At 32.8% G+C, this 71652-nt stretch overlaps 2 protein-coding genes across 2 annotated transcripts; one reads left to right on the top strand and one right to left on the bottom strand.

Annotated features, from left to right (window-relative positions):
* The first annotated feature begins 23259 nt into the window (after window positions 1-23259).
* LOC105794109 (UV-B-induced protein At3g17800, chloroplastic) lies at window positions 23260-25405 on the top strand. Its single transcript, XM_012623103.2, has 4 exons — window positions 23260-23428; window positions 23507-23655; window positions 23967-24262; window positions 24345-25405. The coding sequence occupies exons 2-4, from the start codon at window positions 23515-23517 to the stop codon at window positions 25174-25176; spliced, it is 1269 nt and encodes a 422-aa protein (XP_012478557.1). The 5' UTR covers window positions 23260-23428; window positions 23507-23514; the 3' UTR covers window positions 25177-25405.
* Window positions 25406-30875: 5470 nt separating this feature from the next.
* On the bottom strand, window positions 30876-32454 carry LOC105794108 (purple acid phosphatase 8). Its single transcript, XM_012623102.2, has 6 exons — window positions 32158-32454; window positions 31912-32068; window positions 31710-31817; window positions 31384-31640; window positions 31238-31305; window positions 30876-31157 (listed from the first exon to the last, which is right to left on the bottom strand). The coding sequence occupies exons 1-6, from the start codon at window positions 32344-32346 to the stop codon at window positions 30926-30928; spliced, it is 1011 nt and encodes a 336-aa protein (XP_012478556.1). The 5' UTR covers window positions 32347-32454; the 3' UTR covers window positions 30876-30925.
* Between the last annotated feature and the right edge of the window lie 39198 nt (window positions 32455-71652).

Raw genomic sequence — 71652 nt, 5'->3', positions numbered from 1 at the left:
AACGAACTGATGCATGTCATAAAAGTTTTGAAAAGTTGAAAGCAGTTTTAACAGAAGCTTCGGTCTTAGCCCAACCAGAATCTGGCGTGGAGTAAATTGCTTATACCAATGCATTATGGAATAGGCTTGGATATGTACTTATACAGAGAGGTAAATTTGTGGCATATGTATCACGCTAACTCAAGACACATGAGAAGAACTATCCAACCATGATTTGGAGCTGGCAGCAGTGGTCTTGGTGTTGAAGATTTGGAGACACTACCTATATAGAGAAAAGTGTCGTATGTTTTTAGATCACAAGAGTTTAAAGTATTCAATGACACAAAAGGATTTGAATCTATGCCAAAGGCGCTAGATGGAACTTCTAAAATATTATGATTTGTTCATAGAGTATCACCTTGGAAAAGCTAATGTGGTGGCAGATGCCTTAAGTAGAAAAAAGTGGCAGCATTAGCGTTCCATTGAGCAAGAGTAAGCCTAGTTGGTTATGGGCCATTTTTGGCAAAGCTACCAACATTTCTCTCAAATTTTGGAAGAACAATTGAAGGATGTACAATGTGATATGTATAAGCAACGTATGATGTCTAGTAAAATAGCAAACTTTAACTTAGGTAAAGATGGTGAACTGCGATTTATGGGAAGAATATATGTGCCTGTTGGGAATGGTTTAAGGCAAGAGTTGTTAAGAGAGGCTCATCAAGGACCCTTCTCAGTTCATCTAGGAAGTGTCAAGATGTACCGAGATTTGAGAATCTGTATTGGTGACCTAGAATGAAGAAAGATATAACAGAATACGTTTCAACTTGTTTGACTTGCCAACAAGTGAAAGTAGAGCATCAAGTTCCTTCGGGTAAGCTGTATCTTTTGGAGATACTTGAATGGAAATTGGATAAGATTAGTATGGATTTTGTATCTAGTCTTCCCCTCAGCCCTTCGAAGAAGAATGCAGTTTGGGTGATCGTAGACTTATTCACCAAATCAACTCATTTTCTGCCAGTACACACCACTTATTTATTGGAAAATTTGGCCGAGCTCTATGTCTTTGGAATGGTATTTCTTCATGGAATTCCATCATCTATAGTCTCAGACCGAGACCCAAGATTTACATCGAGGTTCTGGATACAACTACAAGAATCGTTGAGAACTAAACTATGATTCAGTAATGCTTTTCATTCTTAATCAGATGGGCAATCTAAAAGAGTGATTCAAGTCTTGGAAAACATGTTGAGAAGTTGTGTGATTGACTTTGGGTTGAATTGGAAAAGATATATACCTTTAACTGAATTTGCATATAATAATAGTCATCACGCCAGTTTGGATATGTCACCATTTGAAGCTCTTTATGGAAGAAGTTGTAGATTACCTACCTGTTGGTTGGAACTTAGTAAAAAGAAATTGGTAGGTCTTGAGTTAGTTTGAGAAAAAGAAGAAAAAGTTTCTATCATTTGCAATAATTTGAAACTTGCTCAAGATCACCAAAAACTTATGCTGATCTAAAAAGGAAAGAGATCTCATTTGAAGTGTGTGACAAAGTGTTTCTAAAGGTTTCTTATTAGAAGAAAATCAGAAGGTTTGGTTAGAAAGGAAAGTTAAGCCTACGTTTTTTAGGACCGTATAAAATTTTAGAGCAAGATGGGCCAATGGTGTATAAGTTAACATTACCACCAAAGTTATCAAAGATTCATAATGTATTCCATATGTCTATGCTGAGAAGGTATCGATCAAATCTGAGTCATATTGTGCAAGTTGAAGACTTAGAAGTAGAGCCAAATCTATCCTATGAAGAAGAGCTTATTTATATCTTAGCTAGAGAAGTAAAATAGTTAAGAAATAAGAGGATTCTATTGGTAAAAGTGTTATGGAGGAATCACAATATAGAAGAGGTTACTTGGGAAAGAGAAAGTGTGATGAAAGAACAGTATCCTCAACTTTTCACAAGTATGAATTTCGAGGATGAAATTTTCTAAATGGAGGAGAATTGTAACAGCTCGCCCGACAAAGACTTAATATTCTGTTACTATTTGGCGTATAAACGGTAAAATTAAGGTTAGAATTGAGTAAGAGAAGTATTTTTCTGGCTAAGTAGAGTATTCTGTGGGATTCTTCATTTGAAAAATTCCTAGTTTTGGCGAACACTAGGGTTGGTGAATTATTCTGTTAAGTATCTACCAACCCAAGATGTTTTGGTCGAACTTGTTATGTTCACATTTGTTATAAGTTTGTTTTGTTTAGTGCTTGATGAGTTAATTAATTATGTTAGGGTTTAATTGAGACTTAGTTAGAACCAAACTAGAATACTATAGATGATTTGACATAAAATTTGTTAAGTGTGATTAATGACGGGAATAAAGGGTGTTAGTGGAATTATCTGATGTTTCCACTAAACCCCGTCTTCGTGCATGTGTATATAAGGTTATAGTTGGCCAACATTACGGACTTTTGCATCTTCTTAGTATAGAGAGCATATTCGAAGAGAGTTAGTTGAGTTTAGATAAAAACCATGTTAGTACTAGTTTACTGCTTAAGAAACTAACGAGGATCCTAACAAAAAAAGGCAAAGTTGTGTAGATCATTCTACTAGAGTTTTCTGGTGAGTTCTTTTTTACTTCCATGTGTTGTAAATTCCACTACTATAAATTATTAAAGGTAAGTAATCTCTCTCAGTAATGTATGAAAAGTATATGTGGGTAATGATAAGTAGTGTCATCAGTTTGAGTTCAGTGAGTCCGTGTTATGAAGTAAAAACATCCTTCATGCCCAAGCCAGTACCACTGGTTTATGATGTATGAGATGTGATAGGTGGTGATGGAAGGGGAGATATGTTTGTGATACCTCCGGTAGGGCAGCTATATTGCAAACCGGACTGGCAGATCACGAGAAAACATGCTATTCTGAATCAAAATGATATGAGGAGTTAATGGGGATTATGTATGTGAAAAAAAAACTATAAGATATGCTAATGATTCTGAATTCAGGGTACGAGGCTGGAATGAGGATGAGTTGCCTATATCGTGTTAAGTTGGCTTACAGTAACCGCCCATGTGTTATGTATACTGGCGTATTAAACCTGTTTGTGTTCTGTGTACGCCATTGGGCATATTTTGTTCATCTTATATAACTTTATCCAAAAGGTTTGATACTGAATCTAGAATTAAGAGTAAAACTAATATGTACTCTGTTATTTCTTATTAACTTACTCTGTTATTTCTTCCTTCTCAAGCTTGTTGACTGAAGGAAGGATTTCTGTTAAGGGACTACGCCAGAGCACTGTTGATATTGTGAGCCGTCTGATTAATTCTCTATCATGCATAATTTTATGGGGATGCCGTGTAAATTTATATTTTGAGATCAACTTGTATAATGATCTACTATTTTGTCAAAATATTATTTTATAAAAATCTTTACACTTTAATGCTTCAATTTAAGTTATTATATTTGGTTATTTGATTATCGCTTTGAATTTATACGTCAAATGGTTTGATTATTATCAAATTTGTATTTATAAGCCTATAAAGTTTTACAATGCTTTTGCTGAATAAATTGTTTTAAAAATTCATTGTTTAAATTCTTTTGATTGTAAACTATGATATACCATATTTGGATCCAATTATTGAGTCGGGTAAGGTGTGTTACAGAAAACATACTTCTACTCATAATTCCAGATATGCCTAGCTCCCTGTCCTGGTGATTACTATGATAGATTCATCAGTCAGGTATGTTGCTGAGAACACTTCCAAAAAAATGCCGCAGAGGCATACCCAAATCTCACCACAAAGGTAGACTAACATCTCACACTTAGGCGTTACAGAATTCACCATTCAGATTTTCCAGATGACTCGCCACAAGGGCTTCCCAGATAATTTCGCCACTAAGGTATTCTAAATAATACGCCACATAGGCCTTTTATATAATTCACCATAATGGCTTTACAAATAACTCACCACAAATGCTAGGAATGGTTTGCCACCAAGGCAACACATAAAATTGTCATGTTTGGAGATATGGATTTGCCTACACTTAGTGTCGGCTTAGGTTTGTTAATAATCACCCTAGGACACGAAGAATCCTTAGTAGACAAATGTGGCTCATCCGCCATTTCCAGAATGTGCCACAGCCATAGTCTTTCCAAATATCTGCCATATTGGCCTTTTCTCGTGTTTACTATTCCAATGAACCTCTCATTTATAGTCTCGTCAAAGTATAGTCTCGCTATATTGGCCTTTATTTTTACTATCCCGGTGGACATCATCAAAGCTCCACCGCAATGTCCATTATCACATCACATATTTTCCCGACACTTCGCTCGAACCCCCTTATCACCAACCATACCTTGTCATGCATCACTCAATTAACATAATGGACATGTTTACGCAAATTTCACTCATACATACTTACCACACATCATTGTTTTTATGCAGCATATCGCGCACTTTAGTACATACATACAGATGCTTCACAAAAAAACATACAAACATACATACATATTGCAACTCATTAAGAAGATATGCCCATCTATATGGACATCGACCATACAAAGAAATATTATAAGATAATGTATAGGAGATGAGTCTAGAGACTCACCAGAGACCTACCTTTACCTCGGTCTAGAGCTTCTATTCCAATTTTCCTTCCTAATCCAGCAGCAACAACTACTTAAAAGATCATGTAATTTCCATCAGAATCCCTATTTATAGATAGTTTACTAACGTTTCAACTACATGGGACCCCATGCAAGGCCTTCCACTCATACCCTATTATTCTTATACCTTTTAACATCCTTACTTTTCAACAATCGTAACATACAAAGCTATAAGACTTTCTAGAATGTTGAATCATCTACTGAATAAATGAAAACTTAGCTCTAGCTTAACGAAGAAGAAAAGAACATTTAGGTTAAGAAGAAAGACTAGAACGCTTAGCAGAAAGAAAAACCATCTGGAATGTTCTCATTCCTTCACTTTATATACTCTCAGTCCCTCTGGTTTCCATACTAAATCCAAGGGTAGAAAAAAGAAAATCTTGCGAATATCTACGCTACTATTTGACCAGTCATAGGGAGGGTCAAATCAATCCAATTGACTTCCAACTAATCCCATAACTAGAACCAACTTGAACAATGTTAATGCAAACCAAGCGTACTACCCCTTGGCGATGACTTGTATAAGGCGTGGTCTTAAAGGCAATTAAGTCTCTTACAACTTTCTCATACACTTGGTAGGCTCTTCATACTCAGCCAAAACTCTAGGGCGTACTCTTCCTTAGGTGTACTCTTTCTTCACTTGAAGACGCCCTTTAATTAAATCCTTAGATACCGCCAACGGGCAAATACTTTAATGCTAGTATGCGCCAATACTCTAACTCGCTAGGAAGTCAATAGGGTGGCAGATTATACTACCATAGTGTGCCAAAACAATTTATATATATACCTTACTCACCTTTTTGGATCCGTCGTTTTTGGGGTGTGACAATTATGAAAAGATATTTTCTTGTGGTGGATACAATAACCTTTAGATATCTTATTAATGTGGCAGTTTATGAAAGATTTGGCATGCGTCTAATGGTTTTTGTTACAATCTCTTATATGAACCACTATATAGTGAGTTTATATTAAAATCCTTGAAGAATTTAAAATGCTGGAAACATATAGAAATTCTTGGGAAATTGTTCAATATGTTTATGTAAACATTTATATGAATCGAAATGATTTGAACATATATGGTAAATTTGACTTAGTGGATAGTACTTGAAGAAAGATTATAAAATGATCCAAAATAGATATATGTATTTTTATAGAAGGATCATTATCAAAGTTTGTTATGATTATTGTTGGAACTCTGAAGAGATCAAAATATATTTCCTAAAATTTCCTCACTCATGAAATTCAAAAGATTGATGATATAAACATTTATAAAATTTGTTCAACTAATTATTTGAAAAGTTATTAGTCAAGATTGGAATGCATAGAATATGAGATATTATGTGATATTGTCATGAGAGGGAGTAAATACGCGTTGCACTCTTTTCCCTTAACTGAGGTTTTCTCCCATTGGGTTTTTTCGATAAAGTTTTTAATGAGGCAGCATGATATACATATTATAGATAAGTGTACTCTTTTTCCTTCAGTAAGATTTTTTTTCCACAAGATTTTTATCTTAGTAAGGATTTAATGAGGCACATTATCTATCAATAGACAACTGAAATATCTTATCATTAAGAGGATGCTCATCAATATCAACATAAACTTGATTTACTTTAGAATTCTAATATTCATTAGAAGTAGAGATTTATTTCATTTATACTTCTTATGTCTATAAATATAGACTTTGGAAAAGTATTGTAAAATTATCATTGATGAAAAAATATGTACTCTTTTGCTCTCCTATTTTTCTTGTCTTTTTATTTTTATTTTTGTTATTTATTTCATAACATATTTAATTATCATTAATATTTAAATATGTTATCATTATATTTTAAAAATATCATTATAAGTTAAATTAAATTTAAATTTTGTTCAAATTTTATTTTTAATTATTTCATTAAATCTAAAAAGTATCATCAAATATGTATTATTTAATTTAAATTTAAATATATATAATTTTTATTTTAAAACTATAAAAATTATATAAATGTCCACAACTATTGGATAAATTTATTTTTAAAACATTCTGTTTTAATTTTTTTTCATTTTAACACATCTTTTTTTATGGATAAACAATTTTTTAAATCTTTTAATATTAAATTTAAAACAAATGACACTAATCATTACATGCAATTAACTCGTGCGTTGTATAAAAAAATCAGTATTTTATGTAAAATGTTAAGTGAAATTAGTATACTAACATAAGTATGTAATATTTTTTCAAATATGAAAATTATCATTCTATCTAGTAAAATGGACATAATTCATTACAAATTATTAAATCCATGTAATTTTTATATAATGAAATCTGTTGGCTTTTAAAACTCTATAAACCTTTTGGTTTTTAAATTTTACATCAAAATTATCTAATAAGATTTCATTTAGTATATTAAAATTTATAAAAGAAGCAAATGTTATTTTCACCTTATAATATTTTCTGGGATATCTTTTATAATAATATAAAAAAGAGCATTTTAGGAAACATAAAATTGCAATAGGTGGACAGTCTTATTGATTGCCATGTCATCGCTATTAATATTAAAATAATGGATCAATATTTATATTTTAAAATATATTACTAAGATTTTTATTTTTATTTTTCAAATTTGATTTTCTTAAAATTCATATTTAAAATTGGTAGAATAAGCGAACGGATGGAACTCAATTTATGGTTTTTCTCAAAAGCACTCATTTAAACTCATCATAATAAAATATTATTTTTAGAGTAGTGTTCTTAAGAAAAAATAATGTCATTAACTATTTAGACTAATTAATTACATTATAAAAGTAGAAAAACTAAACTATATAAAAATTAAAGCATATAGATTAAATATCAACTTTCATTATAGAATAGAGACCAAAATTAAAAGTTGATCATTGTCTTATAATATAAAAGAAATGGGAAGCCACGTTTCAATCTCTAATGCTTGTAGGACATTCAAATTTTTTATAATCACGTAATATCTTTACAATTATTTAAGTTTCAATTGAGTTGGTGTCAAGAGTCAACTAAGCACCAACTTGATTAGGAAAAATATGGAAATGCCCTATCATAATTAAAATAAGTTATATTATTCTAGGAGTTTTAATTTTTTATTTAAAAAATCAATAAAATATATGCATATAATGAGATTCAAACCCACATCAATTGCAATAGTAATTTTAATTTACCACTCAACTAAAGCTACATTTTAATAATTTTTTAAATTTATTACGCACACTTTGTTACCTCTATCAATTAATGACAATATAATGATAAACAATTTAATCTAATTTTTTAATTTTAATATCGTAAATATTTCATGTGTTATTATTAATTAATTTCAAACCAGACATTTCATTATTTATAGTATGATATTTTTAGATGCACATTTGTGTTCTAAATTTGTGTTTTTCACACATATGAGTGTAATAGGATTTCTAGTATCGATAATGTCATTAATTGAGTTAATGTCATAAGTGTAATAACACGTTTTTTAGTGGTGTCGGAAACAGTGGTTTTGGAGCCACCAAATCTGACGAGTAAGTTCATAAATATTATTATTTAATATTTACGAGCCAAATATGATTTTTAAAAAGGTTTTTGATTTGATAATTTTTGTTATATAAATGATTTATTAAGTTCAAGTGGGTTTAGAAAAAGAGGTATTGGGACCTTATTTTTATAAACTGAGCCGTAAATATTTTTATTAATATTTAGGAAGTGTCATTAAGGTGGTATTAAAGTTTCGTTAATAAATTTTAACGTTTCGATAGTTAATTAATTAAAATGATCAAATTAAAAAGTGCATTCCCGGGACTCCGTTCCCGTAAATCGGACTTGTAAATATTTTTAATAAATATTTACGAAGCTAGTTGTGTAGTTAATTAGGTTTCGATTAAGTGAATTTACTTGAATTAAAAGTAATTAGTTATAAGGACTAAATTGCATATAGGGTGAAAGTTGAATTATAGATTAAAGAAAAGTAAAAGGGCTAAAGAATCAATTATGCCATTGCTCATAAATGAGGCCGCATAAAAATATATATTATAATATTGTAATATTATATCTTAATGTTTAAGTATATATTATATATATATATTATATTATATAATAATAAAACAAAGAAATAAAAGAAAAGAAATAGAACAAGAAACAGAAAAGTAAAAACGAAGCAGGAGAAAAAGAAAGAAATGAGAAAACTTGGGTTTCAAAGTTCCAAGTTCAATTGGTTAGTCAATTTAGTCCCTTTTTCTTTTAACAACTTTTATGTTTTGGGATCCCGTATTAAATACTACTCAACCCATGTCAAAATTTTAGAAATTATTGAGTTTTTAAATGTTGTTAATGTTGAATAATTTTAGTATTGGGGATTAAATTGATAGATTTTTAAGTTAGAAGTGAAAAAGATTGAATTGTAGAATAAATTGTAAATTTTGAGCAATAGGGACTAAATTGTGAAATTAAAATTTACTGATTTAAGTGAAATTAGAGAGCTAAATCTAGTTTAAAATGGAAATTGAATGAAAATATAGAATTGATTGTGAAGAAATAAAATTAGTCTCGGTTTAGGGACTAAATTAGAATTTAGACAAATGTAGAGTAAATATTGAAATATATAATATGAAATTAAATTGTATTGTATTGATGAATTTTAATTGTTTTAATTCCGTAGCTAATGTCGTACCGAAATCCTCGACCAAAAAAGGAGAAAGATAAAGTTGACGAGGAATAGCTCGGAATTTCTGGTTTGTATTTCTATAATCCGAATTTAGTTGTTAATTGTTATAATTCAATTTAATGTATATGGCAAGTGTTGAGGTGAGAATTTTTGTGTTTTGCAATTGAAATGGATTGATTTAGTATGTGATGAATTTATTGAATTTATATTGATTGAATTGGTATATATATACATTGAACATATTGATTATTTGAATTGAAATGAATATTGGTTGTAGTTGAAAAGTGAATTGAAACCCTATTAACTGTATCAGGCTGAGTCGGATATAGATGGCATGCCATAGGATTGGAAGAGTTTAGGGGTTTCTTCAACTTCGAGTCGATGAGACATTGAGTGTCAATTTACTACTTCGGATTAATTCGATGAGGCATTATGTGCCAATTTACTTCGGTTTAACCGATTAGACACTGGGTGTTAAATTATTACTTCGAATTTCCGAGTCCGAGTCGTGTTAATAGGAGTAAATGAATAATATAATTTTATAATTGATATTGAAATGGTATGGTATGAGAAATGGAAATGAAATAGTGAATTGAAAATAGAATGTGAAATATGTTGCAAATATATGGAATATATGAGTTATATACTCATGAAATGACTATGGAATGGATATTGCAATTTTATAATGAAATGTGAAATAAATTGTGAAAAACTATTTATATAGCAAGTATGAGAATTGAGATATTTATGAAACAAATGAAATATGATATGGTTGTTGTAATAATTAACTATTAATATGTGTTTATATTTCAATTGTATATTTGTAATTTCTTATCTTTAAATATTCGAATTATAGAAATACCACTGAGTTTATACTCAGCGTACGATTTTGTTTCCCGTGCGCAGGTTAGGTACTTAACCTTTGATTACCGATTCATCATCGAACAACAATCCCAAACTCAAATGTGGTGATGTTTATCCTTTGTGTCAGCATGTACCTAGGGTGTCTAAATAGTAGTTATTTTGTGGCTTGATTGTAAATGAGGTTATAAGTTTAATTTTGGTTGGTTTTATACATATAAATATGTTTTTGTTTTTGTTTTTGAAGCCATATTATGGCATGATAAATTGAACTAAATCTAGATAGGTGCATGTGAATTTAATTCTATGTTTAAGTGCTCATGAACTAGACAAATTGATTTGGATTTGGTATGTTTATAATTGGGATTAAAATGATACTTTGATGACTTATTTTGATGATATGAAATGTTTGACATTTCTATCTATTTGATCTGTAAACTCTGATAATGCTCCATAACTTGGTTCCGGCGAGGGATACGGGTTGAGGGTGTTACAATAAGTCAATTCGATACCAACTCAAGAAAAATGACAATACCATGTTAGATAATGGAGTGCATTTAATATTCTTAATCCAATTTATTTATATATTTAAATTTCTTTTTACTCACAATTTAAATTAATTTTTATTTTAATTTCGTACATATTACATATGCGGTGTTATTATTATTAGTTTCAAACTTTTGTTTCATTATTTATTGTATGTTATTTTTAAATGCACATACGTGTTCCAAATAGGTGATTCCACACTGTTAAGAAATAAGAAGTGTTGCAATAGATTGGTGGTTAAAGTTGTTGTAGTCTATTAGTAGTTAAGGTTTCTGTTACAATGTCAGTTGATAATTACAATATGTGTATAAATATCATGTCTTGGTCTTCACTGTAATGTGAAGAAATGAGATTCTTTTCTACTATCTTGTTATACTTTCTTTGATTGATTTGCTATCTGCTAGTTTTTTAACATGGTATCTGAGCCAATGTCTTTTTAGGTGTAGCAAGTGTGTTTGTGTTTCTTTCATAGTACCCGAAGTTATCTCCGGCAACGATGATAACCATCACTAGTCATTCAATACGGCTGCACTGGTGGATGGTTCTTCTTCCAATCCTGGATGTGTTTCTTTTGCCGCTGGTAAGAAGATCCAACAATTTCCAAAACATGACACTATGAAACTAGGTGAGTACGATTTCCTTCTATGGAAACATTAGGTTATGCTAATTCTTGAAGGTTATGGGCTGCATGAATTTGTTCTAGGGACAATTAGTGTTCCTTCTCAATATATAGTTGATAAGGATGGCAAGCTTGTTGATAATCCTAACTTCTTATTGAATAAGAAATACGATAAGTTGTTAACTTCTTGGTTATTGTTTACCTTCTGTGATGAGATCTTGGTAATCCCACCAATGCTCACTCTACTTTTGGTGTTTGGACAATTGTTGCAAGGCGTTTTACTACTAAGTCAAGTATGACAATCTCTAGTCTGAGACATTCGTTGTACTCTTATAAAAAAGGGCAGTTGACTAGTAAGGAATATTTAGCCAAAATTAAGGGTATGTGTGGCATCCTAATGGCTGCAGGCAATGTTATTTCTAAGTAAGAACAAGTCAGTATCATTCTTGCTAGTCTACCAGTGGAATATGAACAAATTAGAATAGTGGTTTTAGCAACATGTGTCTCTCTTGATCTTCTTACTGAGATGCTTGCTGATTTTGAAGCAAGACAATAGGAGTTTGTTTCTAGTGTACCATTACAGGATAATGTTCCTTAGCAAAGTGGTAACGGAGACAGGAAATCCAGGTAAGCAGGTATGACTGGTTCCAGTCGAGGGACTAAGCCACCATATAGAGGTGGTGGCTCTCGGTCGTTTCGAGGCAAAGGTCATGGAAGAAGGTTTTTTCATAACAAACCTCAGTGCCAGTTATGTGGTAGAGTTGGTCATACAATTCATAAATGTTACTATAGATTTGATGCAAAATTTGAAGGTGTCACTGACCGGGCAATGCATGTGAACTGTCATCAGTTTAAAGATCAGATTTCTTCAACTTGTGGTGGTTTTCGTTGTTGTTCTCAAGGGAGTGGTGTGCAAATTTTATCTCTAACTACTTAAGCCTGGCAGTCTAAAAGTAATATTTTACAAACTAATGTTGCTTCAAACAGGAAGGCAATTTCCATTAAGCTCCACGAATGCTAAGGTGTGGTATCCGAACTCAGGAGCCTCTAACAATGTCACTAATGACATGTCAACACTACATGATGCAACTGCGTATACAGGTAAAATCAAGCTTTTCATGGGCAATGATGTGTTTGTACTAGTGGCTCATATTGGTTTATCTTTCTTTACAACTGGTAGTAGGCTTTTTCATTTGAAAAATGTTCTTCATGTTGTATGAATTTGCAAGAATTTGATGTTTGTTGCACAGTTTGCTAAAGATAACCAGGTTTATTTTGAGTTTCATCCCTTGCATTGCTTTGTGAAAAATATCAAGATAGAGAGCATTTTGTTAGTGGATCGCGTTCATGAAGGACTGTATCGGTTTGATCTCTCGGCAGCTCAGTCACTGCCAACTTCTCCTACTGCTAATACTACTCAATTGTGTTCTACTTCTTCTTCTTGTGATTTTGTTTTTAATTTGTGGCACAAACGTCTAGACCACCCTTGTAATAAAATTGTTACTTTAGTTCTTAAAAAGTGTAATGTTGTTTCAAAAAATTTCAAGTTGAGTTCGGTTTGTTCAGCACGTCAACTTGGGAAGTTTCATAAGCTTCCCTTTCCTACTTCCACTACTGTTTATTTGTCTTCATTTGAACTTGTTGTTTTGGATCTGTGGGGGCTTGTTTCTGGGTCCTCAGAGGGAAGTTTTTATTATGTTTCATTTGTCGATGCATATTCTTGGTATATATGGCTCTATTTATTAAAGTGCAAGTTAGAAGCTCTTGATAGGTTTCTTCACTTACAAAAGCATATTGCAGTTCAGTTTGGCTATGTTGGAACATTTTCAAATATTTATAGTATTCCAATAACAATAAATGAATGGTGTAATTAATCAAAAGATAAATCTTTTGATCATTGGTCAAAATTTATATCATTTGATTTTTGAAAAGAATTATAACTATTCACACAATACTATTTGAATAGTTATAAAATTAAATGAATAATTATTATTTATTTATTCACGAAGACACCTATTAAAAGATGTCTCTATGAAGAGATATCAAAATTCCTATAATTAGGAATGAGATTTCATATGGAAATCACACCAACAAGTTCTAAAAGTTATTTCTATCCTTCCTCATTTTCTAATATTATTAGATTGTTCTATAAAGAGTTACTGCAAAATTTTTTTGTAGAAATTAAGTTTCTTGCTATACATTGCTTAGTGCTTAGTGGACTATTCTTGTTAGTGCAAAACGCAAATAGTTATTGGCTTCATTGTATCATCGAGGTTAATTTGCTTGGAACTCATTTGCACACCGAAGATAGGTGGGGGCGAATATAACCTTAAAGATAGTGGCTTGATACAAGCCTTGGAGCCTTGTCCTATTTTTTCTTTTTCTGTTCGAGTTCCGTTCATGTGTTCGAGATTTTTCTCACCGGAGATTTGTACTAAATTTTGATCATTGGTCAAAAGTTATATCATTTGATTTTTGAAAAAGAATTATAACTATTCAAATAGTATTATTTGAATAGTTATAGTTCTTTTTCATTATTTCCCCCCATTTTCAAAATATTTAGATTTTGATATTCTTGGAAATCAATTTGCATAAATGAATGTGTCTTACGATTGAACCTTCATTTAGTGAAAATATGTTAAAATTAATTGAAATTGCACGGTAGACTAAGCTTTGAACTAACTATTCCATTTGATTAACCGAACACATCTCACACAATGATTTCAACATCGGTCAATGCATAGTATCTAGGGACATTATTATGGCCATGTGTCTATGTCGTCTTTTCATGAGTGTTGTCAGAGCCAAGTCCTTGAGCTCCTAGAAGCAGCCACACTTCTACTCACATAGGTAGATCCCATCAAGAGTGTTCCCATAATTATAACACTCTAACATTTTCATGTTATGGGTCCATTAAGAGTACATTACTCATCCTTCCCTTATCATTACGGGTACTTAGCACTTTAATCTTTGGATGAATTTATTTATAGTGTTAACAGTCACATACTAATGATGTACTTTATCTCATTGAACTCAAGACTTGACGTTATACCAAGCGTTGAGTCTAGTTTCCATCATGGGTGACTCTAATTAATGGGATTGAGTCCCATCCTTTTTTAGGTCCTTTTTACTGCATCTCTAGCAAGACTTTTTGTTAAAAGATCCGCCAAATTTTCACTTGACCTCACACGATTAATAGTGATCACTCCATCAGAGATTAATTATCGTACATAGCTATGTCTTAATCCAATGTGTCTATACTTTCCATTATATACTTGGCTATATACCTTGGCTATAGTAGCCTCACTATCACAACGAATAGAAATAGGTGAAATTGGCTTAGGTCATAAAGGTACATCATAAAGTAAAATTTTTAACCATTCTGTTTCTTTAGATGCAACGGCTAATGCAATAAATTTTTTATACATGTTTGTTTCTTAGAACCCTAAGATATGGCTCCTCCACAAAGAATAAAGATCCATCTACTAGTAGATGCATGATCTTCCAAACTTGTAATCCAACTAGCATCCGAATCCCCTTATAAAACTAGAGGATATCTATTATAACACAATCCATAATTAATAGTTTTCTTTAAGTACCCAAGTACTCTATTCAAAGCTTGCCAATTTGGATTACTTGTGTACCTACTCAATTTCTCAACAGCATATGCAATATCTGGTCTTGTAAAAGTCATTATGTACATAAGACAACCAATTAGAGTTGCATATTTCAATTGACCAATTTTCCTACCACCATTAGATACTAATTTCATTTGAGGATCCATGGGTGTAGATGCTGGTATACAGTTGAAAAGACCAAACTTTTTAAGCACATTTTAAATGTAATGTGATTTTGATAAAGCTATAGTGCTTTCATCTCGGGTTATTTTAATCCCAAGAATAACATCTGCTACATCCATATCCTTCATAGCAAAGTTGTTTGACAAGAATTTCTTTGTGTTTTCTATTTGTTCCAAATCCGTGCCAAAAATGAGCATGTCATCAATATATAAGTAAATTATGACACCTTTTCCATTTTCAAAATTGCTATATATGCATTTATCGGATTCATTTATTTTATAGCCATTAGCTAAAACAACCTTGTCAAACTTTTGGTGCCATTCTTTTGGTTCTTGTTTAAGTCCATATAAATATTTAACAAGCTTACATACCTTATGCTTCTATCCTGGAACAACAAATCATTTTGGTTGTTTCATGTACACTTCCTCTTCCAATTCACCATTTAAAAATGCAGTTTTAACATCCATTTGATGAACAACTAAATTTTATATAGAGGTAAGTGATATTAAGAGTCTAATTGTAGCAATTCTTGCTACTAGAGCATAGGTATCAAAGTGATCAATACCTTGTTTTTGTGTAAAACCTTTGGCTACCAACCTTGCTTTAAATTTATCAATGGTTCCATCGACTTTCATTTTCTTTTTGAAGATCCATTTACAACCTATTGGTTTGGAACTCGGTGGAAGATCAACAAAGATCCAAGTTTGATTTCCCATTATTGAATCCATCTCATCATTTATTGCTCCTTTCCAAAAAGCAGAGTCTTAAGATTTCATTGCCTCTTCAAATGTAATAGGATCAAATTCCGTATTATAACAATAAGGTATCTTATTACATATACTTTCACATTTTCCTTCTACAAAAAATATAATGAAATTTGGTCCAAAATCTTTGACCTTTTTAATCCTCTTACTTCTTCTTAATTCTTGACAAGATTCATCATTATTATTAATTTGTTCCAATGGAATCTCATTCTCATTTGAAGAATGAATTAACTATTGTGGTCATAATTGTCTTGAAATAGAATTAAATCTATTTTCATAAAAAATAACATCTCTTGATTCAGTAACAATATTAATTGAAATTGAATCATTTGGTTCAATAACCATAAACCTATATGTCTTGCTATTATGTGCATATCCTATAAATATGCAATCAATTCATCTTTCACCTAACTTTTTATGTTTAGGTGTTGGAACTTTGACAATAGCTCTACAACCCCAAACCTTCAAATAATTAATGTTTGGTTTCCTTTTCTTCCATTGTTCATAGGGGGTTATTTTAGTTTCCTTATTAGGAACTCTATTCAATATATGACAAGTTGTTAGAATAGTTTCTCCCAAAAACCTTGTCTAAGACTTGAATATGATAACATTGAATTTACCATTTCAGTCAAGACTCTATTTTTCCTTTTAACTACACCGTTTTGCTGTGATGTGTATGGGGTTAAAACTTGATGGACAATTCCAGTGGATTCAAAATAACTTAGATTATAGTATTCTCCACCTCTATCCGATCTTAAGCACTTGATAAATGATTCACACTGAAGTTCAACTTTAGATTTGTAAACTTTAAATTTATCAAGCGCTTCATCTTTTGAATGCAATAAATATACATAACAATATCTAGAACAATCATCAATAAAAGTAACAAAATATTTCTTTCCACCTAATGTAGGAGTATTATGCATGTCACATAAATCGCTATGTATCGCAATTTTGTTTTCCTTTTAACATTAGGGAAATGGTTTTTGTAATTTTAGTCAACATACATGTATTGTATTTTCAATATTATTAATAAAATAAGAATTAAATCTAACTTATACATGTCATTCAATTTTTATAATTCAAATGACCTAATCTATAATGCCATAAACAAAAGATTCAACCATATAAGCAAAAATATATAGTATTTTTATTCTTATTAATAATATTGAGTTTGAACATACATATACCCTTTCCTTACAAAAATTCCTCCCTTAGACAAAATAAACTTATCTGCTTCAAAAACAAGTTTGAAACCAAACTTATTCAACAGACTTCCAAACACTAAATTCTTCTTAACTTCTGGTACATAATATACATCATCTAAGGTTAAAACCTTTCCAGAAGTGAATTGTAGTTTAACAGACCCTTTGCCTTTGATTGCTACGGTGGAAGAATTTCTCATATACAAGACATTGTCATTTTCACTTTGTATGAACTTTCTGAACATGCTTTTGTCTTTGCACACATGTTTGGTTGCTCCGGTATCAATCCACCATGTATTATCATCTTGTGCCATATTAATTTCAGATATCATTGCAAAGAACTTTTCGTTATTATTAGCCTTAGAAGATGATTTCTTCTTTAAAAATCAACATTCATTCTTGAAATGTCCCGACTTACCACAATGATAGCATGAGCCCTTTTGTTTCTTTTTTAACTTAGGTGCTCTATTAGTCTATTTGAACTTTCTCTTAAATGGTTTAGTAGTCTGCACTTCCTCCGTAACATGCACTTTGGCATTTTCAGAATTTAAATTATGATCTTACTTTCGATATTCTTCTTTTATACGAAGATGATTTGCCAAAGCCTCAAGAGATATTTCCTCTTTCTTATGTTTTAGACTTTTTTTAAAGACTTTCCAAGATAGAGAAAGTTTGTCTATTATGGAGGATACAACAATCATTTCATCCATTTTCATATCATATTGCTTAAATTGATTTAACATCTTTTCTATATCACGAAATTGTTCCATAACAGAATGACCATCAATCATTTGATAATTATTGAAACGACTGACAAGAAATTTCTTACTTGGAGCATCTTCGGTCCTATATCTTGTCTCCAATTTGTCCCATAATTATTTAGCGGTGACCTCGTTTTGATAGGTGTCGAATAAACCATCAGATAAACCATTCAATATGTGGCCCATGCATATGTAATCAACATTGTCCCATTTTTGCCTTTCTCGGGTTGTAGCAACAGATTCATTTTCATTTTCTTTAGGTCTTGGAGTATCCAAAACATAAGCAATCTTTAAAGTTGATAATAAGATGTGCATCTTTTTCTTCCATTGTTAGAAATTACCACCATCAAACCGATCAAGTTTGACAAAGTTGGAAACCAACTCCCTTAGTATTCCACTTTCATGTGTTTTGGTAGTCATCATGAAATATAACCATAAAATTGTTAGCATAAATCTCCGATGAGAAAAATCTCAAACACAAGAACGAAACTCCAATAGAAAAAGAAGAAATAGGACAAGGCTCCAAGACGTGTATCAAGCCACTATATTTAAGGTTATATTCGCCCCCACCTATTTCGGTGTGCAAATAAGTTCCAAGCAAATTAACCTCGATGATACAATAAAGCCAATGAATATTTATGTTTTGCACTGACAAGAATAGTCCACTAAGTACTAAGCAATGTGATACGAACTCGTCTCGAAATGATTCGAGTCTTTTGTGTTTGCCCTATCATGAATTTGAGTAAAGCTAAGTTCGTTTCAACAGGATAGATAAAAGGCTCCAAACAAAAGTTTAAAAAGGAAGTAGGTTTAACAATGAATGGAAAGTTCGGCTAAGGGCAGAGAATGAACCAACAATAGAGATTGTTGACCCGGATCTCAAAGTAGCTCCTAGGTGAATGTCAGTTTAGGAAACCAGCAAAGAACCTTGACCCACTATCAAATGTGATAGGAACCAAAGGTATAATGAACTCCACACCAAAGGTGATAAGTTCGGTTTAGCAAAGGAAGGAATGACGCCACAAGATAACTTGATAAGTCAATTCAGTCCTGAAAAGAACAAGGAGAATTGGAAATCTCACAAGTTTCAGTTTTAACATAAATTCAGCAAAAGTCCCTTACAATGAGCTGATTACAAGTATTTATAATGCTAAATAAGGCCTAGCTGAAAAGTCATAATTATTCAGCTTAAATGAGCTAATAATGAGCTGAAATTAACTTAATCATTAAGCACAAACTCTTGAAATTCTAGGCCTAAGTAACAGCAACTTTAATATTCCAATTTAGCTGATTAAATGATCTTGAATGCTTAGGTTTCATTCTTGAGCAGCCAAAGAGTTTAGGAAGAGCTTTAAATTCTCCCTTGGACAGCCAAATAGACACCATGGAGAAGAAGAATAGACTACTGAATTTAAAGGATGTATAATACTTTCCTTTAAATAATGTAACAGCTCCTTTGAATGATGTATAATGCTTTCCTTTAATTGATTTAATAGCCCCTTGTATGTAACCGATTCCAACTGAATAGTCACAATTAACACTTTGTAACAACCCTTGTACTTAACTGATTCCAATAAACAGTCACCTGCAAACATTTATTAACAAACACATTAAAACACATTTAAACACACTGAACTTAATAAGTAACTAAATAGTCACCTGCAAGCATTTATTAACAAACACATTAAAACACATTAAACACATTTAAACACATATTAGACTTAATAAGTTTAATTAATAAATTGTAAATAAACACATTTAACACTTAACTTAATTTAATAAACTAAAACACATGCAACAATAAATTATTTCAAAGAACTAAATTAACTAAGAAGAACTTAATTAACTAAGATGAGTAATTTATTCCAAGAACTTAATTAACTAAGATGAACTCAATTAACTAAGATGAGTAATTTATTCCAGCAACTAAATACTTATTCCAGCAGATTAAAAATATGTTGAAGTTAAGCTAAATGAGCTTGGGTTGAACATATGTGTTTAAATGTGTTTAATGTGTTTAATGTGTTTTAATGTGTTTGCTAATAAATGCTTGCAGGTGACTATTTAGTTGCTTATTAAGTTTAGGGTGTTTAAATGTATTTTAATGTGTTTGTTAATAAATGTTTGCAGGTGACTATTTAGTTGGAACCAGTTAAGTACAAGGGCTGTTACAAAGTGTTAATTGTGCTAAGCATTAAGCAATGTATAGCAAGAAACTCAATTTCTATAAAGAATTTCTGCAGTAACTCTTCACAGAACAATCTAATAATATTAGAAAATGAGGAAGGATAGAAATAACTTTTAGAACTTGTTGGTGTGATTTCCAAATGAAATCCCATTCCTATTTATACGAATTTTCATGTCTCTTCATAGAGACATCTTTCAATAGGTGTCTTTATGAATAAATAAATAATAATTATTGATTTAATTTTATAACTATTCAAATAGAATTGTTTGAATAGTTATAATTCTTTTTCAAAAATCAAATGATATAACTTTTGACCAGTGATCAAAAGATTTATCTTTTGATTAATTACACCATTCATTTATAGTTATTGGAATACTATAAATATTTGAAAATGTTCCAATAGGCTATTATATTAAATTTCTTAAGAGTGACTGGGGTGGAGAGTTTCGATCCTTTTCCAAGGTTCTTTCTTAGTTGGGTATTCATTATCGATTTTATTACCCTCATGCTTTAAAGCAAAATGGCTTAGTCGAAAGAAAACATAGGCATGTTGTCAATAATGGTTTGACATTACTAGAACAAGTTACTTTACCTGTGCATTTCTGGGCTCATGCGTTTGTCAGTGCGGTCTATCTTATCAATAGACTTCCTACTCCTATGCTCAATGGAAGGTCTCCCTATGAAATGTTATACAAGACTTCACTTACATGTAGCTGAAGGTGTTTGGATGTTGGTGTTATTCGTATCTTAGGCTATTCAATGATCATAAGCTTCAATATCGGTCCAAACTTTGTGTTTTTATAGGCTATAGTCCAGTTTGTGTTGCTTCTCCCTCTATTTCTACTGATGTTTGTTTGGGTCAGGCTGCAAATGTTTCACCTAGCGGTGCTGCTAATGTTTCTCCTCATGATGCAGCTTCATATGATGGGATTGGTAGCTCATCTAGAGGTCTAGTTGTGTTCTTAGAAGTTACTTCACCTGTTTGGATTTCTCAAGATCATCTAACATCTTTACCTGTCTGTGACAACTCTCATCCTATGCAAACCAGGTCTAAGAGTGTTATATTTAAACCAAAGGTGTTTTCAGTTGAGTTAGGTGAAAAAAAACCTGTTATGATTGAGGAAGGTTTTACTAGCAAGGAGTGGACAATGGCAGCTTAACAGGAATATGATGTTTTTCTCAAGAATAAGACATGTAACTTGGTTCCTTTACCTGCAAACAAAAAGGCTGTAGGTTGCAAATGGGTGTTCAAACTCAAACGTGTTGCGAATGGCTCAATAGCTGGTTATAAGGGTCGTTTGATGGTCAAAGGGTATCTTCAAGATGTAGGTGTGGACTTCCAGGAGGCTTTTAGTCTGGTTGTTAAGCCAACAACAATACGAGTTGTTTTGGCTTTGGCTATGAAGTTTGGTTGGCAACTGCTACAAGTAGACATCAACAATGCATTTCTTAATGGAGATTTCTCTGAAGAGATTTATATGACTCAACCTTTTGGTTTTAAAAAACAACATAGGTATCAACCTGTAGTGTGCAGGATGAATAAGGCATTATATGGCCTCAAGTAGGCTCTCCGAGCTTGGTTTTCTAAGCTAAAATAATTTTTGTTTGCTTTTGATTTTGTTCTGTCCAAATCCGATGCTTCTCTCTTTGTTAAGAAGGTAGGAGGTATGATCCTTTATGTTTTGGTATATGTGGACAATATTATTGTCATTGGGAACCATTAAGGTAGTGTAGATACGTTTGTTAAAACTCTGGATACTTAGCTTGTTGAAAGACTTGGGACAATTGAGTTACTTTCTAGGTATTGAAGTCTCTTCTACTACTGACGGACAGTTGTTAAGTCAGCGTAAGTACATTCTTGACCTACTCAAGAAAGCTCTTATGGATCAGGCTAAAGGCTCTCCTACATCTATGGCCACATTAACAAATTTGTGTCAACATGTTGGAAGTGCTATAGAGAATAGCTCTGAGTATAGGAGTATTGTGGGAGCTTTGTAGTACATTGTCATCACCAAGCCTATCATTATGTTTGCTGTCAACAAAGTTTGTCAGTTCATGCATAAGCCTTTTGGTTAACACTTTAAGGCTGTCAAGCACATCTTGTGATATCTCCAAAACATTGTGGATTATGGTCTTCACTTTACAGTTGCTTCCAATTTAAATTTGGTTGGTTATTCCGATGCTAATTGGGGAATTGATTTGGACGATAAGAGATGTAAAATGGGTTTTTGTGTTTTTCTTAGTGGTAAATGTGTGTCTTGAGGTTTCAAGAAACAACAGGTTGTGTCCAGGTCCAAAGCAGAAGTGGAGTATAGGGGGGTTGGCTCGTACTACTATGAAGATTGTTTGGTTGGAGATTGCCTTGGTGTTCAGTCTAATGTGAAGAAATGAGATTCTTTTCTACTATCTTGTTATACTTTCTTTGATTGATTTGCTATCGGCTAGTATCTTAATACATGCATGAATATATGATAAAATTTTAAATTTTAATAAAAGAATTAACAATATTAATTATTTGGAGTAATTAATAAAAATATAGAAATTAAATTATATTAAATTTAAACATAAAAATCAAAATTAAAATTAAGCGAATGGAAAGAAAGAGAGGGCGCATGATGCCCACGTATGAACGGATTTGAACCCCATCTGAAAACATTGAGAGTCTCGTATAATCATTTCAAAAAAAAGAAAAAAGAAAAATTGATTTGTCAAAAAATGCAAAACCACAAAAGAATTATTCAGAAAGAACAAGACACGTCAACCATACAACTCAGAATCCAAACACTTCTCGAATCTCAATTACGTAGCCACCATTCCTGCTTTTGATTTGACTTCAACTCAAATATCTTTTTCCCATTTACCAATCTACCCTTCTCCTTTCGAGATGCTAATTTCTTTTATATTAAAATAAAGGCCTTTTAACTTTGGATACATTTATTTTGTGAAATTATACTTTATACATAAATAATTACATGTGCATAAATGTATTTATGTAAAACTAAATATTAAAATTTGAAGTTTAGGGAATTCTTTTTCCATCATATTTAAGTTAAATTATTATTATTTTAAGAGAAACAAATTCAAGGTTATTTGAAAAGAAGAAGCGAATGGAGTAATATAGAGAAAGTAGAGGGGCATTTTGTAGGGTTTAGGTGAACTAGCTGAGCTGTTACAACCTTAATCACATTTTTGTTACATTCATATTTGGTAACCTAAGGTAGAAATATAAAAGCAGTGCGAAAGAGAAAAAGAGGGTGTAGACGTGTAGCAGTTGAAGAGAAGAATTAAAATAGGAGACTCCGCCCATTGTTCTTCATTTTCCTCCAACCATAATCATTATATTTATATTTCTTCCTCTCTCTTCTTTATTTCTTCAAGTTTAAGGTAAATCTTTTCCTCAATATAACTTGTCTTCTGCTTCTGCCTTTATTCTTTTTATCTGACGGAAATGATATTTTCCAGCCCTCAAAATGGAGGCTGCCACTGTGGTTGGATCTTCTATGTCTCTACATCGAACTTCATGCTCCGCTGCCAGATCCGCCCTTTTAGTTGCCAATGGCCCGCTTTTTCCACGTTTCGCTGCTAACCCTCGCTCCTCCTTCCCGATCAAGGTTTCCATTTAGCTTCTTACCTTTTTCAAAGGAAAAAAAAAAAAGCGTGTAATTTATGAGGGGGAAATCCTGATACTTGCAAACCCAAATGGTCTATAACACCCATTTGAGCTGATTTTTATTTATTTTTGTTGTTATTTTTATTTTTATTAAATAGAATCTGTGGGTAGAGTTGTGATCTTCCCCTTTTTTTTAAAAATAGATTTATTCTATTCAGTTACAGCTTTTTGATTGATACTGTGTTTTGATATCAAATTTATGTGGGAACTCTGTAGTTGATTTGGTGTTTTCTCTTTTAAAATTCGTTGCAGCTTTATTCTTCAGTTTCATATTCAAAATCACGGAATAGGAGAATGGGTTTGGGGGGTAGGAGAGGCATGGTGGTAAAGGCGTCTTCATCTCCTGACTCAGCTGAACCCAATGCTCAAATTGCGCCACTTCGGATGGAATCTCCAATTGGTCAGTTTTTGTCTCAAATCTTGATAAGTCATCCTCATCTTGTTCCTGCTGCAGTTGAGCAGCAGCTTGAACAACTTCAAACTGACCGTGATACTGATGAAAAGAAGGAAGAGCCGTCTGCTTCAGGCACGGATTTAGTATTGTATAGGTTAGCCACTCATCTGAGATTTTAACTATTTAGACTTTATGTGAAATTTTCTCTCATGCAAAAAAGTTTGAATTTGTTGCAGGAGAATTGCTGAGGTTAAGGCTAATGAGCGGAAAAGGGCGTTAGAAGAGATTCTCTATGCATTGGTCGTACAAAAGTTTATGGATGCCAATATTTCCTTGGTTCCTGCTATAACTTCTTCTGCAGATCCTTCAGGTCGAGTGGACACATGGCCTAGCCAAGAAGATAAGCTTGAGCAGATCCACTCAGCTGAGGCCCATGAGATGATTCAAAACCACGTAGCACTCATCCTGGGAAATCGATTGGGTGAGTCAACATCTGTAGCACAGATAAGTAAACTCAGGGTTGGGCAGGTCTATGCTGCGTCGGTGATGTATGGATACTTCCTGAGGCGGGTTGACCAGCGATTTCAGCTTGAGAGGACAATGAAAGTCCTTCCAAGTGCTTCAGATGATGACAAAAGTAGCATTGAGCAAACTGTGGGGGATGACACAAGACCTTCTGGTCTAGGGGACTCCTATCAAGCTGCTTCATCACACCCTGAAGTCTCATCATGGTCTGGTGGGATCAGTTCTGGAGGTTTTGGTAGTGGGATAAAGCCCTCTCGACTAAGGACTTATGTTATGTCCTTCGATGGGGAGACACTTCAGAGATACGCTTCAATTAGATCAAAAGAAGCTGTTGGCATTATAGAGAAGCACACAGAGGCTCTATTTGGAAGACCTGAGATTGCTATAACTCCTCAAGGGACTGTTGATTCATCCAATGATGAGCTTATTAAAATTAGCTTTGGCGGTTTGAAGAGACTTGTTTTGGAGGCTGTTACCTTCGGTTCTTTTCTATGGGATGTTGAAAGCTTCGTGGACTCAAGGTACCACTTTGTTATGAATTAACTAATTTCTAAGCAAACTAAGTAGAGGGGAGTGTGGGACTAAGCTGACTAGACTTATGGTTTAAATTGAGTGTATTTGTGGTGATTGTTACTTAGTAATTTGCACTGAATATTCTGTACATAGATATGTTTTCCTGTTAGGAACTTGGATACTTCTGAAATATGCTTTATTGTTCCTCTTTAATTTACAACTGAAATGTATATATGCTATGGTAACTTCTCAGTAGTGATATTCTTGAGTTTATTTAATTTGATACCTAATTTTAGTTATTATAATCTCTATTTAAAGGGACTTATGGAATAATAAAAGTTATGCCGAAGTTTTATCAACAAAATCTTAAAAAAGAGATTTGGATTTCTCTTTAACAAGTCTTAAGGTTTCAATCCCTTTAATGGCCGAAAGGTTTCATTTCACTTTGATCAGAACTATTAATCTCAATTATGCTGTTGTAATAAACCCATTTGACTTGTTACCAGGCCCCTAAAGATCAGTTTGGTGCTTTAAACTAATTAAGACGATAATTTCCTTTTGAAGGAAATAATTAAGACAATAATATGGGGTAAAAGTAGGGGCTAGTTTCATGCAAGGTTTGGTAGCTATTGATTGCTGCCTATAAGGTTGCAGCTTCAAGTAAACCCATTCTCCGACCTTGAATGATCTTTCAAATTTTTTTTCAACTCTTATTTTCAACCTTTGAGACATCTATATCACGAGCTATATTTTTCTCCAAAACCCAACCGTATCATCAACCTAGTCCGATGTACTAAAACTTCGGGAATTACAAAATCTACTTCCTTTGAAACATTAACTCCCCGAGCTTTACATCCCTCTGTTGGCTTTTGTGGCACTTCTTCAAGTAAAATCGGAAAATGTGTCGACTTATAATCGGTTCAAGCCCTTTCTGCTTATCCTTTATTCCTACTCCTACTCCTATGTTAATAGGATTAGAAACATTGTCTTCATCACCCACAATACTATGACTGGTTTCCTCTCCCAACTCCTGTTGAAAACCAAAACTTGAAGCATCCTCTCCAAAAACCTCACGATGAATATCCCCCTTCATGTTATGATGCATCATGCTCAACATATTCCTCAGCAAGGGTGTAAACATTGGATCGAATTCTTACGGCTTGCGGTAATTGTTCTATTTGACTTTACATGACATTCATTGTATCATGACATGAAGTAATACCGTCTTTGAGCATACTCACCCTAGTGTTGATAATAACTATGATAACAAATATCATGCATCAGATAATTATCGGTTCACTTTGGGTTTTAGCTATCTATTCCATTGGTATACCCATGAGTATCATAAGAATACTCGTAAGAATATTCTTGTCCAAAAGAATTGCCACCAGAACTCCACTTTCGAGTTGAGTCTTCGATTGCATACATGGCCTCAACTCATATGCGAACTAGTCAACTGACCATCTATATTTTTTTGTTGAATATGATCGAGTTTGATTTTCAACAAGGCAAACACAATACAAAGAATTATCAAAAGAAAACAACACAAGAAACTAAAGAGCATTAACCGATTTCGCTATTTTTTAGTCGTATTGCTTATCCACAAAGCAAAACAATCAATTAAACACAATTACACCATTGCAATCCCTAGCAACAACGCCAACAACTTGATTGCCCATTTGTGCTCACTTAAAGTTGTTCAAAATATTCAACAATTTAAAAGCACAACAAACCACAAGTGTGTCAAGTTGTAATATAATAGTGTTTACAATGAAATAATTGTGGTAAGTGTTCCAAGGATCATTCTTCCATAGGGATTGACTAGGTATTATGCTTAATTGATTAATTCACCTCGAAGCAACTACCGACTTACTCAATGTTCAAATTATTAGTGTCATCAATTTTGGAGCTACGATTATTAAACTGCACTACCTAATGCTTACACTACCTATTCGCTTTCTTTCTTGTTTTAAATTAATGTAAGAATGAAGCAATGGTCGATTAGTCAACTATTTTCTAGGATTGAAAATACACAAGCTTCGATTGAATTTATTGTTACTCATAAGTAGGAATCTCCTCTTGGTCTCATCTTAACCTATGAGTTATCGCCTAGGATCTCCTCTCGGTTTCACCTAGTTCGTAGTTTACCTCTTCGTCTCATTATTCGATATGACTATGTAGCATTTACATGATAAGTTCACCTCTCGATTTCACTTATCTCAATATTCAGCTAGAGGCATCAATTCTAGCTTACTAAGTTTAGCAACATAATCAAACAATCAACTTATTGTCAATAAGCGTATCAACAATTCTTAGAGCTAATATTCCAATCAACCATCAGAGATTTGGTTCAACATGGCATTCATCACACAAACATGTATTTTAATCATGAAAGTTAACAAAGCAAAAATAAATAAGATTTTAGAAATGCTTAGCCAAATATTGAAGATCGAATTTGGAAAAGTATGTTGCAAAGTAGTCCATGCTACACCATATTCAAATTTAAACCAAAACCATAAAATGTTCTATGGAAATTTGAAAACTCTTTACGAATTTCTCTTTAACAATTTCTCCTAACTCTTCTTCTTCCTCTAATTTTGATGAGAAAATGGTTTATATAGAGATGAGCCAATTGACCAATTTGCCTTTGTTAAAATGGGTCATAAAGGCTAAAAGTTACAATTTCCACTTAGTTGCCATTGGTAATTATTACTTAGCTTAGATTTGTAGAGCGATGTTGCGACCTCAGTTGTCTCGACGTTGCGACCATAGTGTTCTCAACATTTAGTTTAAGGTTTCGTCGTTGTGACCACATAATCCTTCTCGCCACAACCAAATGATTTGGTGTCGCAACTTCAACAACTGCCACATCGTGACACTACCCACTATTGGTTGCCTTCCAAGATTATGTTTCTTGACATTGCGAGTTCACCATTTGTACGCGGTGACATCTACCACTAAGTTCCTTCCTTCATACCTCAACAGGCGATATGGTCAAGACTAAGTTCCTTTCCTCGTTGTGACCATGTATTTGGTCACCAAGTAGCATGCCAAGTCAGCATATAACATCTCAAACTCAGATCATCTCACGTTGCGGCATTATCCCTTTTTCAACCACTTTGGATCTCTTTATTCACCTACATAAACATTGTACACTATATTAAGTATCATCAAGAATTAAAACTCAAATGGCAAGAAAAACATGCAATAGTTAAATGGCTAAATGACTCAGTTTCACATAAAAACAAGCTAAAATAAGTATGAAATAACACAAATTATGCATGCTAGTTTATCACATATCGCTTAAAATAGGTTTGAAGATTGAATTCATTAAACTCTAGAAGGTTGAAGGTAGTGTCCATCGTGTATCTTGAAAGTTGTCTTGTAAACATCATTAACAAACATTCGAATTTGGTGATCGGACCTGACAATCGGGTCGGGAATAGGTGTTACAATTTCAAGTAGTCACATCTATGTTTCTATCTTTTGAGAGTCATTTGCTCCGATGCTCCAGACAAAGCATCTCTCCAACTGGACTTGATAGACAACATTAATTTTTCAATCGGTTTGCTTATTTTCGATTAGACTATGGACATATTTAGGTTCATCTACTAATACAAGTTATCTTTTACGATTTGACCACGTACAACCGCTTAGTATTAGTTAAATATTAGATAACCAATGAGTCAATATTTGCTTCCATTTTGCTTTACATGCAAAAACATTAGGGATAATATACAAAGGGTATTATTGTAATTAATAGATGTTATTATTAAACCAAAATTTTTAAAAAATAAAAGTATACAAAACGAATATACTCCACTTAGGGTGCCATATTCAACAATTCAATGGTTTGCAAATTAAAGAAATTCATCTATAGGCTTAAGCAGGCCTCTTGTCAGTGGTATTGCAATATTCACCAAGTGATTATCTCATTCAGTTTCAAGATGACTTTGGTTAATGATTGCATATATCAAAAGTTCAATAGGAGTAAGAATAGTCTCAATTAATGCCCCAAGAATGACTTTGAGGTTATAGAAATGCATGAGATTCCCTACATTTCAGTAGTGGGAAGTCTAATGTATGTTCAGGTTTGTCTGTGTTAAGATATTGAGTACATTGTTGCGATGTTGTACGAATATTTAAGCAATTCGGGTATGGATCAATAGAAAGCAGCCAATTGGTTCATACATTACCTTCAAAAAACAAAACGTTACATGCTTACATATTGGGGGTTTGATAAGTTAGAGATTTTCAAGTATACAGACTTCGATTTTAATGGAATATAGACGCAAAATTTTGTCACTAAGGTACAAATTGTGATAACAAGCTGTAGTAATTTATTCCAATAACAATAAGAGCACATCAAAGTCAAAGCACGTAGACTTCAAATTCTTGGTTGTTAAAGTAAGAGTTTAGAGTGGTCAGGTGTTTATAAAGTATATTGGGACAAACTCCATGATTGTGGATCCACTAAGGGCCTACCACCCAAGGTTTTTATGAGCACATTGCTCATATGGGTGTAATGTCATTTCAGGATATTTGATTTTAGTGGAAGTTGGTAATTTTAAATAATTTTTTATAGACACATTTTCGGTTATTTCAATTTATGGTTTTAATGTTATTTTCTACATAAATAAGATTTATTTGGTTTATTCATATTTTGATTTTGGTAAGGTTTGATCTCACAAAGGGTTAAAGAGGACCAGTTGGAAATAGAGATGTTTAGATCACATTGCATGTAATTTCCATGCTACACATTCATACTTGATCTATGTCATTTAGTTGTGTTAATATACGTGATCAGGGATGAATTGAGTTATAATATATGTATCGAAAGTCGCATTGATTCTATGTTAACATAATTAATAGACGAGATTGTTCAGAATACCTTTTGGACATGATAGTAAAATTTTGAGCTCATAAGGTTATATAATGACATTTAATTTAGAGTAATTAGTATATATATGTGGTCCAAGTGGGATATTGTTGGAAACATATATATACAATAAGATTAATTACATGTTATTATTTACCATCATAAAATGTTAGTCAAGTGATCTATTTTGGTTAAGGCTTATTGGGCTTCAGGTTATTAAATAAAATATAAGCTAAATATGTGTAGATACTCCGGTAACTAATTTCTAATGGATGATGAGTTGATTAGAAATTAAAGTTAATGTGCAAATGTTAATGTTCCCAAATTACACATACATAACATTTTTGATATCTCATCTTCAGAAAAGAGAGTCACATTCTCTAAATTACTCGTGTGTTAATCTGTAAGATCAAAACCATAAGACTCAAAGATTTGAAGATATTAATGGATTGAAATATGCTTCCGTATCTAGTTTTGTTTTTGATTCATTCTTGATGATCTGGCATGATAAATCCTAATTTATTAAGTTTTATATCAAATTTTTCGGTTCTAATAGTTTGTTGTTTACTTCAATTCCGGCCGGCCACAAACAAGGGCTACGCGGGATTCCTATGTTTTTGAAGCTTAGGTTCTGTTCTAGTTCAGTTTCTTTGTTAAAGTTTTCTCAATATTATTTTTTGTTCATCCTGAATCTCAGTTAAGAATTAGAATCCTACCTTTAACCCACTAGCTGTCCTATGCACAAAAATTCATAGCTTATTATCAATCAGTCTTGGATGCTTCCCGTAGGGGGAGGCCAATCAGTAAGACATTCGGATCATATTTTGTGTGGATAATATATAGAGCGGAGTGATCTAAAACTCGATTGATTCATTTCATCCATCATTATTCTATTATTTCCTACATTTCAGTACTGTAAGTGTAGTAGAGTTGGTTGGAATTGAAGCTATGCAGAACATTGCCGGAAACATCATAGAAGGCAATCTTAGCATTAGTGGGAGTAAGCTCAACAGACATGAATCCTTGTCCGTCGTAATAAAATTTGATTTCATCATCTCCCCCACCGTCTAAATAATCAAAATCACCTTTCCATGCCTTCGAACCACCTCCACTGGTGAAAAACTGGAGCGGGCTGCATTTACAATCATAAACACATTTACCCTCAACCAATATCTTTTAATTTGAGGAGGCACTCACTCTTATTGAATTTACCTTGTGATGCTACTCAAGTGTTGCAAGCAATGATCATGCCCGTTTATGTACATATCTACATTGTATGCCTGCAATGCCAAATTAATTAATTGTTATAACCAAGCTTTGGCAGCAAATTATACCTTAATTAGGTAGAGGTAGTTCACCTCAAGTATAGGTAGAAGGAGGGTGATGAGCTCCTTGGTTTGACCATGGTGCCCGATGCTTCTGATGGGATGATGCCCGATCACTATCTTCCACTTACCAACTGATTCCCTCAGTGCGCATCTCAATTCCTTCAAAACCCGGGTGAGGTATTTATTCCTAGGAATCACCCCTCTCCAGTCAAACTTTTGGTGCTTTGGGTTTCTGAAGTACTCATCAACAAACGGGGTCGTGTCTATGAAGAATAATTCCGCTATTTCTGTTCATTTTTATAAATTTTGATAAGATTTTTGCTTTTCAAATAAACAAAGTATTCGCATTTTTTTACCTGTGTTAACGAGGAAAGACCGCAGGCAAAGCCATCTGCTATCGATCTTCCTCAGAATGGGGCTCAACTGCGCCTGCACATCTCCCCTGTAATCGTGGTTGCCCAAAACTGTAACATATATATAATATATACATAGTCACGTCCGAAAAGAAGGAAAATGTGAATCCCCAAATGAAAAGAAGCAGTCAATATTGGTGCTTACCACTATACCATTGCTTTTGCAAGCTGTTGGCACTGTAGATATTGGTAAACGAGTGTTTGAAATGAGGGTCATAGGGGGTAGCCAACCCCTTCTCGTAAAAATTGTCTCCAGTTGAGATCACAAAATCTATGGCTAGTTTCTCGCCAACCTTCCCCATCTACCAACAGTACAATTTTTCATCAATCTATATATTTGCAATGTAAACATAGTATTAATTTTCACAGTAAACAGAAAAAAAAAAGGGACCTGAAGGGCCACTTGGGATTGATTATAAGCTCCTTTTCTTCCCCAGTCTCCTATCACCAGAAAGCTAAGTGACCCATCGGCTTTCACAGGGTGTTGGAATCGCTGAAACTCGGCTGACACAAGCATAAACTCAAAATAGAAGCAAGCTACCCACATCCACTTTAAACAATGCTTACATGAACCATCCATATCGTTTTATATATATTTGATAGAAAGAGTTTGGTTAGTAGGTATTTTACATGACAAATTTGGTAGAGATAGCCCAAACTTGCATTGCATGGCATCTATATAATCACATAGGCATCTTCATTTTTATATGTGAATTTGACGGGCAAGAAAAAGTAAATTAGGTACACAGCCGAATATGGGCAAGGCTTGATTTGGTGACATTCAAAGTGATCTTTCTTTTATGTTTCCAGGAAATTTCTCATGAATTTCAGTTGGCACTATCGTTTTTGGCATGTTTAGAGCAAAGGTATTCACGTGATATCGATGGATGACCGGAAATGGTTCAAGTGAACCGAAATTAAGCAACTTTTATATTAACGGTAAACTACACCCAATTTTCATAAATTTTCATTTTGAGCACACACAAAAAAGTTTGTTGCAATTTAGCCACTGTCTTTAGATACTTTTATCATTTTAGTCACCTACGTTTACTAAATTTGCATTTTAGTCACTCATTTTCTTTTTTAGAATTAATTTGATTAAAAAAATCACATTAAGTTCCTCAACTGCCGAGATGAAACACAAGTTTTCCACCTATAACTGAGTTCCATGTAAAAACTTAGGGTTCTCCAAGCCACTGGTTTGTTAATCCAATTAGTTTGAACCACTAAATTAAATAAATCATTAAAAATTTTAAAAATAAAAACATGTTCAACCAATTTTTTAGTCTAATTAAACTAGCTTATACCGATTTCTGGCTCAATCAGTCTAAAGCTTTCTCCGTATCGATACCTTAAATGGTTCTCAGTCAACCGGTCCGATCTGGTTCAGATAACCATGGTTTCCTCCTATAAAAAACTAGGTAATTCCCTGTAAAACCCTAGATATTTCCTTTTCACTACAAAAATAAAATTAATTCTAAAAAAAGAAATAAATCAAGAAAATTAAAAAGATAAAATGGTTTTTCCTTGTAAAAATCCTAATTTTTTCTATAAAAACCCAGATAATTTCTTATAAAACCTCATGTTTTTCCCTCTTATTGAAAAAAATAAAAATTAATTCTAAAAAAAAAAAAGAAAAATTGGTGTCTCTAGAAAAAAACTAAAAACTAAAGTTTTTTCCTCTAAAACTAATGTAATTCCATCTGAAAGGCATTCCAAGGAACTTGTAATGACCATACCGAGTCCTGAATGCAGTTTTGAGTACATCTGATTCTTTCACCTTTAATTGATAGTACCTAGACCTTAAATCAATTTTAAAGAACACCATTGCACCTCGAAACTGGTCAAACAATTCATCGATTCTTGGCAATGGATACTTATTCTTAAAAGTTAGCTTATTCAACTGTCGATAGTCAATACACAGCCTTAAGGAACCATAATTTTTCTTGATGAACAAAACTGGAGCTCCCCATGACGACACACTGAGTCTTATAAACCCTCAATCCAAAAGCTTCTGAAGTTGAAATTTCAATTATTTAAGCTCCTTAGGTGTCATGCGGTAGGGAGCAATGGGCACTAGAGTAGTTCCAGGCAACAACTCAATTCCAAATTCTACCTTACGATCTTGAGGTAACCCTGGTAGTTCCTCGGGAAAAACATCTAGAAACTCCTTAACTATTTGGATACTATCAATGGTTGCGCTACTTATACTTACATCCAACACATAGGCTAGATAGGCCTTGCACCCCTTTCGAACCAATTTCTTGGCTACCATACTGGAGATCACACTAGATAAATAATTTCATTGTTCACCAACCATAATGATCTCGCTACCCTCATTCATTTCCAAGTCACCATTTTAGTGGCACAGTCCAAACTAACTTAATGCTCTACTAACCAATTGATTCTAAGAATTAAATCGAACTCGCTGAAAGACAATTCCATTAAATTAACCAAAAACACTACACCCTAAATTTCCAATGGACATCTCCTATAGATCTTATTTACAACAATTGATTGTCCCAAACGCCCAACTACAGTAACACCATTAGTAGTTTTCTCTACCCCATCAGTCATAGCACAAGCAACATATGAATGGGTAGATCCTATATGTATCAAGGCAAAATACGGAACATAATGGATGGTAAAAGTAATTGCTATGATGTCAAATGAATCTCTACCCTCATGGCCCCTAACAGCTTAAATGAAAGCAGGTTGTCTAGCTTCGATTCGATTCTCACCCTGTTCTAGTGCTCGCTAGCCCTAATTGCCAGTCGCAACATTATTCACAACCCTATTTTAACCTTGACCCTTCGAGGTAACTGGCCGATTCTCTGATTCTAGGCTTGATTATGAGTCGGAGCTTGCATCTGATCAACTCGACGAGGACAATCTTTTATTCTATTCTTAGCCAAACCACATTTCAGACAAGTACCCAAATTCTTCCAACACTCGCTCAAATGACACTTATCACAATACGTACATGTTAGAGTCCTACCCCTAGAACCAGCTACCGCAACCCCTTGTTGCGGTCTAGCCTCTCTAGCTCGTTTAGAAGGATGGGAATTCGAATTAGTGGGACCAGAATCTCTCTTAATTGGGTCCTTAATTTTCTCCCATTTTTTGCATTCCAAATGCTTAATTTCCTCCACAATTGTAGTTTTTTCCACAAGAGTCTCAAACACTCTTTCTTGGTGTGGAGCAACCTATATGTTGAGGTCATAGCATAGTCTATTTTCGAACCTCAGAAATTTATCTTGCTCAATAGCAACCATACCTTGAGCATAGCGACTAAGCCTAAAAAATTCAGCCTCATATTCATCCATGATCATATCCCCCTATTTTAACTCGATGAACTCGAGTCTGCGGGCCTTAACATACCTTGTGTGCACATACTTTTTCTGGAAGTCCCTTTGAAAATACTCCCAGGTCAATCGTTCTGCTTGTGTACCTCTCACCACAAACTATTACCAACGGTAAGCCTCATTCCTCAGTAAGGACACAATACCCTTTTATTTATGTTCTGGAGTACAGTGCAAATCCTCCAGAATCCTCTCAGTGGACTTCATTCAGTACTCTTCCACAGTAGGGGTCATTCAAGCAACGCCCCTGAATAATTCAATCCCATTAGAACGGGGCCTCTCAGTAATAGATTCGTGGTTCCCAAATCTAGTTTGGGCTCCAACAACCCTCTAAAGAACCCTCAGTATCAATTGCAGTGTTGCATCGTCGCCATTTTCATACCCTTTGCCACCAATAACAGATGAATCCTCTACATAATCTGCCCTAAGAATTGAGATTTCATCTTGAGTAGTAGGTGGCTCAACAGAAGAGACCCTATGAGGCCCTAAATTTTATTTATTAACTTTCACAAGTTTGTATCACAAGGTAATTAGTAGTCAAGTGGATAAGGGTGTTAACTAAATTCTAGAGGTCTCATATTCAAATCCCCTACACTCCATTTTATTTATTTTTACCATCCTAGTCGCAATTGTTGACCATTCTAGAAGGTCAATACTCTCCCTTGCCGTCCAAGTCTTTTCATAAAGGGGGAGATTCTGATACGACCTCGGTTTAGTGGTTGATTTCGAGTCATTTAGTTGCCCGATCAATAAATGAAGAAGTATGCTTTGTTCTTAGAGTTTTAAAAAATAGGCTAAGTTTGAATATACGGAAAGAAAGTTGATTCGTATATAAGAAAGGAATAATGTGTAAGGTTAGGATAGAAAGGATGTGGTTTGAATTTAGTCGTTTCCAGTTTAGGTTTTAAAATGGAATGGTTTTGGTATATGTATGAAATGGTATGGTTTAAAACGAAATAGACCAAATTGGCTCAAAAAGGTCAAGGATGAACCAACACTAAAGAAGAGTGTTGACCCGAAGCTTATAGAACCTAAAAGAGTTGGATTTGGTAGTTGGAGAACCTTGACCCAATACTTAGAAAAGTATGAACCAAAGGTATTAGAATGAACGCCACACTTGGGTTTAAGGAGTGATAAGTTCAGAAAAGACTCAGAAAGACGCCACTAGAAGCTAGATAAGTCTCACGGGTCTCGAACGAAATTTGAGAGAAAGATGCCTCACAAATTCGGTAGCAATTCATTAACAATATTCCAAAAGTTCTTTACAAAATGAAATTTTCAACTATTTATAAGCAGCACCTAAGCTAGCCGAATAGCCACATACATTCTTAAGAATTAAGCAAATGAACCCAATTAATTGAGCTAGCAAGATTCGGCTGAATGTGAGCTCCAATGGTTAGCTTCTAGAATGAACAATGGACTTGGAAGCTTGGAAAGGTGCATGGCAGCAGCTAGGTTCGGTTAATAGGCTTAAATAAGCTCAATTAATTGGTAACTTTTGCTGAAAAGTGACCAGCAATTAAGAAGGTAATGAGTAGCCATTTAAGGTGTGAAAACTCAGCTTTGAAGAGTCATTGAGTGTGAACACAATGGACCAAACAGCCAAGATGTATCCAGCAATGTGAAAGAAATAAATGGCAGCTTTGGAGTAGGAAACATTAGCTCCCTTGGCCGAATAGTCACATAGGAATGTTCAGAATTCAACACACCAATTTGATGGCATTCCATGCACGTATCGCCAGGTACATTGAACCTAACATGCATGTATCTTGTTTAAATGCACTCCACATTCGGCCAACCTACAAAAAAGAACAAATGAACTTAAATTAATTTATATTCAGCTGAAACATAATTAAAACATAATCTGGACATTTTAAGTTCACATAATTAAAATAAGACAAAATTAATTAAACTAAGACCTAATTAATTGGATTTGGACAAGACACATTACAAACATGCAATAAAACATATTTATAAGCTGTAGAAATTAAGATGACTTAATAACATGTAAGAAAACACAATTAACATGCATAATTAAATTCGTCCAGATTTAAGACCAATTAAACAACGAAAATTAATTGAACTATATTTAACTAACTTAAATAATTATCTCAGCAACTATATTAATGACTAAATTATATTGAGCTGAATCAAAAGTTATTGAGCTGAATTGGAGCTGGTTCGAGCTCATTGAGCTGAAATAGAGCTTAATTCAGCTCGCAACAAATTGTACGGAGAACTCATAGAATTAGTCCAAGCTTCTTCGATGTGTCCAACCAAGGTTTCGCCCCAAACTTTATCCAGTAGAGCCGAAATAGCCTCCTTGAAATGCTTGGCTCGTGATCGGGTGATAGGACCTTGGGGCAGCTCCAAAGGTTCCTTGCTCGAGCTAGTTGTGACTTGGGTCGTGGTCGTATCAGATTCTCTTTCCTTTTGTTTGAGTCAAACTTTCCTTCCCAAACCCCTTTTTTACTCTAACTTTTCCCCACGATCTATGTTTCACTCCTTTTTTCACCAAACTTACCCAAAGTAAGGTTTTGACTACTCATGGTTGGCCCTAGCACTCTCATAGCCCTATTTTTCATTTTGATACTCCCATTTTCCCTCTCCTCTCCTTTCTTACCATCCACCACCCTTTCTCAACTGGTTTTCAGTTTTTTTCTTCATTTTTCACAACCTTTGAAGGCAATTCTCCTTTAATCTCGTTCCTTTTTTCCACCACACACAATAGTCGTACCACCACCTAACCTCCATCATCACCGTCGTCATACCACTACCGTGTCGTCGCCGTCGACCGTTGCCAGTTTTTCTTATTTTTTCTTCTTTTATTCTTCTCTTTCCAAAAATCTTCTTGTAAACTCTTGAATTCGATTTTTAAATGTTAAAGATCATGTTTCATATTATTTTTTTATCTCTAAACTCTTTTATTTTTTTATAGTGCCTAATCCCCCTATTTGATTGGTTTTGATAGAATTTATTGTTGAGCCTTTTACTTTCTGTTTAATCGTAAATATGAAGGAATATTGTTCTCGTTACACTTTCGTAATATTATTTTTGATTTAGTAAGGTTCTAACTATTTGATTTCACACATTATTGAAGAGTATTCAAAAATCCTAGACTTCACGCATCAACTGTAGAAAGGGTGATAGTTGACAACCTTTTTACGTAAAAAGTGTCGAATCAGTGTTATTTTTATTAAGGGAATATTATTTATTCAGTATATTTGTACTATCATGTATATTTGATTAAACTTAGTGACTCTAGAAATCAGACTCATCCCTTTCGAAATGGAATTGAGATCTATTCAATCAGATCTAAGGTGTGTGGACCTATTCTTGTTAATAATTAATAATATTGATCACATAATAAATAAAAGTGATATTTTAAATGTATTATTTTCATTATATGATTCTTGAAATAGAAGTATGTGTGAATACAAGTGTATATATGGAGATCAAGTAAGTAAAATCCGAAACTTTGATATCTATGATGTGATTAGTTTATTAGATGATTCGTGATTGTTAATATGTGATTTCCATTACTCATGTTATGTGATTTATGGCTCATAAAAAAATGATATTCTGATTTATATGAAAATAATATTTGTTACCAAATCTGATCTATGGATTTGCATGTTGAGCATGCCCTACTATTATATTCTAATTTGCAAGATAAAACATGCCATTGTGAAATTATGCATAAAAATATGAGATCTGGTTCGCATGTTAAGCATGCCATATTCTTATAATCTAGTTCGTATGTAAAGCATGCTATTGAAAAATGTGTTTTGTTGCCGTAACACATGCATGGGGTGGGAAAAATGTGTGGAGGGAGTATCTGGCAGTAAATCTACATTTTCTGGTGGCATGTCCATATTATTTTGCATTTGGCAGTAAATCTGCAAATATCTGGTGGTTCGACCACAGTAATTTGTTTCTTGCAGCATTCTGCACCATCTAGTAGCTAGTCCACATTTATTGGTGTGATGTTGGATGGATGAATTCTAGGGAACTCTTATTGATGTGTAGTAGAGTTGGGTAGGTTATTTTTTCAAAATCTACACTATTTTCTAAAAAGCATTGCATTGACATCCCCATATCTCATTTTTCCATATCTAATTCTGTTATTGAATATTTTGTGTTATGATCTATTTGAAATTAATGTTGATATGAGTTATTATGTGATTATTATTATTGGAGACCCACAATGTGCTTTTTAAAGCTCACTTCCTTTTTAAATTATGATTTTCGGATAATCGAGGTTAGGATGGGCCCGGCTACGGAGGCGCTCTTGGTCATTTTTCTGTTAACTCTACTAATATTGGCAATTGATATTTTGGGTGTATTTATTTATGGACTTTAGTTTTGGGACTTTGGTTTGGTTTTGGGTTTTGAGACTCAGATTTGATTTGAGAATTTTTCTGCATGATTTGGATTTAAAAGCTATCAGTTAAATGGTTTGAGAAAATGATAATTTACGATGGATTTTCATAATTATGACGAAACTTAAACTCAATATGGATGATTTTCAAAACTTAATATTATGTTTTTAAAATTCGACATATCTATTTACGAGAGTAATATTTTTTACGAGTTGTATGATTAATTTATGTTTTCAAAATAAATAATGAAATTTTTTATTTTTGTCTGCTACGACGTCTTAGTTAAATTACGATGTTTTCAGTAAATAATGATAATACTGAAGTTTTAACAAAGAAAAGATACCATCCAAATTTGATTTTACTTTAAACAGGTATTAACAATGATTTGTAAAAAAAATTAAAGAGAAATTTTCAAAACATTTTTTTGCGACATTGTCATGACGAATGTGACCTTCGAGATATGACCATAAAGTCTAGGCTGGGTCTAAGGGGTTACAGACCCTACACAACCTAGATTTACCACGTCTACCTTGAGTGTTCATAATAATTTCCCAGAGATTTAAAGTCTAGAATATATATCTACAATTCAAAAGTATGGTAACTAGTTAGATGTCTTACTATCTAAAGTTTATATACGAATTTAGTTACATTATACAACCTATAGTTTAACTATAGTTTCCAAAGTAATAGTAATTTATTTAGAAATGGCGTCGGAGTCTCCGATTTAATTTCTTTAAAGAAAATTATTTTTTTTCAAAAAAATTTGGCATGATTTTTCCCAAAATACCCTTTTTTAAGACATGCATGCAAACTCATTCAACATCCACAGTCTAATTTTTGATAACCTAGCTCTGATACCACTAAATATAACCTTCCTAATCCAGCCTAGACGTTATGGCCTAATTTTGAATCCTACACTAGCCATCAAAATGGCCTAGTGAAACTATCGAATTTTAATAGTCTTTTTAAAATATTTGTTTATCTTAGAAGAACACTTAGCCTCATACCTCTCTTTCACAAAAACTTACGAGTTTTGAAAACCGGTTGTTTTTAACATTTTCCTTGTAATGGTGACTATTTTTGAAAACTTGGTTGATTTTCAAATTATTTACTTTTCAAAAATCTCTTTGAAATAATATCGCAGCGAAAAAATGACATTCAACCTAGTTTTAATGGAAAACTAGTATTTCATGTATAATTAAATCAAAATACACATTTCAATAGCCTAGAATAAATCTTAACGTCATACATGCCAAATAAACCCCAAATTAAATATCTCTTGCCACAGTTCATATAAAACATTACAATTCCCAAATAACAGAAATTATAAATATTAAGTCTAAAATAATTTTAATGAAAATAATCTGAGTCGAGACCTTAAAAATGTTGAGTCCATGTCCTAACCTTGTGGGGGTTATCTATGAAGATTGAAATAAGATGGGTGAGCTTAAAAAGCTTAGTATGAGTCTAAACACAATAAAATCAGTGCAAAATAGTGGACAAGACATACAAGATAAAAATTCTCAGAACAATCGCAATTGATATAGCAATTCAGAGAACATGGCATACAAAATATCAAATTTTCAGTTTGACAAATCAGTATAGAATTTCAGAATTTTTAGTTTGCTCGTAACAACCCGTTTTCAGTGGTGTCGAAAATAGTGGTTTCAGAATCACAAATTCGACTAATGAGTTAAAAAATTTTATTAATTTAATTCATATGACTCAACTATAGTTTTATAATTGAATTTTGATTTGATAACTTTTAGCGTATTGATCAAATAGTAAAGGTAAGTGGTTTGTCCAAAAAGTCTAGTGGTTTTAGAAAATGAGGTATCAGGACATCGTTTTTATAAATCGAGCTTATAAATATTTTTATTAAATACTTAATGAAGTGTTATAATGGTATGTGAAGGTTCGGTTCGAAATTTTATTGTTTGATTAGTTAATTAAAGAAAAGGACTAAATCATAAAATATGTAAAACTTAACCGCTATTGAATTTTGATGATTAAATGGCTTAATTAGTGAAAGAGGAGGACTTATATGGTATTTAGATTATAATAATTTAAAGTGGACAATTCAAGGATAGAATTTAGTTAAAATGAATGTTTTATTAAAGGGTAAAATTGTAATTAACTAAATAATACTTAAAAGAAAATAAAAGTAAAATACCATGATCTTCCTTAAGGAAATTTTCCACCAAAAAACCAAGTGAGAATCCTCCATTAAAGTCCTTTAAGCTTCGACTTTGTTAATTCTATTGCATGTAAGTGAAATTTTCACCTTTTTCTCGTAAATTTTATATTTTTGTGATCATTGTTACTTAATAATCTAGCTAACCCAGGGACTATTTCGTAAAATTGTCAAAGATTTTGAAAATTTTCATTAATGAATTCTAGGTGTTCTTGAGATTTAATGATGAAATTGTAATCTTGGTTGTTGATTAGGATTATTTTGTAAAGTGATTTTAGTTAGTTTTAGTTAAATGATTGATTTATTAAAATATTAAATTTGATATGAAATTCTTGTGAATTTTGAATAATTATGGATTGTATTAGTATGAGAGGAAATTTAGCTAGCATGAAAATTGTGATAAATTTGAAGTTTTGGGTTTAGGAACCAAATTGTATAAAATATAAAAGTTTAGGGTAAAAGTATAAAATATTATAAAGGGAAAAATGTAAATGTAAATTTATTATGATGTTGAGTTGGTTAATTGAATAAAATTATTATATTTGGATTAAGAAACAGATCGGTGGGTTGATAAACGCAGGAAAGGAAAAATCGTTGAGTAGTTGTCGTCGTGTGTGGATAGCTATCGTATTTTGGTAAGTTCATAGAGTAGATGACTAAGTATATATGATTATAATTTATGTTGTTTGAATTTGTTTAAATTGAAACGTGGTTAAATATTCGGTGTTGGAACTGTAATTATAAATTGTTTATAATTAAGTATAAAATGAGTGTGTATTTATTTGAAAGTTGTGAAATATGAATTATATGATCTTCGAATGAATGTAATGGACTTACAAAATGTGTATGGATAATATGGAAGTACCTCTAATTTGTTAATGTGATGAATTAGGTTAAAATGCCTGTTTGAACGTAGTAAACGATTAGGATACGATTGAATGCCAATAGGGTTAGGACGCGCGCTTCTACGAGATTGCACTTCGGTGCCTTTGTTTGCACTTCGATGCCTCTATTAGCATTTCGATGCTTTCTGGTGTGTTTGGGGAACTCGAGTATCTGATTCATGTTGCTATAGTTCATTGGGCTATGAAATTATGTATTTAAGATTGGAACAATTTGATAAGACTGGATTATAATCAATATACTGTTGTATTAAGTATGATCGTATTAGTATATTACCTTATGTTGCTCATGTGATGAAAAATGAGATTTTTATATGTATGAATTTTTTTCTGTATGAACCACTTATGAACCACTGTGAGATGTCAATTATATGATGAAATGATTCCGCACTGATGTGATGCGATCTTGTAAATGGTTGTCAGGGTTAAGTAATTTAAGTTCGTTTTGTATTCAATTTTTAATTGAGGTAAGTTGATTTGAAATTTAGCTATGAATTTACTAAGCTTCTCAAGCTTACTCATTTTGTTATTGATTTTTGTAGTTAACATTTTGCAGAGTTAGGCGGACAGATCAACTTCAGAGCTCACACATCCAGCCTTTTTTTGGTAGTTTTTGATTTGGTTATTTTGGTTTGCAGAATGTATATAGGGTTTAGAAGTTGTCAAACTTAAAGTTGTACTTGAATTTGTAAATTATGTGAATGTTGGTATATGATGTTAAGTTTATGTTTTTTTGTTGATTTTGGGATGGTTGTGGAGTAAATAGTTGAATTATCATGTTGGTCTTATGTGATAAGAAGTTGTTTTGTGCCATTTGAATGGTAGATATGTTTTGGTCTTAGTGTCTTAATTGTGAATAGATATAGAAATGGTCAATTTAGCATTGGTATCTTATAGTTTTGGAATTGAATATAATTATCTTGGGTAAGTAGCACGAATGAATGATTTTAGTAAGGGATATTTGGAACCTTATTGATGATAGAACAAAAATTTATATGGTTATTGCATCTTTAGTTAAATTTTTTGTTGTTTATGTACAATTTTTGGTGCCAATGAGGGTATATTGGTTAGGCCCTTAAGTCTAATGTTTTGGCATGTTCTAAACTTGTTTGGATGTGTTTTAAAGGCATGTAAATGATTGATTTTGGTTTGGTTTGTCACCTAAGGAATTGGTAATGCTTTGGCTTGTTTTAAAAGTCATTTTAGGTGAACACAGCTTGGGACACGGGTGCCACACACGATCACTCCATATAGCCGTGTGGCCTATTTAATTTTGGTGCAGGTTTGTTCCACACAGTCACAGGTTGTTACACAGGTGTGTAACCTTATTTCGAATCACACACGGTTCGGCACATGGTCTACGACACGGCGGTGTGACCTTATTTCGAATTGTACACGATCTGGCAACACGACCATGTGACTCTATTTTTGAACTGTGCACAGTTTGGCCACATGGCCATGTCCGTGAGCCAACGGCCTAGGCTTTGTCACATGGCTGTGTAACCCCTCTTTTTAGTTTTTTTTTACATTTTTCTATTTTATTTTGAATAAGTCCCAAACTATTCTCAAATTTATTTTTAGATTCTGTAAGCTCATTATAAGACCTGTATTCATTTATATGCTATGAATAATGATTGGTTTTATATTTAATCTAATAATTGAATGGTTTTATGCTTACATTTGACTCGATATGTATTGTAATACTCCGTAACTCTAATCCAGCGACAAAGATGGGTTAAAGTGTTACATTGAGTGTACATGCTTATGAATGGCAATACAATTTCAGTTTTTCAGAAAAGATCCTACCCAGCTCCGCTACACACCACAATAAGAGTTCTCTAGAACTCATCCATCCCTACACACGACGTTGTGGATAAACCACTAGTAATTTGTAGATAAACTACCATTAAATTTTGTTGGTACCATTATTTTTAGATAAAAAGTTTACAAATAAACTGCCAATAAGTTGTGGATGAACCACCAGTGTTTGTAGATTATTAAATTACCAGTACTTCCTCTGTTCATATCACCCCTCCCCATGCTATGCAATAGGACATGCTTGTAATAGAACAATGCAGAAATAGTAGACATGTTTAACATGTATTTAGTTCAACAGTAGATGTAGACATGCTTAACATGTAATCAGTAGGAAAAAAACAATTATAATAGTAACAAATCATTGAGTATACCATAATAGTAGACATGTATCCTACCACACATCATTCTTATAACGGTAACAATTCAGTCAATCAGATTACAACTTTTAGAATTTAAATAACATCAAGGACCCAACTGAGTGAATAAAAACTCTAAAAATAGTTTAAGGATTATGGAAGGACTAAACTGAACATATCACAAATTTCTGGGCAAAATTGTAAAACATAGACCACACGACTGTGTGGCTAGGCCATGTGGAAGGTTGATGTCGTGTAGGAAGGGGTCACGGTCGTGTTTTCAGGCCGTGTAATAGCCTGATACTGTGTGAAAAGTGATAAAATACCTTACAGTAAGGACACAGTCGTGTAATAGGCTAAGGCCGTTCGGTTCACACAAGTCCCTAAGGTTTACAAGTCCAATTGGTCTTGTGGTCCACACGCCCGTATAGGAGACCGTGTGGCCCTAAAACTACACATGATCGCCACTGATTCACTGGGAAAAGACACACACCTTTCACCACGGGTCCGATTGGTGCTCCTTACGATCGATTTTGATTCGATTCACCTGGATCCGATTCTTGAAACAACAACCATACAAGTATTCATGTGTTAAATTCGACGGTAGGGATTTCGACGAAATCTAAAAAAAATTGATTAACGAGTTGAAAAGATTGACGTCAAACTATGATATTACGGAAATACGAGATCTAATCATTAAAACGAAATGTACTTACCAGTTGTTGGTAAAGATATGGACTGCTACTGATGACGATTCTAAATATCGATAGAAATTAAATGAACAGGGAGCAATTCGATACGGGAAAGAAAAATAAGTAATAGCACAAAGAAGGAAATAGGGTGCAAGAATGAGAGAAAAAGAAGATAAAAAGAGATGGAAATCTAATTCTACTTGAATTTTGAGAAGGGGAAAAGTGCAAAATCAAGATAGGAAAAAAAAGTGATTAAATACCTATCGTTAGTAAGCGTTAGGGGTGCACATGTAATTATTCCATGCTTGTTGAAAATACAAAAAATTGAATTGGAGGGACGGGGGTCGAACCTAGGACTTCTAGGATGGATGCACTAACACTTAACCATTATGCCTATAGCTGATTTCTTACATAATCATTACAATTAACCCCATTTATATTGGGGTGTGACACGCCCCAAAGGATAAGTTGATCTCATTCCTTTTCTTATTTAACCTTGATGCTCAAACATCGAAGTGTCCCCCCTCTCCACAAGGCCTAGAGCTTCGCACATAACAATTCACACTCAGCAACACTGTATGGCGGAATCTTAACGGAATTCCAATTTCCCTATTCCTTCACTCATTCCTCCATTTTTCTATTTATGTACCTTGATGCTTGAACATCGCAGTGTCCCTTCCGCAGGGCCCGGAGCTTCGCACATCACGATTTACACTCAGTAGCATTGTATGAAGGTATACCGAAACACCATTTCTCAAATCCTAACTTCTTCTATCCCATCAATACCTTTCCCTCCGTACCCCACAATTTATAAGCATACAAACACAAACATATGATCACAAATACATACTAACGTAGAGTACACCAAACTTAGACTTGTGTTCTCGCAACCATTTTATGTATGCCGACACTTATGCAGATACTCAATTTCCTATTTACCCTTATGCATACATACCATTTTCAAATAACAGGGATCATACATCATCTTAGACTCTTACGATACTTAACATAGATTCATGCCAGTCATGTAGTATCCCAAATATGGAGTTTAAAAACTCACCTAATGTTTCTTTGCCCACTTAGCTTAGATTTTCCAAATGCCAAAGCCTCTATTCTCCTGGCAACTAAGCATGACAACCAATTTCATAAGTTAAACTTATCAATTTCAGCTTTAAAACTCAGTTTCCAGAAACATGCAGAACCACTCAAGGGTTCTTGTAGATTCTTAACTTTGTTTCTTAGTTTTACGAGTACCGAATGACTTAGAGTCTTACCAATTCACTATATTTTCTACTTTTTTGACTTAAACCTCCCGATCATCGCCCCATGCAAAGCTTCCATAGCTATCTCTTCTTCAGAGAAACCAAGGAAGAAGATGAATAAGAGGAGAGAATGAAATAGAATTGAGAGGAATTCACCCTTGGAATTCCCTTCAAATTTATTTATAGCCCTTCACACACAGTCTTCAACTTTATAGAAACCATCCATTGATAATCATTTTGTCCCCCACCAAAAGCTAGTTGGTTTTAATCCAACCAAACCAGAATTGGATCCCAACCATGTCCAATTTCATCACTAAATTTTTCTTGATTTTTTAGTAGAGGTCGTTAATTTATGGCTTTTTTCAGTTTAATCCTTCATTTATTCTTTAATTTCTGAACATAGAAAAACCAAACGTGACAGAGCTGTTGATGTCGTGACACCAAAAAAAGATTACTAAACGAGGTCAATGTCGCGACAATGGGATGCAGATGTCACACCACTGAAAATAAATTACTCTAACTACATGTCCAATGTGGCAACACTTATTTCTGATGTCACAACACTAGAGACATATTACTTGAATCATGTTTGAAACGTCTAAAATCAAGTCTCAACTATCATCAACCATTCCAAACCATTTTTAAATATTATAAAACATAAAATCTCCATCAAAACATCATAACATTCAATATGTAACCCAATCAAAATTTAACAAGTTTTTAAGGTTACAAAATAATTAAGAATCTTCAAGTATTTTCACTAGAAATCTTGACCATATGCTTTGCATTAATCTATGTACATGCCATAATCTATAACCAAAATATCAAAATCATACTCTTTTCCAAGATTTTTGATGTGATGAGTTGGGATGATATCTTTCTTTTAGGGCTTTAACTCGAATCTCTACCTACGCATTGAAAAATAATGCTTTAAGCTTATATAAACTTAGTAAGTACGTTAAGAATTAAACTTACCATTTAAAGCAACTATATTATCATTTAAATACCTGACTAATAGTTAAATACAATGAAATTAAGTGAAAAGTAACCATAGTGAATTCTTAAACTAACATTCTATAGATCATTTACCAATTAATTTATATGACTACTTACCATTTATATTATTTGCCCAATTGTAGGCTCAATAGAACACGTAGGATATGCGAAATGAAAATTGATTCATTTGCACAACCATGCATTCACTACCTTACATCGAAGTGTAAAGTTAATAGATTGCACCAAAATTCCATTTTCATTAGCATCGAAGTGCGAAATCACTAAATTGCACCGAAGTTCCACTATCACTAGCGCACTTGAAAATCTCCTAATGGCATGTCATCTATATCCTACTAGTTCACACCTTGTCTAGATAAGCATTTATATGTTAAATTCACTACATTTACTCAACAATTAAAAACAATTTAAGTTATACACCATTTACAATTTAGTCCTTATTAATATGAAATTTCTCTATACTATCTAATTTCACTATAAGGTTACTTTTCGTCTATTCATTAATACATCACACTTAATTCAAACCCTATTTATAAATATCTTAATTCAAATTTCTAATTTTGTAGACTTTACAATATGGTCCCTTCTTACTACTATTTTAATAAACCAAATCTATTCATTTGTAATTACAATCCAATATTTTCACTACTCGTTCATCAAATTTTTACATATATTCTTGACATGTTCATATACAAATTAATCATCTAAAATTCTAATATAACTTACACTTAGGTTAACTTAGGTAAAGTAAAATTCTTGAAGTACTTACAATCAAATTCTTGGATGAGTTCTTTCTTTTTTCTTCACTCTTTTGTTACTTCTTTCCCATTATCAAGACATTGTTGATCACATCTCTTCTCTTTCTTTTCATTAACATATCACATACATACAATATTTAATATCAAAACTATAATCACATATTATTTCCATGCACTTTTAATGAAATAAACATGAAATCCTTAAAGAAACTTCATTATCCTTACCTTAAACTTTTACTCAAATCCTTATCTTCAATTTTCTATCTCCTCAAATGTGAACACTAACTAACTTTACAAGAAACTTAGCTTGCTATGAGGTTGCTCTATTGGTTTCTCTAAGAATCCATGGAAGAATTTGAAGATTTTGAGATCGAGGTGATTGGAAATGGTGGAAAGGACTAAAATAAAAAAAATGAAAATCTACTAAAATGAGATATGAAGGTGACGTGGAAGAGATGATGATGGAAGATATTTATAAACTCTTATTTAAAAATCCATTGAATTAAATATTTAAAATATAAAAAATTTTAATTGAAAAAATCTAAACATAATCATATATATTTATTAGCCCAAAATTAATTTCAATTCCATTCACAATTCACAATACTCTATTGGTTAAATAGCACTTCTAATCCTTCCTTTTTTCCCATCAATCTAATTCAATCATTCATATTTTTAATTTTCCCACTTTTTCCCCAACACTTTTCACACTAATGCAATTTAGTCAATACCTTAAATTAATTTCTCTCAATCCAAAAATCTTTTTAATTTCTTATGGAATCCAACTAACTTTTCTACTAATCACTCATTATTCCTATTTTTTTTACTTCATAAGTGCTAACACAGGCAAATCTTGAAATAATAGTATTCTTTTTTCAAGGGGTGTTAGGGATATTATAAATGTGGTGATGTCAAGTGTTATTGTCATATGCCTAGATTTTAACCTAGTAAACCATATGGCTTTGAATAAGGAATTTGTTTCCAAATTTCTTAAGAATGTTTGAAATACTAAAGTCGAGAATCTCTTAAAATTCTCTAAAGCATTGAACTTAAAAAACTACAAAGATAAAAATGCAAGAAAAGTAAAAAAGACAAGAGAAGCCAGAGTAAATGCTAAGTAATTTCTATTACTCAAGAATTAAAATGCAAGAATAGTAAAAAAAGACAAGAGAAGCCAGAGTAATTGCTAAGTAATTTCTATTAAAATGCAAGAACAGTAAAAAGACAAGAGAAGCCAGAGTAAATGCTAAGTAATTTCTATTACTCAAGAATGAATGATGATATAATTGGGACTAAGGTGTGCCTTATATCAACTATGATCGAAGAATATCTACAAGTTAGAGTTTTAAGAAATTTAAATTCTATTGACTTTTACTCCTTATAATTTTAAAAAATAAATTTGTAATTACAAGTTACTAGATTGTTTAATTGGGTTACCATACTTTAAATAGATAAGCCTTTTGAAAATTTCAAGAATTAAGTAATCTTGATGTGTTAAACCTAAATTAATCACAAGAACAACTTGGGTTAATAGTGTGTACCTTAGTTACAAACCATTGTGCACAAGTTGTGACATTCTTGTCACCTATTTAGCGAAGCCTAAATCGTACCCTTTAAAAGGAACTGGTTAACTTATCTTAGAAATGTCACAATTCTTTGGTTGGTTCTTCATGAGGCTCATTATTGAATAGTCCTCTTAATCGGAAAAAAAAGTATTCATGCTTTGGCTTGTCATTTTAAAATTTGATGTGTCAATATACATTATACATCTCGGTCATAAAAGACTTTCATTCCTATTGGCACTTGTGACTGGATTTGGTCCAAATCCTCCTGATTTACGTGGAATGTCTTAAGCATACTTATATTGGACACTAGGTGGACTTTTAGTATTTGTTAACAACTCAAGTTTTGTAGGCTACCTCGTCTATTGGCTTCAAGATTCCAAATAGACCCTTATATATTCACAGAAGCCTTTTATGCATGCCTATATTGTGTAAAACCAAGTGTAGTTAGGCAAGGACTAAGTCCCCTATTTGAAACTAAACATTCTCATGTATTCTATTTTCTCACTTCTTTGTATGTTTGTATGCTTTATGTAAACAAGTGTTTGCAAACATGTAAGTTGTTGGACTTGGTTTTGTGCAATTGGTTGTAATAGAGTTTGCAATGAGTAGTTGTTTCTAGACCATTATCTTGATCAAACCTTGATTATTGATCTCACTCTATTGCAAGTTGTGAGAAAATTTGCCCACGTCCAACAATTTTGGCCAATCAGGTTGTAAACATAAGGTAGATTTCAAAGCAACCTCTAATTTCCTTAGAACTCCCTTGATCTCTTGAGCATTGTAATTAATCTTCATCTCATATGTCAATAGAGACCTAATGATCTCATCAAAAGAAAGTGTGTCAAGGTCGAATCAACTTGGATCAATGAGCCAATACTTTACTCGAATCAAGTCTAATATCGTCTGCCAATACCATGTGTCCCAAAAATCCTACTTCTCGGAGCCAGAACTCTCATTTCCTAAACTTAGCGAACAATTGTTTTTCGCGTAAAGTCTACAAAACAATTCTCAAATGTTGGGCATGCTTTGTCTCATCTCAGGAAAAGATCAGAATGTCATCAATAAACACAACAATAAATCTGTCTGAGTACGGTCTGAATATTTTGTTCATCAAGTCCATAAACACAGCAGGTGCATTGGCATAACAAGAAATTCATAATGTCCATACTTGGTTCTGAAAGCAGTTTTTGGCACAGCCGAGTCTTTAACCCGTAATTGATAATATCCAGAATGTAGGTCGATCTTTGAAAAGACTATCGCACCTTCTAGCTGATCAAACAAATCATCTATACGTGACAAATGATATTTGTTCTTGATCGTGACTTTATTGAGCTGTCGATACATAATCGCATAGACCTATCTTTTTTCTTAACAAATAAAACATGAGCACCCCAAGGAGAAAAACTGGGTCGAACAAAGCCTTTATCTTTCAATTCTTGCAAACTCAACCTTTTTCAACTCTATCAACTCTTTCAAGTCGATAGGTGCTATTCTATACGGAGCTATTAATATCGGAGATGTTCCTAGCACTAACTCAATAGCAAACTCAACCTCTTTGACTGGAGGTAACCCTGGTAATTCTTCTGGAAACACATCTGTGAACTCACACACAATCGGAACTGAATCTACTTTCAATGCTGAAGCCCTGGAATCAAATATATAAACGAGATACGATTCACAGCCCTTTCTAATATATTTATGTGTCATCATAGCTGAGATAATATTATATGTACCATCCAATCTATCTGATTCAATTAAGATCCTTTCCCTGTTCTGACATTTTAACACAATATGTTTTCATCTACAGTTTACAACAGCATTATGCAGAGTTAACCAGTCCACACCCAAAATCACATCAAACACATCAAATGGTAACAACATCAAGTCAGCTGGAAAGTTGCAACCCCGAATCATTAAAGGACAATTTTTACTGACATTATTAACTAACACATATTGACTAAAGGATTCATTACTTTAACCATAAATTCAGTAGAATCGAAAGATATTTTCTTATCTGACACTAAGGTTGTGCATACATATGAGTGTGTTGACACCGAGTCAACCAAAGCATTAACATTAGTATCAAAGATAGAAAATGTACTAGTAATCACATCAGGTGCTGAAGCTTCCTCTTGAGCACGAATCGCATAAGCCCTAGCTGAAGCCCTTGCCTCTGATCTAACAATAGAACCTTTCATTCCACCTTGACTGTTACCTGTATAACCACTATTTTTGGGCGGTGTAACACCCCTAACCAGTGTCTGTTGCCGAACTAGGGTTACGAGGCATTACCAACCAAAACACAACTCCGAACAGTCTTTAATTTTAAAACTTGAATATTAAATAACAGCCCAATCATATACATCACTTTCACAACTATAGATCACCGAACCAATTAAAAACGTATCGTAATTAATATTTTTACGTTATAGCAACTATTGTATATATTTATTTTATTAACAAACTTATGGCCATATTGTTTAAATAAAATATCGCATAAGAAAACTAAGTCATAACAATCCATATCTTTAATTAACTATCAAACATATTATTTTAATATATATATATATATATATATATGCACATAACACACTATAAAAAGCTATTTTTTTAAATTCAAATACCAAATCATGGCTAATTAAATTCCTTAACTAATTAAATAAAATAATAACAATTTATTTGTTTTGCTTATTTGCACCTTTGCTTTGTTTAAGTTTTTCACATAAATAGCATACAATATAAAACTTAAGTAACTTCAATACCAACCTATATGAATATACCTAAGCTACATGAAACAATTATTTTATCTTTAAAACATACACAAAAAATTTTAGTACATGGGTTTGCATGTAATTATGATGCCCCAAACACATAAAGACAACAAATTAATTACCCTATATTCGGCCATTAAAATTAGCCTCAATGATCAAACTCAAACCATCTTAAAACATGTATGTTAATTACCATTTCAAAATTTGTACCCAAATAACCATAAAATATGCTTATATTTCTATCTTCATAGTTATTATTCATGCCGAATCATGTCATCCTATAACTCACCAAACAACCACATGTCATACTTCAAATAAAAGATACCTATAAAGCCAGAAATACATACAAATAAATTACCACTTCCAAGTCAATTCACTAAACAAATTGTACATAAAAAAATAGGTCAATATTAAGCCACATAGTATGCCAATTTCACAATCTAAATCAAAGCCATCACCTAGATTATAGATACATACATCACGAATCAAAGGTATATCCTTCAACGACACAAGTTATAATATGAAATTCATTTCCATAAGAGCTAATTTATTGGCTGATTGTTGATCAAACTCATTAGTACTCGTTACCTAATCATAAAACTTAACCCTTTCAAGCATGAGTATAAGTCATAACCACATATGCACAAACCACAACATTATATTTAAGCCAATTTCGCATGGCTATATATATACACACAAATTCAAAACCAAACCTATTTAATCTAACCTATACATGCCATATGTTTAGAGTTTAAAATTTCAAAAGTATCGAATAACAGTCGATAGTGTGATGATGATTCTTGACGATCCCCGAGCTGGTAATTAATTTCAAAAATCTATAAAATAATGAATGAACAAATACACCGTAAGTTGAAATAACTTAGTAAGTCGTTAGCAAATACTTTTGAAAATACACATATAAATTATACAAATAAACCGAATCCTACTAATATTTTACATATACATATATACTCATATTTAAGTGGTTTATTCATCTTTCATGTTATATATAACGCTTACCTTTACTATCAAGCTTTGTATAACTCAAACATACCTGAATTTTATTAATTCAATCTCCTACTCGATTTTTTTTGTGTCATATAATTACTTCTTATATCATTCAAATTTGAGAAAGATACTAAAACGACTCAAAAATTTCGTACAATGCCAACGTCCCAGACTTGGTCTTACATGTAATCAAATAATGAAGCCATTGTCCCAGACAGGGTTTTACACGTAATTAAATAACGATGCCACTGTCCCAGACAGGGTCTTACACGTAATTATATACGACGCCAATGTCCCAGACCTGGTCTTACACGTAAATCTCAAATTAATGCCAACATCCCAGACGTGGTCTTACACGAAGTCACAATTCAGCATTCCTGTTGTCTGTATGAATTTTGTATGATGTAGTTCAATCAAATTAAACTCGTAAATAATCTTTCTATGAAAAATAAAAATCAGAAATAAAGTATACATACACATATTTCTATTCGACTATGTATAAAATAAGTAAATTAAATTTAAACTCAATTATTTACTTACGAACTTACCTCGGACAAAAACCAACGAAACGGAACGACTACTCGACCACTTTTGATTTCCCTCGTTCCAAATCCGATTTCTTCTTTTCTTCATCTAATTCAATAGAAATTTAACTTATTTAACCATATATTCATTCAAATTTACTTAAAAGCTCAGAAATAGGCAAATTACATTTTAGCCCCTCACATTTCACATTTTATTCAATTTAGTGCCTATTTTCAAAAATCACAAAATACACAAAATTCATCAAAACTACGCCTTAGCCGAATCTTCATATAGTCCATAGCAACCCATATTTTTCATTTATTTCTTATTTAAGCCCCTAAATTTTCTAATTTCACAAATAAATCCCTAATTTAGATTTTTATCAAAAATCACTTAATTAAACATAAAAGTCAAACATCAAAGATTTATTTTTCATCTTCAAACAACAATTTCATCACATTATCAAAAATGGCAATTTTCAAATCATCATCAACTCCAAAAATTAACACATGGGCTAGATAATATACAAAGTAACGATCTCAAAAATGTAAAAATTATCAAAAACCGAGCAAAACACATACCTAATTTGAACTTCCAAAGTGTTGAACCTAACTTTTCTTTTCTTTTGAAGTTTCGACCAAGGATGAGCTATGCATGGCTATTTTTTTTCATTTACTTTAATTATATGTTAGTTTTTTTCTATTTACTATTTTAACCTTAATTATAAAACATAATAATTAATTAATATATGTCTATAATGGTCCACTCAAGCTACTAATGGTATAATAACAACATAAAGACCTCCTATTTAAGAAAACATAACAAATAAACACATTTAACATATAGAATGCCTCTTTTACTTTTTATGCGATTTAGCCCTTTTTTTTCCAAATTAAGCACTCAAACGGATAAAGTAAATTACGAAAATTTCACACATGTCAATTCACATACTATAAGAATAGAAAATAATATTAAAATATTTTTCTGACTCAGATTTGTTGCCCCGAAACCACTGTCCGACTAGGGACTAAACCGGGTTGTTACAACTCTCCCCCTTAGGGATTTTCATCCCCGAAAATCTTATCGGCAAAAAGGTTTGGATATCATTCTCTCATAACATCCTCGGGTTCCCACATAGCTTCTTCTAACCCATGACGATGCCACAAGACTTTCACTGAAGAAAATTTCTTATTCCTCAATTCCTTAACCTCACGATCCAAAATCCAGATCGGCTTTTCTTCGTATGACATATCGGGCTTAATTTCAATCTCAGACGGTGAAATTACATATGAGGAATCAAATCGATATCAACGAAGCATTGATACATGGAACACATTATGAATCTTTTCTAACTCAGATGGTAACTTCAATTTGTAAGCAACCGGCCCAATACGCTCAATAATCTCATACGGCTTAATGAATCTCGGACTCATTTTTCCCTTACGACTGAATCGAAGTGTTTTCTTCCACGGAGATACTTTTAAAAACACTTTATCCCCGGTCTGAAACTCAATATATTTCTGTTTCAAGTCTGCATATGATTTCTAACGATCTGACGCTGCTTTCAAACTATCGCGAATCACTTTCACTTTCTGTTCAGTCTCTTTCATCAAATCAACCCCGTATATCTTATTCTCACTAAGCTCAGTCCAATACAAAGGTGTTCAGCATTTACGACCGTACAAAGCCTCGTAAGGTGCCATTTTGATGCTCGATTGAAAGCTATTATTATACGTAAATTCAATCAGTGGTAAGTGTCGTTCCCATGTACCTTCAAACTCAAGAATGCAACATCTGAACATATCCTTAAGTATCTGAATAATTCTCTCAGATTGACCATCCGTCTGTGGGTGAAAAGCAGTGCTAAAGTGTAGCTTCGTACCTAATGCATCTTGTAGTTTCTTCCAAAACAGCGATGTGAATCTCGGATCTCTATCTAAAACAATAGATATAGGTACTCCGTGCAACCTGAGAAATGTACAATTCTGCTAGCTTATCAAGCGAGTAATCTGTGTGTATTGGGATGAAATGAGCTGATTTAGTCAATCTGTCGACAACTACCCAGATTGCATCTTTCTTACTCGGTGACAAAGGCAAACCTGATACATAATCCATCGTGATTTGTCCCGTTTCCACTCGGGAATCATAATCGGCTGTAGTAACCTAGACAATACCTGATGTTCGGCTTTGACTTGCTGAAAAATTAAACATTTCGAAACAAATTCAGATATGTCATTCTTCATACCGGGCCACCAGTAAAGCTGTTTTGAGATCGTTGTACATTTTTGCATTACTCGGGTGAACAGATAACCGACTTGTATGAGCTTCATTTAAAATCATCTGAATCAATTCTAAATTTTTCGAAACATATATTCGACCTCTAAACCTCAAACAACCCTTAGTATCAAGTCGGAACTCTGAATCAGTATTCGAATGACATTGAATCTGTTTTGCTAACAATTTATTATCGACCTTCTAAACTTCACAAATCTGTTGTACAAATAATGATTTCTCTTTCAACTCAGCTACAATCGAATCGTCATCGGATAAAGCTAACTAAGTATTCATCACACGTAGGGTAACAGAGATTTTCGACTCAAAGCATCAGTAACAACAGTAGCTTTCCCCAGATGGTAGTCAATCACTAACTTATAATCTTTTAATAACTCTAACCATCTTCGCTGTCGTAGATTCAGATGTTTTTGAGTCATCAAATATTTTAAACTTTCATGATTGAAATAGATGTGTCATTTCTCACCGAACAAATAGTGGCGCCAAATCTTCAATGCAAATACAATAGTGCCAATTCCAGATCGTGCGTCAGATAGTTCTTTTCGTGCAGCTTTAACTGTCTCGAGGCATAAGCTATGACCTCGCCTTCCTGCATCAAAACACATCCCAAACCATTCAGAGAAGCATCACTATAAATGACAAATTCCTTACCCGACTCTGGTTGAACTAGCACTGGAGCTTCGGTCAACAAAGCTTTCAACTGATCAAAAATTTTTTTGGCACTTTTCTGACTACTCGAACATAACACCTTTCTGAAGCAGTCTCGTCATCGGAGTTGCAATAATACAGAAACCCTTTACAAATTGCCTGTAAAAACCAGCGAGTCCTAGAAAACTTCAAATTTTGGATACATTTTTCGGAGGCTTCCAATCTAGTATAGCCGAAATCTTGCTTGGATCAACCCGAAGACCCGATGCTGAAACAACATGTCCCAAAAAACTAACTTCTCGTAACCAGAACTCACATTTACTGAACTTCGCATATAACTGCTTATCACGTAAAGTCTGTTGTACTAATCTTAGATGTTCGGCATGCTTAGATTCATCACTGGAATAAATCAAAATATCATCTATAAACACAACCACAAATCGGTCCAAATACTGTCTGAAGATCCGATTCATTAAATCCATAAAAACAATAGGTGCATTAGTAAGTCCGAAAGGCATTACCAGAAACTCATAGTGTCCGTACCTCATTCAGACAGCAGTTTTTGGCACACTGGAGTGTTTAACTCGCAACTGATAATAAACCGATCTCAAATCTATCTTTGAAAACACGGTAGCCCCTTTCAACTGATCAAACAAATCATCAATCCATGGTACAGGATACTTATTCTTTATAGTCACATTATTGAGCTGTCGGTAGTCGATGCACATTCTCATAGTTCCATCTTTCTTTTTCACAAACAAAACTGGTGCACCCCAGGGAGAAAAACTCGGTCGTGCGAAACCTCTGTCCGTCAATTCTTGCAACTGAGCTTTCAATTCTTTTAATTTGGTTAGAGCCATTCTGTACGGAGCTATCAAATCGGAGTTGTTCCCGGCAATACTTCAATGCCAAATTCAATTTCTCTAATTGGAAGTAATCTAGGAAGTTCTTCAGAAAACACATTAGGGAACTCATAAACAACAAACACTGTTTCTATTTTCTTCTCTGCCACTTTCGAATCAATCACACAAGCAAAGTAGGCTTTACAACCCTTTTTCACATAATTCAGAGCTTTCATTGCAGATATCACAGCTAGCAAGCCGTTCTGATCACTGAACTCAATTCGGATTATCTCATCATTCTTGCATCTCAAATCAATAGTTTTCCGTTTTCAATTCACAATAGCATCATGCAAAGTTAGTCAATCCATACCCAGAATTATATCAAATTCATTTAATGGTAACAGCATCAAATCAGCTGAAAAACACGAATCTTAAATCATCAACGGACAATTCTTACATATTTTATCAACAAAGACACACCGGCCTAAGGGGTTCGATACTCTAATCACAGACTCAGTAGACTCTACAGGTAAAGTCTTACTGGATACTAAATTCTTACATATATAAGAATGAGTCAATCCAGGATCAATCAATGCAACAACAGCAGTATCATAAAGAATGAAAGTACCGGTAATGACGTCTGGAGATGACGTTTCTTCGCGAGCGCTAATAGTGTATGCTCGAGCAGGTGCTCTGGCCTCGAACCTCACAACTGTATCTTTGGTCATTCACTGACTCCCACTCACATTCTCGGCACCTCTGGGTGGTCTCCCTTTAGTTACAATATTACTCGGTCTCATATTATTTACTGTAGCTTGTTCAGCCAACTCAAGACAATCATGGATAAAATGATCTAATGATCCACATCTAAAGCAAGCTCGATCATTCAATCTACAACTTCCCAAATGTCTTTTACAGTAATGCTTGCACTCAGGTTGATTGGATCGAACATTTCCAACACTTGCAATAAAAGTAGCTGGAGCTTTGAAGCTCGAATGTGATCTAGCACGATCTCTGGTCAAATGTCCCATATTAGCCTTTAAACGGCTAAAATCATCTCGAAATTTCTTTGATGCAAACTGAAATGATTTACTCGAGAACCTCTTTCTTGCATCTCTAACTTCTGATTTAGATTTTCTCTTCTCTTTACCAAGTTCTTCGGCTTTACATGCTCGATCAACGAGCACAACAAACTCTTTGATTTCCAGAATACCGACTAACAGATGAATATCTTCATTCAGACCATCTTCAAATCTTTTACACATTATTTCCTCGGTGGATACACATTCTCTTGCATATCGACTCAGACAAACAAATTCTCGCTTGTATTCCATTACGGACATACATTCTTGTTTAAGCTCAATAAACTCTTTTCGCTTTTGATCAACAAATCTCTGAATGTACTTCTTCCTGAATTCAGATTGAAAGAAATCCCAGGTAATTTGCTCTTTCTAAACAACAGAAGTCAGAGTTTTCCTCCATTTATAGACTGCATCTCTCAACAAAGAAACCTCTCCTTCTTGGTTACTCGCAGAAGGTTTAGAATCAGACTGCACTGCCCCTTTAGTGGGAGCAGGTGCATTACTTTCCACATCATCTGCTATAGCTCAATTGGGATCCATTTACTATTCAAAAACACATTTTAATTGTTAGGAATCATCACACTATCGCAGTATAAGATATGGCATGTATAGCTAGACTCACACATACTACGTTAGTCCTAGAACCGACTAAATCGTAGCTCTGATACCAATAAAATATAACACTCCTAACCAGTGTCCGTCACTGAACTAGGGTTACGAAGCATTACCAACCAAAGCACAACTCCGAACAGTCTTTAATTTTATAACCTGAATATTAAATAACAGCCCAATCATATACATCACTTTCACAACTATAGATCACTGAACCAATTAAAAACTTATCGTAATTAATATTTTTACGTTATAGCAACTATTACATATATTTATTTTATTAACAAACTTATGGCCATATTGTTTAAATAAAAATATGTGCATAAGTCATAACAATCCATATCTTTAATTAACTATCAAACATATTATTTTAATATATATATGCACATAACACTCTATAACAAAGCCATTTTTAAATTCAAATACCAAATCATGGCTAATTAAATTCCTTAACTAATTAAATAAATAATAGCAATTTATTTGTTTTGCTTATTTGCACCTTTGCTTTGTTTAAGTTTTTCACATAAATAGCATACAATATAAAACTTAAGTAACTTCAATACCAACCTATATGCATATACCTAAGCTACATGAAACAATTTTTTTATCTTTAAAACATACACAAAACTTTTTAGTACAACGGTTTGCATGTAATTATCAAGCCCCAAACACATAAAGACAACAAATTAATTACCCTATATTCGGCCATTAAAATTAGCCTCAATGATCAAACTCAAACCATTTTAAAACATGTATGTTAATTACCATTTCAAAATTTGTACCCAAATAACCATAAAATATGCTCATATTTCTATCTTCATAGTTATTATTCATGCCGAATCATGTCATCCTATAACACACCAAACAACCACATATCATACTTCCACTACAAGATACCTATAAAGCCAGAAATACATACAAATCAGTTACCACTTCCAAGTCAATTCACTAAACAAATTGTACATAAAAAATAGGTCAATATTAAGCCACATCGAATGCCAATTTCACAATCTAAATCAAAACCATCACCTAGATTATAGATACATACATCACGAATCAAATGTATGTCCATCAACGACACAGGTTATAATATGAAATTAATTTCCATAAGAGCTAATTTATTGGTTGATTGTTGATCATACTCATTAGTACTCGTTACCTAATCATAAAACTTAACCCTTTCAAGCATGAGTATAAGTCATAACCACATATGCACAAACCACAACATTATATTTAAGCCAATTTCGCATGGCTATATATATATACACACAAATTCAAAACCAAACCTATTTAATCTAACCTATACATGCCATATGTTCAGAGTTTAAAATTTCAAAAGTACCAGATAACAATCGATAGTGTGATGATGATTCTTGACGATCCCCGAGCTTGTTTAATTTCCAAAATCTATAAAATAATGAATGAACAAACACACCGTAAGTTGAAATAACTTTGTAAGTCGTAAGAAAATACTTTTCAAAATACACATATAAATTATACAAATAAATCGACTCCTACTAATATTGTACGTATACATATATACTCATATTTAAGTGGTTCATTCATCTTTCATGTTATATATAATGCTTACCTTTACTATCAAGCTTTGTATAACTCAAACATACCTGAATTTTATTAATTCAATCTCGCACTCGATTTTTTTTGTCATATAATTACTTCTTATATCATTCGGATTCGAGAAAGATACTCGAACGGCTCAAAAAGTTCGTACAATGCCAATGTCCCAAACGTGGTCTTACATGTAATCAAATAACGATGCCACTATCCTAGACAGGGTCTTAAACGTAATTAGATAATGATGCCACTATCCTAGACAGGGTCTTACATGTAATTATATACGACGCCAATGTCTCAGACTTTGTCTTACACATAAATCTGAAATCGATGCCAACGTCCCAATCGTGGTCTTACACAAAATCACATTTCAGCATTCTTGTTGTTTGTATGACTTTTGTATCACGCAGTTTAATCAAATTAAACTTGTAAATAATCTTTTTATGAAAAATACAAATCGGCAATGAAGTATACTTACACATATTTCTAGTCGACTATGTATAAAATAAGTACATTAAATTTAAACTCAATTATTTACTTACGAACTTACCTCGGACAAAAACCAACGAAACGGAACGACTACTCGACCACTTTTGATTTCCCTCGTTCCAAATCCGATTTCTTCTTTTCTTGATCTAATTCAATAGAAATTTAACTTATTTAACCATATATTCATTCAAATTTACTTAAAAGCTCATACATAGGCAAATTGCATTTTAGCCCCTAACATTTCACATTTTATTCAATTTAGTCCCTACTTCCAAAAATCACAAAATACACAAAATTCATCAAAACTATGCCTTATCCGAATCTTCCTATAGTCCATAACAACCCATATTTTTCATTTATTTCACATTTAAGCCCCTAAATTTTCTAATTTCGCAAATAAATCCCTAATTTGGATTTTTATGAAAAATCACTTAATTAAACATAAAAATCAAACATCAAAGATTTATTTTTCATCTTCAAAAAAAAATTTCATCATATTATCAACAATGAAAATTTTCAAAATCATCATCAACTCCAAAAATTAACACATGGGCTAGATAATATACAAAGCAACGATATTAAAAACGTAAAAAGTATCAAAACCGAGCAAAACACATACCTAATTTGAACTTCCAAAGTGTCGAACCTAACTTTTCTTTTCTTTTGAAGTTTTGGCCAAGGATGAACTATGCGTGGCTATTTTTTTTCATTTACTTTAATTATATGTTATTTTTTCTATTTACTATTTTAACCTTAATTATAAAACATAATAATTAATATATGTCTATAATGGTCCACTCAAGCTACTAATGGTATAATAACATCATAAAAACCTCCTATTTAACAAACCATAACAAATAAACACATTTAACATATAGAATGCCTCTTTTACTTTTTATGCGATTTAGCCCTTTTTTCCAAATTAAGCACTCAAACAGATAAATTAAATTACGAAAATTTCACACATGTCAATTCACATACTATAAGCACAGAAAATAATATTAAAATATTTTCTAACTCTGATTTGTGGTCCCAAAACCACTATCTGACTAGGGTCTAAACCAAGTTGTTACAGGTAGTCTCCCTCTCATAGCGGTATTACTTGAATGAGTATTCTGAGCCTTTTCTTTATCGGACCTTTCCGGGCAATCTCTGAGGAAATGATCATAGGAACCACATTTGAAACAAGACCAATCTTTCAATCTGCATTCTCCGAAGTGTCATCATTGCATTGTTGAAATTCAAGCTTGTTGTTTCTGACACTATCCACACTCGCTAAAGATGTAGCTTGAGGTCTCGAACTAGAATGCTGCTTCCTTTTATCTTTCCCAGAGTAACCTATTGAAGTTGATGAACGACTGTGAAATTCTTTTGATTTCTTCGATAGAGATGAGAATGCCTGTCCCATAGATTGTTTACCCGTATCTCAAGCCTCATAATTGACTTTTCTTTTTTCTTTACTGAGTTCTTTGGCCTTGTATGTTCTATCTACTAAAACCATAAAATCTTTCAACTCTAAAATCTCGACTAACAACTTGATGTCTTCATTTAGACCATCCTCAAATCGGGTACACATAACAGCCTCTAACGATATACATTCTCGAGCATACTTGCTAAGTTGCACGAACTCTCGTTCGTACTCAACCACAATTATACAACCCTGTTTCAATTCTAGAAATTCTTTGCGTTTGTTACCGAGAAACCTTTGACTTACATATTTCTTTCTAAACTTTGACTGGAAGAATTACCAATCCACACGGTTTTTAGGCACTACCGCAATCAAGGTATTCCACCACTAATAAGCTGAGTCTTTTTGTAACACCTCTAACCCGTATCCACTGCTGAAATAGGATTACGAAGCATTAACAGAGTTTACATTTCAAAACAAACAAAAATTTTAAACATTTTAATTCATATCACTAATCATAGCAAAACCAAACAATAACATGCATATCATCCCTTATACGAGCCCTCGAAGCCCTAAAAACACATTGAAAACAAGTCAGGACTAAATCGAAAACATTTAGAATTTTTCAGAAAAAGATGAAAATCTTCAAACTATAGGGGTCACAAGGCGACTGAGAGACATGTTCGTATCTCAGGCCATATGGACATTCGAAATAGGGACACACAGTCGTGTCTCAACCCGTGTCCATACTAGTGTAACTCTCTAACTTGGGTCACACGGCCAAGCCACACGCCCGTGTGCCAGGCTATGTAACTATCGAAATGCAACATTTAAAAACCTACAAGGGACACATGGTTGTGTTGCTTGGCCGTGTGTCACACATGGTTGAGACACACGTCCGTGTCTCTGACTGTGTGGACGAAAAATAGGTCATTTCTTAGCCATTTTTCTTACCCATTCATGCACACACCTATAACCAATTTACCACATGTAATCAAGCACTCCAAATGCACCAAACCATGTTATAACAAGCTATCCAATTAAGGTACATAAGCATACAACCAATGTGTCCAAAAAGTGCCTTAATCACAATCATTAACATGTATATTCATATACATAAATTGGCCAAAAGTTCAACTAACTTCTAACTAAACTTATGAAAAAAATTACCACTTTGTTTACCTATCAAATTTCACACTAAAAGTACAAACATGCCATTTTACATCTAGCACCAATAGCCATACATGTCATCTATAACAATTATACCAATTCACCACATTCAAATATATCAAAAGACCATTTATAATATACATTTTATTTACTATTTGAACTTAGTCATATAGTTATTATGTATCTCAAATATACATATATCTAACTTATACATAATTAACCATAACACTTCTATATATATATATATATAGTTTAATTCCATACCAAGTTATACCATAATTGGCCACATGCCAAATTACATTCAAATATACCAATTTGGTTATTCAAAAGACCACTTCAAATGACCATATCAACTCCAACCATCAAGGCCATCTAAATGACACAAAGCTAACCATATTTAGATGGTTCCAACAACCAATATGTATACAAACCATATTTCAACCATGCACATCTATTCAAAACCTTTCCAATGCATACCATATCTTGACCATGTTGAGGTCAATTCATCATATATCACTTTGGTTGTTCAAACATGCTTTAACACATTATCAAATTAACAAATATTAACAAGGCACCAAATGTACCAAGGCTACATCACCTAAAACAACATATACATGCTAAACACATCAATTAACATTCAACTAATCATCAACCATCAGTTCACCTATACATGCCATTATAACCTTAACCAAAATATCAAAATCTACCGATATAACTACTGGATAGTGTGATAGATCTCTGATGAACTTCCAACCCGATCGAGCTTTCGATAATATGAAAAGTAACGGAAAAACAACTACGTAATCAATGAATACTTAGTAAGCTCGTATAAACTTTATTCATATCAATCCATTTCAAATAGGAAATTTATACATGTCAAGAATAATCATATAAAAATACTACAAGGTTTATGAAACCATATCCAACAACTCACAAAGTGAATAAATCCACAGAATCACATATACATATTATCCCTAGCATAGTAGGACTTTATAAAACTTTAAACCCTTTCAAATTTTCTTATTTTCATTTGCATTTCATTACTTTCTATTGCATTTACTCTCATTAGCTCAAATAACAACATCAATTCAATTCATCATTCCCTTTCTCATCATTCTACACTTCAGGTATGAACTTACTATTTCATTACCTTTCCACACCCGTTTCATATGCATAACACACAAGATATAAGCATATCATTCAATCACATCCACAAGCTAGTGCATTAAAACATATCTGCTTTTGGAATTAGTTACAGGATAAACCATTTCACAAGAAATTACAAAATTTAAACTTTACCACTCTTTCACGAACACAAGCATATTCCATTGGAGCACTTACCATTTCAATGCAACTTATAAGTAAACATAATACCATTCAATCAATAGCTTGGCACATGCCTAAGCATAAAAAAAACAGCACATGTTAGCCATGTAAATACATATATAAACCAATAATCATGGATGAGCACAACAATTGATTAATTTTCATATACATGTATCATCCAATTCAATTTTTCATATACCATGTAACAATATTTCCATGTAATTCATATGTGTCCCTATAATAGTCCGTATTGAACTCTTACCATTTCGTATCAGAATGTTACCCGTTGAACCATTTAGAATATCGTTAGATTCTCGGGATAGCTCACACATAGTGTTCTAAACTGTAATCTGTCAATTCTTGTACATGTATGCTCATATGAGCTATGAATTGGTATGCTTTCACGAGCTGTAAATCGGTAAGCTCATATGAACTGAGAATCGATAAGCTCTCACGAGCTAAAATCGATAAGCTCATACGAGCTGAGAATCGGTAAGCTCTCACGAGCTAAAATCAGTAATCCCTAATGACATTTCATTTGTATCCTATGAATTCCTAAGGTTCTAACAGGGCTCGGTAATCATCATACGTCGTTGGATTTACGTCGTTTCATAACACAATAAATTGCATACTAATATATATATTGATTTAATCACAATATAATCACATATTAACTTAATCAAAATTATACAGAATACAGTTCATACAAACTTCCTAGCTAAATTGTAGAAATACCAAAGTTTAGGGGCATTTTAGTAATTCTCCATTTTCCTCTATTTTCCACCGATCTTGATTGATCTTGATCTAAATTAATAATTTCATTCAATATATTAATTTAGAAAATCAAACAATTCATTTCATGCAATTTAATTTTTAACATTTTATAAAATTACCCTAAAGTTTTACTTTTATTCAATTTAGTATATGAGCCCAAAACATGAAAATTAACCATTTTTACCCAAAATTGAACCTATCCAAATACTTATGGCTTCAAATACAACACATTATTGCAAAATTTCACATAAAGTCCTTGTACTTTTACTATTTTAACAATTTAGTCCCTAATTGAAAATTTCATCAAAAATCACTTAATAAAATACTTTTAAATATCAACCAACATTTTAAATTCATCATTTAACATATAAAATCATAAGGTTCATCAATGGCAACATTCAAAACCTTTAACAGTTTCAAAATCAAAGGTACAGGCTAACTGGACCTAGTTGCAACGATACCAAAAACATAAAAATTAAAAGAAATAAACCAAAATTTAGCTTACATGCAAAGGACTTGACCGAATGTTTAAGCTATCATCCATGGCTTCCTTCATTCTCCAATTTTGGCAAAACTAAAGAACAAAGATGATAGCATAATTATTTTATTTTTAATATAATTTAATTTATCAAATTACCATTTTAACCTTGATTAATAATTAAAATAATCATCAAATTCAAGCCCATAATTGTCCACTAACACCTTGAATGGTCTAATTATCATTTAAGTCTCTTTGCCTTTATTCAATACCCATTTAATCACTCAAATCAAATAGCAATCAAATTTTACATCTTTTATGATTTAGTCTTTTTAATTAATTAACTATCGAAATGTTAAAATTTTTCAACGAAACTTTAATACCACTTTAATGACACTCCGTAAATATTTATAAAAATATTTACACTTCGGTTTATAGAAACGAGGTTTCAATACCTCATTTTCTAAAACCACTTGACCTTAGGGTCTTACCACTTAAACATAATTTATTCTCCGAATAGTGAAATTTATCAAATCAAAAACCTTTTCAAAGTCACAATTAACTCGTAAATATTAAAAAATAATATTTACGAACTTATTCACCGGATTTGGTGGCCCCAAAACCACTATTTCTAACACCATTGAAAAATGGGTTGTTACACTTTTAACAGAGAAACATCACACTTTAAGCATTCAGTCGTGGTACAATATAATTCATCAAAAAATCTCACTATGTTTCCAGCTAGAACTCAGCTCTTTCTAGATCATCTTCGGCTGAACTGTAGAATTCTTCGGCCCTATACTTTCAAATTTTGTCAACTGGAGGCTTACTTGTACGTGTTTATTCCAAAGCCTGAAGAAGTATAGGGACAGTTTGGGGTACAGAAGGGGGTGGAGGTCGTTAAGCCAACGAGTTCGTTCTCATGAACTTTGTCAACCATTCGGACGTCATCTGGAAGAAGGCTTCTTTAGCTTCTCCTCTCCGACCCTCTGTCATAGGTCTACTACTACTAGAAGTTGCTCTGTGAACGGAGGCTTGCGCGTTACTATCAACTTCATTGGAATCGGCTCAGTTGGATGACATCTTGTCTATATGAAAACATACTTCAATTTGAGTTAGGAGTTATCACACTATCACAAGTTATATAATGGCATGTATTTCTAGACTCCATACATGCTACATTCATTTTGAGAATCGACTAAACCATAGCTTTGATACCACTAAATGTAACACCTCTAACCCGTATTCGTCGTCAGATTAGGGTTACAGAGTATTACCATACAATCGGATATAATTAAACTTAATATCATTCAATTATATAATCACATCAAAAATCAATCATATACATACCTACCATCCCTAAATCAATCCCTTGAGACCCTAAAAATATCTTAGAAGCAATTCGAGACCAATTTGAAACCATTTAGAAAGTCTAGGAAAAAGTCACAAAAATTTGGAAACAAGGGTCACACGGCCGTGTGGCCAAGCCATGTGCCTCACACGGTTGAGACACATACCCGTGTCTCAGGCCATGTAACCTTTGAACTAGGGACATACAACTGTGTCCCAGCCTATGTTCTTACCCGTGTAACTCTCTAAGTAGGGTCACACAGCCGTGTCACACGCCCGTGTGCTAGGCCTTGTAACTCTCTGAGTTGCCCCACACGCCCGTGTACCAAACCGTGTGTTAAGCCATGTAATTCACTGATTTGCAACTTAAGAAAACATCAGATGACACACGGTCGTGTCGCCAGGCTATGTTTCTCACACGACTGAGTCACACGCCCGTGTCTCAGGTCGAGTGGACCCAAATTTACCTGAAATCAAGCTATTTCAAAACCATGTCATGCATAAACATTTAAACCAACTGTGCACACTTTCAAAGCACCAAAACCTTATCTAAACATACATATTTTTGTCATTTCGAGAATCCTAATTCAACTAACCAATATGTCCAAAGGCACCTCAAATGCATACAACAACACTTAACTAAACATGTCAATTTTACCACATTTCAATCATCAAATCCTAGTTCAATACTTGCCAAAACATGCCACAAACTTTACCATGATCATACCATTCCAAACATACCATAAGAGTCATTCAAAACATGTATAATAATATAACCAAAATGACACAATTTAACAAGGCATCAAATGGTACCGACCAAGTTAACTTCCAAAACTTATACATGCCAAAACACCAACTAAACATTCATCAAAATACCATTACAATTTACCCTATACATGCCATTGTAAACCTTGGCCAAAACATTCAAAAACTACCAATATATTTTTTGGATAGTGTGATAGATCTCTGACGAGTTTCCAACCAAATTGAGCTTCTGATAATCTATTAAACATAGGAAAGAAACTACGTAAGCAATTAATGCTTATATCCGTCATAAAATTGATATATTTATATATCAATACATTCACATTATAAATAATATAATAACATTCAATTTAAATAACATTAATACGATAATTGTTCATACGAACTTACCTCAATGGCTAGGGGCATAGAAATTAGGTCGAACTAATCTAAAGCTTTTACTTTGCCTTGATCTAGGTCCGTACGTGGTTTATCTTGATCTAAATAGACAATTTCAATCAATTTAATACTTCTAGTATTCAATTTAATCCACATTTCATATTTATATAAAATTATCATTTTGCCCCTAACATTTTAACTTTTAACAATTTAGTCCTAAAGCTCGTAATTTGAAATCTAATCATTCTAATCCCTCTTATAGGCTAACCAAATTCTTTATAGACTTATACCAACCCAAAAAAACCATCATTTCATAAATTTAACATGAATTTTTACTATTTTTACGAACCAATCCCTAAATGTAAATTTCACCAAAAATCACTTTACCAATACTTGTTTATATCTCAACAAAGATTCATAATCTATCAATTAACATCAAAAATCATTCAAGAACATTCATAGCATAACCCTCAACCTTTAAAAATTTTACAAATTGACCCCGGGGTAGCTAGACTAAGCTAAAACGATTACAAAAATATAAAAATCATTAAAAACGGGGCTCAAAACCATACCATGCAAACTAGCTAAGCTTGACCGAATGTTCTTATCCAATGGTAAATTTTAGGGTTTGAAACTTAAAATGATGAAGACAACATCTTTTTTTTAATGTTTTATTACTTAGTTTTTCCTTTTTTATTACTAATTTACTAAATTAACCTTAAATAACCATTTAAACTACAATAAAACTTATCCATCATCATCCAATAACTCATTAAATGATTTATTTACCATTCAAGTCCTTTATTTTAAGGTTTCATAGTCATTTGACCCTTTTAACTAATAGAACTCAACTTTTACACCATTTGCAATTTAGTCCTTTTTACCTAATTAACCATGCAAATATCAAAATTTCTTAATGAAATTTTAATACGACCTTAATAAAATCTCGTAAAAATTAAAATAATAATTTACTCATAAAAATTGTATCCCCGAAACCACTATTTTGATATCACTTAAAACGGGTTGTTACAGGTTTCATGGTGGAATGGTCGTCTCCTAAGATTGTGAAATATTTGAATGATGTGCAAGTGTACACAGTCATCAACAAGTAATAAAGTAGTAATTATAGAGTTATCATCTCCATAGGGACTGTATATGTAAGGTAAAAATTGTGAAAATAAAGACTTAGCAATTTGGTGATGGAAATAATTGGGGTAGATTGAATTAACTAATTAACTTGACTAAAAATTAACCAAGTATACTAAAAATGAATGAAAGATTTAAACATAGAGCAATAAACAACAATTCACTAGTTTAATTACTATGACATGAAAGAGTTAGATTAATTGTTTTTAACTTAGAATTATTAAAACAATGTTAATGATGTTACGGAGAAAGTCCATGGCAACTAGTTTATTTACACACTTATTTAATTATTAAGGTTTTCTAGCATATGTCTAAGTTCAATCAATTTAGTAATTCCATCAACAGACATCATATTAAGTGAGGTAACAATGATATTTCTATATTGAAACAATTTAATCACATTAATCCTAGGTTATGCAAGGTAATACATTTCTTTCGATATTTTTACTAATTTGACCTAATTTAGCATAAGCAGATCAAGCATGCATCATTCAGATATTGTGTTAATTAATTACAATCTAGTTACGATTAGATAATTAATTCAATTGCATCCCTACATTTATAATGCATGAATAGCATCATCATGATTTTATCTAAATGAATAAGCAACCAAGGCACATAACATCACTAATAGAATTTTAACAATCTAAGCTAAAAGAATGCAATTAATCTAACAATAAAAGAATTAAGTCATTTTGATTAAATTAAAAGCAAAAAAAATATTTAGCAATCATGTTCACCAATTTAGAACAAAAATAAAAAGTTGAAAAGGAAAGAAAGTAGAAGACAAATCTAGTGTTTCTCCGTGGATTAGCTTATGTTCTTTTCCTCCTTCCTTCCGAATTGCTCTTTCACACAATTACCTTCAAAATGCTAAATTTTTTAGATGCTTCTCTCAAATCTTGTGGTGCTCTCTAAAGAGAATATTTTAGGAAGAAGAAG

Source organism: Gossypium raimondii, chromosome 3, assembly GCF_025698545.1.
Source record: "Gossypium raimondii isolate GPD5lz chromosome 3, ASM2569854v1, whole genome shotgun sequence".
NCBI classification, from domain to species: domain Eukaryota; kingdom Viridiplantae; phylum Streptophyta; class Magnoliopsida; order Malvales; family Malvaceae; genus Gossypium; species Gossypium raimondii.
The sequence above is the reverse complement of the archived record's forward strand: the minus strand, read 5'-3'. Positions and strand labels throughout refer to the sequence as shown.

What these genes read in the sequence shown, in the direction of transcription:
- LOC105794109 (XM_012623103.2), top strand. Translation starts at nt 23,515, where the DNA reads ATGGAGGCTGCCACTGTGGTTGGATCTTCTATGTCTCTACATCGAACT. An exon ending in GCTCCTCCTTCCCGATCAAG is followed by an intron (nt 23,656 to 23,966) that starts GTTTCCATTTAG and finishes AATTCGTTGCAG; the next exon opens with CTTTATTCTTCAGTTTCATA. An exon ending in ACGGATTTAGTATTGTATAG is followed by an intron (nt 24,263 to 24,344) that starts GTTAGCCACTCA and finishes AATTTGTTGCAG; the next exon opens with GAGAATTGCTGAGGTTAAGG.
- LOC105794108 (XM_012623102.2), bottom strand. Translation starts at nt 32,346, where the DNA reads ATGGATGGTTCATGTAAGCATTGTTTAAAGTGGATGTGGGTAGCTTGC. An exon ending in AATCCCAAGTGGCCCTTCAG is followed by an intron (nt 32,069 to 32,157) that starts GTCCCTTTTTTT and finishes TACTGTTGGTAG; the next exon opens with ATGGGGAAGGTTGGCGAGAA. An exon ending in CACTTGAGTAGCATCACAAG is followed by an intron (nt 31,158 to 31,237) that starts GTAAATTCAATA and finishes TTGTAAATGCAG; the next exon opens with CCCGCTCCAGTTTTTCACCA.